Consider the following 72,089-nt stretch of genomic DNA (forward strand, 5'->3'; position numbering starts at 1 on the left):
TTCTTCCAATGTCCTTAATGTGTAAGCCTCCAGAACAAGATGTGGCTCAGATTAAAAGTGTGTACCACCAAGCCTAGATCTGGAACTTGCTTTGTTCCTGGCTAATCTTGAGCTTAGAGATCTGTTTGCCTCAGTCTCATAGGATTAAATGCATGTAAGACCTTGCCTGAGCCTAAGGTTTCATGGCCACTGTGATTCAGAATCTCCATGTCAAATCCAGTTCAGTTGGGATTTTGATGGGGATTGCATTGAATCTGTAGATTGCTTTTGGCAAGATGGCCATTTTAACTATATTAATTCTGCCAATCCACGAGCATAGAAGATTTTTCCATTTTCTGAGGTCTACTTCAATTTCCTTCTTCAGAGACTTGAAGTTCATATCATACAAATCTTTCACTTGTTTGGTTAGAGTCACATCAAGATACTTTATACTGCTTGTGGCTATTTTGAAGGGTGTCATTTCCCTAATTTCTTTCTCAGCATGCTTATCCTTTGAGTATAGGAAGGCTACTGATTTGCTTGAGTTGATTTTATAACCTGCCACTTTGCTGAAGTTGTTTATCAGCTATAGGAGTTCTCTGGTGGAGTTTTTTTGGGTCACTTAAGTATACTATTATATCATCTGCAAATGGTGATAGTTTGACTTCTTCCTTTCCAATTTGTAACCCTTTGCCCTCCTTATGTTGTCTAATTGCTGTAGCTAGTACCTCAAGTACTATACTGAAAAGATATGGAGCCGGGTAGTGGTGGCGCACACCTTTAATCCCAGCACTTGGGAAGCAGAGGCAGGCAGATTTCTGAGAGGCCACCCTGGTATACAAAGTGAGTTACAGGACAGCCAGGGCTATACAGAGAAACCCTGTCTCAAAAACAAAACAAAACAAAACAAACAAAAAAAACAAAAAAAAAGAAAGAAAGAAAAGAAAAGAAAAGATAAAGTAAAAGAAAAGATATGGAGAGAGGGGCCAGCCTTGTCTAGTCCCTGATTTTAGTGGGATTGCTTCAAGTTTCTCTCCATTTAGTTTGAGGGTGGCGACCAGTTTGTTGTATATTGCTTTTACTATGTTTAGGTATGGGCCTTGAATTCCTGTTCTTTCCAAGACTTTTAGCATAAAAGGATGCTGAATTTTGTCAAATGCTTTTTCAGCATCTAATGAAATGACCATGTGGTTTTTTTTGAGTTTGTTTATGTAGTGGATTGCATTGATAGATTTCCATATATTGAACCATCCCTGCATCCCTGGGATGAAGCCTACTTGATCACGGTTAATGATCATTTTGATGTATTCTTGGATTTAGTTGGCTAGAATGTTATTGAGTATTTTTGCATTGATGCTCATAAGGGAAATTGGTCTGAAGTTCTATTTCTTTGTTGGATCTTTGTGCGGTTTTGGTATCAGCATAATTGCGCTTCATAGAATGAGTTAGGTAGTGTTCCTTCTGTTTCTATCCCAATTCAGTTCTTTATAGAGTTAGAAAGAGCAATTCTCAAATTGATCTGGAATAACAAAAAAATCTAGGATAGCTAAAACTATTCTCCACAGTAAAAGAACTTCTGGGGCAATCAGTATCCCAGACCTCAAGCAATACTACAGAGCAATAGTGGTAAAACCTGCATGGTATTGGTACAGTGACAGGCAAGTGGATCAATGGAATAGGATTGAAGATCCAGAAATAAACCCACACACATATGGCCACTTGAACTTTGACAAAGGAGGTAAAAATATTCAGTGGAAAAAAAATATGGCCTTTTCAACAAATGGTGCTGGTTCAATTGGAGGTCAGCATGCATAAGAATGCGAATTGATCCATTCTTATCTCCTTGTACTAAGCTCAACTCCAAATGGATCAAGAACCTCCACATAAAGCCAGACACACTGAAATTAATAGAAAAGAAACTGGGGAAGACCCTTGAGGACATCAGTACCGGGGGAAAGTTCCTGAACAGAATACCAATAGCTTATGCTCTAAGATCAAGAATTGACAAATGGGACCTCATAAAATTACAAAAAAAAAAAAAAAATTACAAAGTGTCTGTAAGGCAAAGGACACCATCAAAAGAACAAATTGGCAACCAACAAATTGGGAAAAGATCTTCACCAACCCTACATCTGACAGAGGGCTAATATCCAATATATACAAAGAACTCAAGAAGTTAGACCCCAGAAAACCAAATAATCCTATTAAAAAATGGGGTACAGAGCTAAACAAAGAATTTTCACCTGAAGAACTTCGGATGGCTGAGAAGCACCTTAAGAAATGTTCAATATCATTAGTCATTAGGAAAATGCAAATCAAAACCACCCTGAGATTTCACCTCACACCAGTCAGAATGGCTAAGATTAAAAACTCAGGAGACAGCAGGTGTTCGCAAGGATGTGGAGAAGGAGGAACACTCCTCCACTGCTGGTGGGATTACAAGTTGGTACAACCACTTTGGAAGTCAGTCTGGAGATTCCTCTGAAAATTGGGCATGATAATTCCGGAGGACCCTGCTATACCACTCCTGGGCATATACTCAGAGGATTCCCCAGCATGTGATAAGGATACATGCTCCACTATGTTCATAGCAGCCCTATTTATAATAGCCAGAAGCTGAAAAGAATCCAGATGTCCCTCAGCAGAGGAATGGATGCAAAAAAAATGTGGTATATATACACAATGGAGTACTATTCAGCCATTAGAAACAATGAATTCATGAAATTCTCAGACAAATGGATGGAGCTGGAGAACATCATCCTGAGTGAGGTAACCAAGTCTCAAAAGAACACTCATGGTAATGCACTACCTGATAAGTGGATATTAGCCAAGAAGCTTGTAATACCCAAGACACAATCCACATATCAAATTATGTCCAAAAAGAAGGAAGGAGTGGTCCCTGGTTCCAGAAAGGCTCAGTGCAGCAATGTAGGGGAATAGTAGATCAAGGAAGTGGGAAGGGGTGGATGGGGGAATAGGGGGAGGGAAGAGGGCTTATGTGACTTTTGGGGAGTGGGGAGCCAGGAAAGGGGAAATCATTTTAAATGTAAATAAAGAATATATCAAAAAAAAAAAAAGATCCAATTCAGAAGAAGCCTTTGTATTCCAACTTCAAGATCACAGGTGTGCCCTCCATTTCTACATTGTAATCCATTCCAGATGCAGGCAAGTTAACAACCAGGAGTAGCCATCATATCTTTCCTTTTAATAACTCCCATGCTTAAAAGCTATATTTAAAATGTCCTTTAATAAATTCCAACCCTGAGATATATTGGCTCACTGTGAAATTCTCTTCTGCATTGGAGCCAAGGATCTCGTTTTTCCTGAGTTGATGACAAAAATATGTAAACTCCACAAACTAGTGCAAAAGACAAAACTGTACTTTGTCTCTTCCCCTATAGCCAATAAAATCTGGACACAATAGTGCATGCCTGTAATAGCAACCCTTAGGCAGCTGAAGCAAGAGAATCACAAGTTCTAGACCAGCCTGGGTTACACAAAATGAACTAGACCTCACCCAAACAGTCCAGAATAGTTATCCCAAACTCTTTCTTCCCTAGACCATCACTTATCCTCAGGGAAAATGTCACACATACTTTATGGACTGCTGACCTTTATCCTATCATATGTAGTCAGATACACCTACTAAATTCTAGGCCTTTTAGCTCATCCTTATGGTCACATGTAAAAGAGTTTCTATGTAGTGAAATCTTAAGCTTAATTACGTACCTAATATTGGACTGATTGGACTGATTGTTGCCTAGAAAACTTTTGCCAAATGATACTGTGTTTTAAATGTGCTGATAATGTACTGACTGGCATCAGCCTCTCCAAAGCCCGATTCAGGTTTTCTACATCAGGTCTTCATTCTTACCTCTTTGTGAGGATTCCTTCATTGTATGCAGGAACACTTTCACATAATTTAAGGCAACTTATAAAAAGAAGAATTTATTTGGACTGTTATTTGGAAGAGGTAAAAACTTGTCATGGTAGGGAACAGAAGCAAGTAGCAGTAATGGCATGAGGAAAACCAATCCTAGAGCTCATATCTTCAAACACAAGTATGAAGCAGAGAAGGCAAACTAAAAGCGGCACAAAAATTTTAATATCAAAATCACCTTCAGGCACAGGGCACCTCTGTCAAGCACCTGCATGGCTCTAGAAGGGACAGCATGTGTGGGCCCCCACAAGTGTTGATAGTTGCTAGGTATAAGGCTGGTTTGTATAATAATGCACATATTTTCATGTTCTTTCTTCGGAGAATTCTCTCTCTATTAAGGTTAATAACTCTATAATTAAAAATAGCATAAGTCTGGGAGGCAAGAATGTAGAGATCCTTACTGCAGTGCTGCACCACCTGGCAGGAGCCTAACATTGGACAAGGAAATGGGCTCAGGCAGAAATCTGACATTAAGCAAGGACAAGGGAGTAAGCTCAAGCAGGAATCTGACTTTAGGGCATGGTAGGGAAGTTAAGTTCAGGCAAGAATCTAACCTTAGGCTATAATAGGGAAGTAGGTTAAGGCAAGAATTTTAATCTTAGAGTAGAACAAAAGAAGCAGACTTCAGGCAAGATTTTGGGCATGGACAAGGAAGTAGGTTCAGGTATTTTCATCTTTCAGACAAGCTCTTATAAACAACTTTCACAGGACTTTGCTTATTACCTTGACTATTTGTATTTATTGTCTTGCTTGTTCCTCATTGTACTACTATCGATCTTAACACCTGCATGTAATTAAAATCATATAAGAGTGGATTGGAAATTATTAAACCTGCCTTCAGTCTCAAAATTAACTGGGATCATGTTACAAAGTTGTCTAATCGGCTTTTTTCTTTTTAATGCTCACTCCTGCACAGGAGTCAACCAGTTTACTGACTAAGCAGGCTTGGTCACAAGAATGTGTTCCTCAGCAACATAATAAATGCTTTGACCTTCAGGGCAGCCCTTAAGGCTGTGGAAAAGAACTCTGAAGACATGAGCTCAATAATATACAATTTCTCATCTATGCAAAATATAAGGATACAATATAAATTGTATGAGGGACTTTGTTGACCTAAAAGAACAGAGACTTCATTAATTAACTTCGTTAATGAGCTAGCTTGTCAGTTATTAAGGAAAGAGATAGATATTTAGTGAATGGTGATCTCAGGCAAGATACCACCCAGCTAATTTATTGTCTGGTCTTACAAAGGCAAGCAGATCTCTAAATTCATTTGTTATATTAAAAAAGGGATAAGATCATAAAATGCTGATTTGTAGGGTAATCAAAAGTGAACCTCCAGTAATAATTGAATTTTTTTTGTCACTTTATATTTTTTTATTCGATATTTTTTTTATTTACAGTTCAAATGATTTCCCCTTTTCTAGCCCCCCACTCCCCGAAAGTCCCGCAAGCCCCCTTCTCTCCTCCTGTCCTCCCACCCACCCCTTCCCACTTCCCTGATCTGGTTTTGCCGAATACTGTTTCACTGAGTCTTTCCAGAACAAGGGGCCACTCTTCCTTTCTTCTTGTACCTCATTTCATGTGCGGATTATGTTTTGGGTATTCCAGTTTTCTAGGTTAATATCCACTTATTAGTGAGTGCGTACCATGATTCACCTTTTGAGTCAGGGTTACCTCACTTAGTATGATGTTCTCTAGCTCCATCCATTTGCCTAAGAATTTCATGAATTCACTGTTTCTAATAGCTGAATAGTACTCCATTGTGTAGATATACCACATTTTTTTGCATCCATTCTTCTGTTGAGGGATACCTGGGTTCTTTCCAGCTTCTGGCTATTATAAATAGGACTGCTATGAACATAGTAGAGCATATATCCTTATTACATGGTGGGGAATCCTCTGGGTATATGCCCAGGAGTGGTATAGCAGGATCTTCTGGAAGTGAGGTGCCCAGTTTTCGGAGGAACCGCCAGACTGCTTTTCAGAGTGGTTGTACCAATTTGCAACCCCACCAGCAGTGGAGGAGTGTTCCTCTTTCTCCACACCCTCTCCAACACCTGCTGTCTCCTGAATTTTTAATCTTAGCCATTCTGACTGGTTTAAGGTGAAATCTCAGGGTTGTTTTGATTTGCATTTCCCTAATGACTAATGAAGTTGAGCATTTTTTAAGATGCTTCTCAGCCATCAGAAGTTCTTCAGGTGAGAATTCTTTGTTTAACTCTGTACCCCATTGATCCATCCTTGTCTCCTTGTACTAAGCTCAAATCCAAATGGATCAAGGACCTCCACATAAAGCCAGACACTCTGAAGCTAATAGAAAAGAAACTGGGGAAGACCCTTGAGGGCATCGGTACAAGGAGAAAGTTTCTGAATAGAACACCAATAGTGTATGCTCTAAGATCAAGAATTGACAAATGGGACCTCATAAAATTACAAAGTTTCTGTAAGGCAAAGGACACCATCAAGAGGACAAATCGGCAACCAACAAATTGGGAAAAGATCTTCACCAATCCTACATCAGATAGAGGGCTAATATCCAATATATATAAAGAACTCAAGAAGTTAGACTCCAGAAAACCAAACAACCCTATTAATTGAATTGATATGTAAATAAAAGACTGGGATTCAGTGTGCAAGAACTGAGTTATCTAGATGTCTAGAGAGCTGTCTCAAGCAGATCACAGAGCTGGCAGCTTGCACCCATCACTAACTTCAAGTCACTTCTTCAGTCACTCCCAAACACCCTTTCCTCAGGACCCCTTTTCCAAGCCAAGTTTGGTCCTTGTCATACCTCCTAAGCCAGTGACAATAACTGGAAAGCAAGTGTTCTAGTGTCTGAGCATATTAGGGACACTGCTTCAAACCACTAAAGAATATAAATATATTCACAATATTTTAATAAAATCTCTAACATTTATATATCAGTGAATTGCAATTTTAAAACTTTTTTACTTTTATTTAATAATAGTTGTGGGGGGCAAGACATGAGGGTACCATGACACAAAGTATTTGTGTAGAGGTAAGAGGACAATTTGCAAGAGTTTTTCTACTTTTACCATGTGGGACCCAAGGATCTAACTCAGGTTGTCACTTTTGGCTGAAAGCACTTTTACTCACTGAAATGTCTGACCATCCCAGAAATAAGTACTTGAAAATCATGTAAAAATTAATTGAATTACTTTGTCAACTGTCAACTAGGTCAAAGGCAGTTTGACCTAGTTGATACTCATGAAACATCTTTGTACAATGTATTTCAAGAGCATCTGGCATTTAAAAATCCTAGTTAAGCCAGCTGCTGGACCATCAAGAAGCCTTAATAATTACAAAAAGATTTACCTCCCACAGAGTAGGTTCTCAAACTGACATGATTAACTCGATTTTTTTTAAAGTTTCCCGGGATATCATTAAATATTTTGAAAGTTAACATCACTTTCCTAAATGACTCCTGATCAAAGAAGTCACAGAGGACATTATAAAATACATTTAACAAATACTAAGGAGGAATATGTTTTATACATACAACATGCAAATAGTGCTTACATAGAAAATTAATTAAATATACTAAAAATATAAATTATCTAAGAGCAGTTTGTTCACCTTTAATCTTTAGTCTTTATCTGTTTATTTTTGTGGATAGTCTGTGCATGTATATGTATGTATGTGTATGAATGTGTATGCACATGTGAGTGTATTTACATACATGCATGCTCAGATGTAAATATCAGAGGATAATTTATAGGAGTTAATCCTTCCACCATGTGAGTCTGGGGGTTGGGTGCAGGGTGTTATGCATGGCAGTAAGCATTTTTACCTGTTAAGTAATCTTGCTGACTTCAGACTTTCATCTTTACAAGCATGCAAAAGAACAAATTAAACAATTAAATAAGCATAAGGGAAAGAAATGTTAAAAATCAAGAAATGCTACTGAAATCAAAACTAATTCTTGTTTAAAATCATTAAATAGATTAATCCCTATCTAGATTCAGCACTAAAGGTACTAATATCAATTGATATATATCTAGAATTTTAAAATGACATTATAGACTTAATAAATACCAGCCATATGTTAAACAAATTTCTGCCTATTTAACGTACATTATTATATGAAAAGTACAATTGTTAAAACTGAAACCAAACAATATTGTGGTAAGGACTTACTGATATATATCTATTAAAAAACTGAAATAGAATTGAAATTTTTCCACCATTCAGACCAGAGGAGCGTCACGTGTATGCTACGAACAATGAAAAAGAAGTTCAAAACAGATAAGAAAAGAAAGCTCTTCTAAAACTACTAAATTCACAGATGACCTAAAAACAAAATCAGAAAAGAATACCACTAAAAGAGAAACCAATGAACTACTCAATATTTTTTATGACTACAAATACAAATACCTTCAGAGAATATCAAATTTAAGGAACAAAATATGAAAAAAAATCTTATCTTGATCAAGTGGCATTTGTTTCATAACTCCAAGGGACATATATGATTAAATTTTCTTATCAGAATAAAAAGAGCAAATGCAATCAACCTAACATATATGGATATGTCTATACCAAGTATCCAAATATTTATTTCAATAATTTTCTTGACAATCAATGAAGGAAATCAAATTCTTCAGTGGCAGAAGACAGCATTTGAAAGCCACAGCTAACACCCAAATTACCAGTGAAAGGTTGTTTTTCTCTTGATTCGAGAAAGATATGGAAAGCTTGTTCTCATTATATCAATTCAGACTTCTGCTAGAAGGTCTAGTTATTATAAATAAGCAAGAGAACAAATATACAACAAAAGCACAAAACAGAACAAAAAGATATTCATCTTTAGGGACAGGGGTATTAAGGTTGGTTTTCTCTATATATAGTCCTAGCTGTCCAGGATCTCACTACATAGACTAGGCTGACCTTGAACATACTGAGGTCTCCCTGGCTTAGCCTGTTGAGTGAATGCTGGGATTAAAGGTGTGCAGCAACATGCCTGACTACACTAAATTAAAGTCTTAAGACAGAGTTCATATGAAAGCTACAAGACTTGTATTAGTCCTCAGTGAATCTACTAAGGTCTCAAAAGTGCACAAGAATAAACAGTTTTAATTCTATAAACTTTAAATTTTTAATACTACTGCAAATACCAATAAAAATGTGAAATAGTTATAAATCATTTTAAAACATCTAAAGCCTAGGCAATGACACCTGTGAACTCCCATTAAAAGATTTTTTTAAAAAAAGCCTGAGGTGGTGAAATTCCATGCCAATTTATTGGATCAAGATTATTAAGGCTCAATATTATCGAGATGTCAGTCTCTGACTAAAACACTAACAGTTTTAAAGCACTAAACACCAAACTACCTAATATATATGGAAACTTTAAAGATTCAGAAGAGTCGAGACATTAAGCAAACTTGGAAGTTTATAGCACATGCTTTCAAAGTTGACTTATATCACTTGATCTCAAGATATATTAAGTAGATGCGGTATGAACTTAATGATTTTTATATTTGTCATTAGAACAATATGGAGTCCAGAAAAGTACATAGGTACAACATCTTATGCAACAGGTGGTTTGTTGTGGTTTGCATATGAAATAATCCTACGGGGGGGGGGGGGGGGGGGGGAAGTCCTGTTTTAGAGTACTTGGTCACCGGCTGGTGTCATTGTTTGGAGAGGCTAAGGAACCATTCTTAAGAGGTGAGACTCATCTGTTAGACAAGGGCACTTGGGAGGGCTCAGGAGTCCTAGCTTGGAGCTGTCATTTCCTCTTATATGGATGGCTGAGAGCACCTGCTGCACTCAGGCTACAGCCCAAGGTACCAGGTCTCCCAACACTGGAAGCAATAATAAAACCTGTTCCTAAATTGCTTTTTGTCAAGTGTTTGGTAGCTGAAATGGTGAAAACAACTAACACAGTTTCTAAGGGAATTAAAAGGATTTTTTTTAAAGTCTTATTAACAAATTACTCTGAAGCAAGCTATTATGAGAATTGATTCAAATTATATTGAAGTCCTAAAAGTCAAGGATGTTCTATAAACTTCTAGAGGGATTATATTGCTAAAATAGGAAGAGAAATTTTAAGATTCAGAGACCATAAATAAAAAGAGAAATGTGGTAAAATGAAATTCATGAAAATAAAACTCTTCCTTCTTCAAACTACACTAAAGAAAGAAGAAAAATTACATTTATATAACTGGCAAAGTATGTATGAGAATGATCAACATGCCTAGTCATTGGGAAAATGCAAATTACAAAATCAAGAAGAAACATTAATGTAACATACTACAATTTAAAATATGAACAACATCAACTTTGCCACGAATGAGGAACAAATAGAAATTTCATACTCCTCTGGACAAAAGATAAGGTGATTGAGGGAAATATTTTGACAATTTTTTTTCATAGAGTTGACTTTACATATTTAATATTCTATTCCAGCATACTTATAAGGATAAATTCTTCTATATGAATAAATCATCCAGACAAAACACATAAGGATAATTATAGGAACTTTAATCAAAAGTATCCAAATTGAAGACACACAAAGAGTACCTTCACTGAGCACTCTACAGGACAGACTATCAATGATAGACAGAAGTGAAAGTTGCTACAGGTAGGAAGGACACTGGTCCAAATGGGACAGACAACAAAAAAAGCATATGTCACAAGACTCTACTTATATGAAATTCTTCAAAATCTAAAATTAATCTTTACCATTACCAAATGGGTCACATGTTGCCTAGGACCTACTGTAGAGGGAAATTTGTTAAAGTGTTACAAAGAAGAAAAACAGAACTTTTTTTTTTTCTTTCTTTTTTTTTAAATTTTTTTTATTCGATATAATTTATTTACATTTCAAATGATTTCCCCTTTTCTAGCCCCCCACTCCCCGGAAGTCCCGCAAGCCCCCTTCTCTTCCCCTGTCCTCCCACCCACCCCTTCCCACTTCCCCGTTCTGGTTTTGCCGAATACTGCTTCACTGAGTCTTTCCAGAACAAGGGGCCACTCCTCCTTTCTTCTTGTACCTCATTTGATGTGTGGATTATGTTTTGAGTATTCCCGTTTTCTAGGTTAATATCCACTTATTAGTGAGTGCATACCATGATTCACCTTTTGAGTCTGGGTTACCTCACTTAGTATGATGTTCTCTAGCTCCATCCATTTGCCTAAGAATTTCATGAATTCATTGTTTCTAATGGCTGAATAGTACTCCATTGTGTAGATATACCACATTTTTTGCATCCACTCTTCTGTTGAGGGATACCTGGGTTCTTTCCAGCATCTGGCAATTATAAATAGGGCTGCTATGAACATAGTAGAGCATGTATCCTTATTACACGGTGGGAAATCCTCTGGGTATATGCCAGAAATACAGAACTTTTAGTGAGCTGACCTAACAGAGATTAGAAGCTGCAGAGCAATAGTGTTAAAAACTGCATGGTATTGGCACAGTGACAGACAAGTGGACCAATGGAATAGAATTGAAGACCCAGAAATGAATCCACATACCTATGGCCACTTGATCTTCGACAAAGGAGCAGAAAACATCCAGTGGAAAAAAAGATAGCCTTTTCAACAAATGGTGCTGGTTCAATTGGAGGTCAGCATGCAGAAGAATGTGAATTGATCCATTCTTATCTCCATGTACTAAACTCCACTCCAAGTGGGTCAAGGACCTCATGTAAAACCAGACACACTGAAACTAATAGAAAAGAAACTGGGGAAGACCCTTGAGGACATGGGCACAGGGGAAAAGTTCCTGAACAGAACACCAATAGCTTATGCTCTAAGATCAAGAATTGACAAATGGGACCTCATAAAATTACAAAGTTTCTGTAAGGCAAAGGACATTGTTAAAAGGACAAAATGGCAACCAACAAATTGGGAAAGGATATTCACCAACCCTACATCTGATAGAGGGCTAATATCCAATATATACAAAGAACTCAAGAAGTTAGACCCCAGGAAACCAAATAACCCTATTAAAAATGGGGAACAGATCTAAACAAAGAATTTTCACCTGAAGAAATTCGGATGGCCAAGAGGCACCTTAAGAAATGTTAAACATCATTAGTCATTAGGGAAATGCAAATCAAAACAACCCTGAGATTTCACCTTACACCAGTCAGAATGGCTAAGATCAAAAACTCAGGAGACAGCAGGTGTTGGCAAGGATGTGAAGAAAGAGGAACACTCCTCCACTGCTGGTAAGATGGTACAACCACTTTGGAAATCAATCTGGCTGGTGGTTCCTCAGAAAACTGGACATGACACTTCCGGAGGACCCTACTATACCTCTCCTGGGCATATACCCAAAGGATTCCCCAGCATGCAATAAAGACCCATGCTCCATTATGTTCATAGCAGCCTTATTTATAATAGCCAGAAGCTGGAAAGAATCCAGATGTCCCTCAAAGGAGGAATGGATACAGAAAATGTGGTATATTTACACAATGGAGGGGTTAAAGAAAGGAGGATGCAAAGAGAAAGAATGGGATCTGAATGTGTGACATCAGGATCAAAACTGGTTCATATCCTTCCATGACAAATGCTCTTAACTGCTGAGTCATTTCTCCAGCCTTAAGCTTTTTTTCTGTAGAATTGGAAAATAGCTCCTTCTTTCTCTTAGCATTGGGATTGTCTCTTTTTTTTCTTTTAAACTTAGTATCTGTGATGGTTCTTATATGATTGGCCCAGGGAGTGATCCTATTAGGAGGTGTGGCCTTGTTGGAGTAGCTGTATCACTGTGGGTGTGGGCTTATGACCCTCACCCTAGTTGGCTGGAAGTTAGTCTTCTACTAGCAGTTTTCAGATGAAGATGTAGAACTCTCAGCTTCCCCTGCACCATATCTGCCAGGACACTGCCATGTTTCTGCATTGATGGCAATGCACTAAACCTCTGAGCCTGTAAGTCAGCCCAATTAAATGTTGTCTTTTATAAAACTTGCATTGGCCATGGTGTCTGTTCACAGCAGTGAAACCCTAACTAAGACAGTATCTAAATCTTTTTAAAAGAATAATGCACTGGCATGTTTTGTTTAGGAACACCATGCAGCTACAATCCAGATGAACTATAATAATTTGGAGGCAAAATGTGGTGCCCTAAAGTATGCTGCCTAAATCCAAATTATTGAAGAGAGTTCACTAAATCTAGCTACCTATAAGGTCAGGAGAAACCTAGAGTCCTCTAGGGTTGACTCATAAAGAAGGTGACTAAATGTACCAGAAGATAGCCTTGATAGGGAAATAATGCCAAAATTAGCAATCCCTGCCAAGAAGCAGTGTCTACATATTGTAATTCTCTTCAAACATTTTACAAAATGATCAAAAGCAGTTTCAAGGTCATAGACATATTAAACGTCCTTGATTTAATGTAATAGTGAATGTGAATAAATGCAAAAAGGATGGAATTACTTGTTATTGAGTCAAAATGATAATGCATGTTAAGTTGTTCATGTTTGCTCTTTGGCTTTGTATACTGCCAAAACTAGATACACCATAAATACATATATAGGTACTCAGCAGCATTATAAAACAGCAACACATTATAAGGCATGAAATAGAAATAGCTTAACCTATAGATAACAGAATTATTAAGGATCTGCCTTCAGGTTATGGGCCAGGTGGTCAAGATTTCAAGTCTTAGAAAAACTGATTTGCTAGTAGAGAACATTAGAGGAGACATAGAGATAATGATCAACACAATAAAAAAAATTAGTTTTTTTAATTTTGTTTTTGGTTGTTGGTTTTTGGGGGTTTTGTTTTGTTTTGTTTAGGTAAAAATTCCCCCAACTACATAACTCTAGAAACTGAAATGATAAGTTTATTGTAGTTCTCAATTTAAGTGTGCAATCCATCAAAGAAAAGAAATCAAACAACAAAACCTAAAAGCAGTTGATCATATCACATTATTAGTAAGAAAGCAGAGTACAACGACTGCATGTTTCCACATTTTGACAATGATCTCCCCTTTCCACATTTATACCTTCCAGCATCCTGGCCATGGCCTCTCACAGTAGGCAAGTCTGCCCACTTCAACTAATTTAACCAAGATAATCCCACAAAGGCATGTATATTTCCCATTTAGATTCTCTAAAGTTGATAGTTACTACTGGCAAATCACAGGGTTCCAGAAAAGATTTATAGTCTCTATTGTTAGGTATAGGCAGAAGCTGTTCTTTAAATGCCGTCAAATGTCCCCCTTTCTGGCCTTCTTGAAGAAGATTGTTCATAAGATGCATGTACAAATAAAAATAGATGAACTGCTCTAGAAGCTAAAATCTGACCACCTTTGCAGAGGCACTTAAAAGATATGTATTTAAGTATTTATTTAGTCATGACAGAAAAGAAAAAATGCATTAGTAAAACTCATATTTAAATTTGAACAGAATTTATTAAATCCATTGGGTAAAACATTTTTGTTAAATATTTGAGTTGCCATCAAATTGCACTTTTCCAAACCAGGAATCCCAACATAATGATTTTGAGATGTAGAGTGAAAATGTTTGAATTGTTTGATAAAATATATTAGTAGCTCTCAATAAATTCCACTACGCCATGCACTATTTGCTTTCAATTTCTCTAGCTAACTGCACAATGAAGCAACTGGCCTCGAGTTTGGCATATGGTTGCTGTCTTAGTTAGGGTTTTACTGCAGTGAACAGACACACATGACCAAGGCAACTCTTATACGGACAACATTTAATTGGGGCTGGCTTACAGGTTCAGAGGTTCAGTCGACTATCATCTAGGCAAGAGCATGGAGATATCCAGGCAGGCATGGTGCAGGCAGAGCTAAGTGTTCTGAATCATTTGAAGGCTGATAGCAGAATACTGACTTCCAGACACCTAGGATGAGAGTGTTAAAGCCCACCCCCACAGTGGCACACCTAGTTCAACAAGGCCACACCTCCCAACAGTGCCACTGCTAGAGCTGAGATTATACAAACCATCACAGATGTGGTCCTGTAATGTCAACTTTAAAGATAAATGTGCACCCAAAAATGTGAGCATTCATTTGTTTGGTTTCAGTTTGATTTGGTATTTGTCATTGTTGTTCACTCAAAGATGATAACTTTGGGACCAGAACCAGGACCAGAAATCAGACCAATTATCTGTGAATATCTAAATTATTCTGGCATTATTTTCTAACTTACTTCTGTAATCTGTAAAACCTACTGTAGAATTGCTACTTGATCTCATAATATCCCCACTTGCCCAGCATTGAAGATCCTTTCTGTCAAATGTATTGGTGGATAGAATTGCAAAGTATGAAGGAAAGCCAAAGAATTCCTTCCTATGACACCTGTCAGAATGAGTGTCTTAAGTATTTGATGGTTTGGTTGATTTGATTTGCTTTGGTTTGGTTTAGTTTGATCTGGGTTGGTTTGATTTTATTAGCCAATTTGAAGGTTATTTCTCAGAGGCAGGTTACAATGAAAAGAGAAAAGAAAAAGCTCAAGTACAAGTGGATAAATGACCTCCACATAAAACCAGATACACTGAATCTAATAGAAGAGAAAGTGGGGTAGATCCTGGAGAACATGGGCACAGGGAAAATTTTCCTTAACAGAACACAAATAGCTTAAGTTCTAAGATCAAAAAATTGACAAATGGGATCTCATAAAATTGGAAAGATTCTATAAGGCAAAGGACACTGTCAATAGGACAAACCAGCAACCAACAGATTGGGAAAATATCTTTACCAATCCTACATTCAATAGGGGGCTAATATCCAATATATACAAATAACTCAAGAAGTTAGACTCCATAGAACCAAATAACCCATTAAAAATGGGGTACATAGCTAAACAAAGAATTCTCAGCTGAGGAATACTGGATGGCTGAGAAACACCTAAAGAAATTTTCAACATTCTTATTCATCAGGGAAATGCAAATCAAAATATCTCTGAGATTCCACCTCACACCAGTGAGAATGGCTACGATTGATCAAAAACTCAGGGAACAGCAGATGCTGGACAGGATGTAGATAAAGAGGAACACTCCTCAATTGCTGGAGGCATTACACGCTGATAAAACCACTCTGAAAAGTTAAATAAAGCAACTATCTAATAAAAAAAATAGACAAGTGCTCTTTCCAGAAGACTCCCAATATCTTATGATCAATTCTACTGTTTTTATATGCATATGCAGAGATCACCTTTTCTTTTTAATTGGATATGTTATTTATTTACATTTCAAATGTTATCCCCTTTCCCAATCTCCTTCCCCAAGAAACCCACTACTCCATACCCACTCCTCCTGCTTCTATGAGATTGTGCCCCACCCACCCACTTACACCTCCTAGCCCTCACATTCCCCTACACTGATGAACTTCCCCAGGACCTTCCCCAGGACCAAGGGCCTCTTCTCCCACAGATGTCCAACAATGCCATCCTCTGCTTCATATACCGCTGGAGCCATGGGTCCCTCCATGTGTATTCCCTGATTGGTGACCCTGAGAGCTCTGGTTGGTTGATATTGTTCTTCTTCCTGTGGGTTGATATTGTTGTTCTTCCCCTTCAGCTCCTTCCGTCCTTTCTCTAACTCCTCCATCCGGGACCACACGATTAGTTGATCAGTTCAATGGTTGTCTATGAACATATATATGTTAATCTATGGCACAGCCTCTCAGGAGACAGCTACATCAGTATACACTTCTTGGAATCCACAAGTGTTCACGTTTGGTGACTGTATATGGGATAGATCCCTAGGTGGAGCACTCTCTGTATGGCTTTTCCTTCAGTCTCTGCTCCACACTTCTTCTCCATATTTGCTCCTGAGAGTATTTTGTTAACTCTGCTAAGAAGGACTGAAGAAACCATAAAAAAGAATAGGTTATAAAGTTGAAACAAACAAACAAACAAAAAACCTGTCTTGTCTAGCAAGAAACAGTCATTAGACAAAGTCAAATATATAATAGATATATTCCATACAGTAACAGCTGGTTTCACCAGTTAACATCTGAATGAAAATTAGAAACTGAATGAAATTAATACTTTAAAAATATAAGAAATATTTAAATAAGCCTATGTAAAAGAAATGCATTATGTACAACATAAGCTAAAACAAATCATAACTATGATCTAGATTTGATTAAATAGATTAGAAGACTAATGACAAATTCTGGAAAGATTAAGAATAATACAGTAATATAAGTGTTTATTAGCCAAAATGTATAGAATACCCATGATATAACCCAAAGGCCCTAAGAAGTTAAACAAGAATGAAGGCCCAAGTAAGGATGTGTCAATCCCACTTAGAAGAGGGAACAAAATAATTATAGGAGGCAAAGGAAGGGAGGAGGGTCTTGGTGGGATAGGGGAAGAGAAAAGGAGGACATGATCAAGTTAGTAGAGAGTCAGAAGAGAAGCCCAGAGAGCCAGGAGAATGAAGGGTAGTATGCAGCTGCCAGGGTGGAGGGTCTGTGGTGGTGAGTGGAGAGAACCTCTAGAAATTCCCAGAGACCTGCGATGTGAGAGGCTCCCAGGATTCAGTGTGGGTGACTTTATAGCTGAAATATACAACAGTGGAGACATGGAACCAGAAGAGACCACCTCCAGTATTAGACAAGGCCCCCAGTAGAGGAAGGAGGACACTAATCTAACTTTAACATTTTTGACCCAGAATTATTCCAGTCTAAAAGAAATGCGAGGACAAAATGGAGCAGAGACTGAAGGAATGGCTGAAAAGTGACCAGCCCATCCCATGGTAAGGCACCAAACGCTGACACTATTACTGATGCTACTCCTGTGCTTGCAGACAGGAGCCTAGTACAGCTGTCATCTGAGAGGTTCTACCAACAGTTGACTAAGACAAATGCTGATAATTATATCCACCCATTGAACTGAGGTCAGGAACCCCTATGGAAGAGTTAGGGGAAGGAGTAAAGAAACTGAAGGGGATGGCAACCCCATAAGACCAATAGTGTCAACCTACCTGGACCCCTGGAGTTTCCAAAGACTAACCACCCAACCAAAGAGCATAGAGCACACATGGGCTGTTCTGAGGTCCCTGGAACATATGTAGCAGAGGATTGACTGCCTTGTCTGGCCCCAGTGGGAGAGGATCCACCTAATGTATAAAGTCTTGATGCCCCAGAGAAGGGAGATGCCCTCCAAAGGTGTGAGTGGATGGGGTAAAGAACTCTGGGAGGGGGGCAAGAGAGGAGCAACATTTGTAGTATAAATAGATAAAATAGTTAATTAACAAAATTTAAAAATAATACAGTAAAATTTAAGCAAAACAAAACTTACACAGGCAAGTCACTAAAAATGCAGCATTCCTACTTAAATATCATATGGTTTTTATCATTATTAGGCAAATAAAAACTATTATATATTATCTCTTCCAAATTAATAATGGGTTAAAAGTAAAAAGATTGGAGAGGTTAAAAGTAAGCAGGCTGGAGTGACCCAATGGAAGGAGAAAATATTTAATTAAATAAAAAATAAGACTGTGTCATAGATGATAAAGATCAACATAACATGATACATAAATGCCACATTTTGTTTTATTCATGTAGAAAAACTGATTTGTTTATAAATGTGGCTACATTTGAGGATCAGTGTACAATCCAGTTCTGACATTTGCTTCCTGGAGTTTAATCTACTTAAAATCCAAAGCTTGAATTAAAATATTGAAATTATTAGATGCTGATTTAGGAATGAGAGGTTAAATTTATAGTACATTCCCAAACTTTGGTAGATAATATATTGGGCCAGATATTGATAAAAAGAAGAAAATGTCAACCCATCCCTCACCAGACAGTATGTAAAAATGTATTCATAGAGAAGATACTGCTGTCTGACTGTGGATGGCACACCCCGACCTAATGATGGTTGAATCTAAGCTGCAAGTTTCATACCACTAAAATAAGCAAAGAGCAGAGACAGTCTTATAAACATTTTAAATTTTGAAGATTTTCCCCCCAAAATCCTATGCTGCTGTCACTTAATAACAGAGTAAATTTATTTGAACTCTTTGCGGTTACTAGTTATAATTGGCATATTGTTGAACTTGTCATTAATTGGTGTATTTGGTTCTAATTGCTGTAGTAACAAAGTGCTATCTATCATCTTAGAACAACTCAGATTGATTATGTATTCCTCCCTGCATCGTCTACTCAGAAAGAGCCTTGATATTTCAAACCTTATCAAGCAGAAAAGCCTGTGTAACCTAGGGGTCTGCCATGTGTCTTCCTCAGCTCAAAATCAAGCTGTTGGAAGAAATGGATTCATTTCTCAAAGCTTTGGTGGTGAATTTGTTAGCTTGCACTTTCTAAAACCAAGACACCACTGACATTTTAGGGATCATCGAGGGCCAACTCAAATCTCTTCAAGCATTTCTATTATCATTTTCATCTTCTATCTGACAATTCACTTAGAAAAACGTTCCTGAGTTCATTGATCCCACATCAGTAATCAAGAATCATCTTCCCATATCAAAATCCTTAACTGAATCACACTGTAAAATCTCTCTTGTCTTTAATACAATACAATTACCTCTCACCATCTTCAGGAGATTGGTGCCAGGGCCCCGATAGACACCAAAATCAAGCAATGCTCAAATCTTTTAATCTTTTATATAAAAGATCTCTCTCTCTCTCTCTCTCTCTCTCTCTCTCTCTCTCTCTCTCTCTCTCTCTCTGTGTGTGTGTGTGTGTGTGTGTGTGTGTATGTGTGTATGCACATGTGTGATCCATTTTAATACATTACTTTTAGGGAACATACAGGCAGCATAAAACACAGCACTGTCTCTTTACTTACATTTTGTAACTCATGGATCTATTTTCTTTTTAAAACAATACACCCTGCAAACAATGCAATTTAGGCCATACATACCAAGGTGTATGTGCAAAAAATTACTGAATGTATTTTTATTCTTACAAATCTTAACAATATTATCTTTGTATTATAAATATTAACACAATAGTTCCATTCAGACTGGATTTTCTGAAAAAGGATGCAATAAAGAACACACTGAAGGACTTGTCATAGATATGATTGTTTCATTTGGGATCTAAATGAAAGGACAAATTTTATATGCTTTATGCTTTCTAACACAGTGGTTTTTTTAACCATAGAAGTTTACCTATAATGTATATGGCAAGACCAGCAAGGAGACAATAGCTTATGAGCTTATCAAATATTACATAAAATTAAAGAGTATGCAAGGATAGTCAGGTACCAGTTGATTTAAAAGTTAATTCATTCTGTAACCTGATTATACAAATCAATTCTTTTAATTAGGATAGATTGATGAAATCTAAGCATTCTGAATAACAACTCAAGTAAAATTATGTCTAATTAATGCAGCTCATAGCAGCTACCATAGTTCTCTATTCTGTTGATTCCTTTTTTGTGAAAAATTACTCATGAATAACTCATATGAAAAAATAGTCATATTCATAAACACAAAGGCAAGATACACATGGTAAAAATATTCAGAAATTTTATCAAAAGAAAGCTATTTTGTTACTACTTATTTTATAATAATGTTTGTAATGCTGGACAAAAAGTATAAAAGCATAATCCTCTTATACTTGACAAATGCTTACTTTTATTCCTAAGATTAAAAAGATAACTGAGCATTTTAAATTATACACAATTAAATTATAAACTATAATCACTATCCATTAAACAAAACATATGTTGATTAGAAATTCTAAACTAATTGTAGGCTGTCGGATACATATGTATAATACAAATTTCTTATTTTCACAATAGTTTATAATTAGATGTTTCAAAATAGACTAGTGGAGTTTCAGGAGCCATTACATTGTGTGAGGCTCCTTCTTATTGAAGAGCATGATACATAATTCAGGAAGATCTGTTTTCTTCCTTTGTACTATCAAAGATGAATTAAAGCTAAATAAAATTCAGGTTCACAAAACTATAATCAATTTATATTAATAATTAGAGAAAATTTGGGATGGGTCTTCTTCAAGTTGATTGTTGTTTTCTGTGTTCATGTTAAAGGACTGAATCATAGACACAGCTTTTTCCCAGCCCAGCCAGGGATATGTGTCGATATGCCAAATATTTGGACAAAATAGTGAATTAATCAGCTCTACTAGAAATTTCCCCAAAGACACCAAAAATTATTCTTACTTTTATTGTTATATTTGCCCTTGAATAGAACTAATACAAGTGAAAGAAGAAATATTGCGGAATAACAAAATAACTTTTCGACATATGATGGTTAATCTTTTCTATTGTTATTAATCATTTCATTTCTTTATATCTCAAATGATATCCCCCTTCCTGGTTAATGCTACCTACTTGATTCTATTTTTCGCAGAATCTCCTGGGAAACAGACCTTTGGGCTACCCATGGGGATTATCTTGGCTATGTTAATTAACATGAGAGGACCTGCCCAGCCTAGATGGCACATAGCTTTATTTCTCATACTGGGAACCTGAACTACATAAAAAGTGTGTGTGTGTGTGTGTGTGTGTGTGTGTGTGTGTGTGTGTGTGTATGTATACATGTAACCACAATTACTGAAAACAGAAGCTAAGAATTTGAAAGAGAAGAGGCATATATTGCATGGGATGGTTTGGAGAAAGAACAGGGAAGAGAGAAATGATCTAATTATAATATAAAATCAGAATAAAAATATTTTTAAAAAAAGACATGAGTTAAGCAAATTCATTTGTTGTCCTCTGCTTCTTGACTTTGGATGGAGTACATCCAGATGCCTCAAGCTCCTCTCATTGTGAATTCCCCACCAGGATATATTGGAACCTCACAATGTAAGACAAAATGAGCTCCTTTGTATTGGTTAGTTCTTCGGCCAACTTAGTACAAGCTAGAGTCATCTGAATGAAGGTGGCCTCAACCAAGAAAGTCCTCACACAATAATAACCTGTTAGGGAATCCTGTGGGGCATGTTCTTGATTGGTGAATGATGGAGAAATGTCCAGAACACTACAGATAGATAAGTACATTCCAGCCTTAACTTCCCTTCATGATGGGCAACAACTGTGAGCTGAAATAAACTCTTTCCTCCCAACATTGCTTTTGGTCACGGTAGACATCAAAGCAATATAAACCTAAGGAGCATACTTTCCTTCCCCTTAGATTGCTTTGGTCCAGGTTTTTATCCATTCATTTAAGCAAAGTGGCAGTAAAAAGCCTGTTAGCAAGGCAAATCTGTCTGTGAATTTACCTTTTTTCATCAGGAGACCTAATAACTCTAGAAAAGCAAGGCTCGCTTTTCATATATGATATGCACTTACAATGAAGCTGCAACCTTGGGGGAGAAGATGAGTGCCTGGCACTGTCAAGATTACAAAGCTACGTTTAAGCCTTAACATTATCTGAGATCTGAGAAGGATAGCTGGAATTATAATAGAATTATAGCAGGAAGTAAAAATCAAATGTCCTTTGGATAAAATAGACTGACAGAGACTTACTAACACCCTAGAAGCCCTAGTAGGAGCCGGGTGTGGTGGCGCACGCCTGTAATCCCAGCACTTGGGAGGCAGAGGCAGGCGGATTTCTGTGTTTGAGGCCAGCCTGGTCTTCAGAGTGAGTTTCAGGACAGCCAGGGCTACACAGAGAAACCCTGTCTCAAAAAACCAAACAACAAACAAACAAACGAAAGAAACCCTAGTAGGCTTCCATCATCTTGGTCGTAAAGGATAATAGGTCTTTAGCTGTTACAGGCCAGAATTGCATTTGCAGCCGATGCACAGGATAGCATAGGCCTTTGCCTGCTAGAACAAGAAGGTCTGAAAGATTTTACTTCGAACGAGGAACTAGGAAAAATTGGCCTACCATGACATAGTTGGACAGTCAACTCAACAGCGTCCACAGTTTGTGCAGGGTCCTAGGAGCAGGCAGGTTATGCAACAGTTTTTCTAACTGTTCAGCTTCATGACAATCCAGGTCTGTGATCTCTATCTTCTTTGGAGATCTTAGAATTGATGATGGGAGTTAGCACTTCTGTCTATCACAGGAAACCTTTTTCATTAAACATTTTAAAATGCCATATTAGGTGGATCTCTAAAACATTTGATGGCTATTTATTAAGTATACACTTTTGGCTATTTTTATTGGATTTTTTTATTTACATTTCAACTGTTATCCCCTTTCACTGCTCCCCTCATTGCAAACCCTCCATCCCATCCTCCCTCCCCCTGCTTCTCTGAGGGTGTTCCCCAACCAACTTACCTGGTCCTGCATCATCATCCTCACATTCCACTACAGTGGGACATCGAACCTTCAGAGGACCAAGAGCATCTCCTTCCATGGATACCTGACAAGGCCACCCTCTGCTACATATGTGGCTGGAGCCATGGGTGCCTCCATGTCTACTAGTTGGTATCTGGCTGGTTGATATTGTTGTTCTTCCTATGGGGTTACAAACTCCTTCAGTTGCTTCAGTCCTTTCTCTAACTCCTCCGTTAGGGACTCCATACTCAGCACAATAGTTGGGTATGAGCATCTGACTCAGTATTTGTTGGGCTCTGGCAGAGAATCTCAGGAGACAGCTATATCAGGCTCCTTTCAGCAATCACTTCTTGGCATCCACAATAGTGTCTGGGTTTGGTGACTGTATCTAGGATGGATCACCAGTTGGGGCAGTCTCTGGATGGCTTTTCCTTCAATCTCTGCTTGAAATTTTGATTCCAAATTTGCTCCCATGAGTATTTTGCTCCCCTTTCTAAGAAGGGCCGAAGCACTCTCCCTTTGGTCTCCCTTCTTGAGCCTCATGTGGTCTGTGAATTGTATCTGGGGTATTCTGAGCTTTTGAGCTAATATCCACTTACCAGTGAGTGCATGCTATGAGTGTTCTTTTGTGATTGGATTACCTCACTCAGAATGATATTTTCTAGTTCCATCCATTTGTCTAGGAATTTCATGAATTCATTGTTTTTAATAGCTGAGTAATACTCCATTGTATAAATGTACCGTATTTTCTGTATCCATTCCTTTGTTGAAAGATATCTGGGTTCTTTCCAGGTTCTGGCTATTATGAATAAGGCTGCAATGAACATACTGAAGCAAGTACCCTTGATATATGTTGGAACATTTTCTGGGTATTTTCCTTGGAGTGGTATAGCTGGATCTTTAGGCAATACTATGTCTAATTGTCTGAGGAACCACCAGACTGCTCTCTAGAGTGGTTACACCAGCTTGCAACCCCACCAACAAGTGTTCCTCTTTCTCCACATGCTTGCCAGCATCTGCTGTCACAAGAGGTCTTGACTTTAGACACTCTGACTGGTGTGAAGTGAAAGCTCGGGGTTGTTTAAATTTGCATCTCCCTTATGACTAAGAATGTTGAACATTTCTTTAGATGCTTCTTTATCATTCCAAATTCCTCAATTGAAATGCTTTGTTAGCTTTGTACCCCAATTTTAATAGGGTTATTTGATTTTCTGGAGTCTAACTTCATTAGTTCTTTATATACAATAGATATTAGCCCTTTATTGATTGTAGGATTGGTAAAAAACTCTTCCCAATCTGTTGGTTGCCATTTTGTCCTATTGACATTGCCTTTTGCTTTATAGAAACTTTGCAATTTTATGAGGTCCCTTTTGTTGATTCTTGTCTTAGAGCATAAGCCATTGGTGTTCTGTTCAGGAAATTTTCCCCTGTGCTCATGTGATCCAGGCTGTTCCCCCACTTTCTCCTCTATAAATTTCAGTGTATCTAGTTTTATGTGGAGGTTCTTGATCCACTTAGACTTGACCATTGTACAAGGAGATAAGAATATGTCAATTTGCATTCTTCTTTTTTTATTAGATATTTTCTTTATTTAAATTTCAAATGTTATCACCTTTCCTGTTTTCCCCTTCAGAAACTCCATGTCCTATGCCCCCTCTTCCAGCTAACCAACCTACCCACTCCCACTTCCCTGTCCTGGCATTCCCCTACATTGGGACATCAAGCCTTCAGAGGACCAAGGGCCTCTCCTTTTGTTGATGTCCAAAAAGACCATCCTCTGCTACATATGAGACTGGAGCCATGGGTCCTCATTGGTTGGTGGTTTAGTCCCTGGGATCTCTAGGGGTAGTGATTGGTTCATATTGTTGTTCCTCCTATGGGGCTGTAAACTGCTTCAGCTCCTTGGATCCTTTCTCTAGCTCCTCCACTGGAGAACCTGTGCTTAGATTAATGGTTTGCTGAAAGCATTCACCTCTGTATTTGTCAGGCACTGGCAGAGACCCCCTCTTAAAAGTAAGCTGTATCAGACCCCTGTCAGCAAGCACTTTTTGGCATTCACAATAGTTTCTAGGTTTACTGACTGTATACAGGATAGATTCCCAGATATGGCAGTCTGGAATCTAAGACACTTTAAAATGCTGTCTTTTTTCCACAGGTTGGTTTTAGCTCCTTTGTCAAATATTAAGTGACCATTGATATGTGGGTACATGGCTGGGTCCTCAGTTCTATTCCAATTATCTTCCTGCCTGTCTCTGTACCAATACCATACAGTTTTTTTGTTTTTTTTGTTTTTTTATCACTACTGCTCTGAAATATAGCTTGAGGTTGGGGATGGTAACTTCCCCGAAAGTTCTTTTATTGTTGAGAATAGATTTCGATATTCTGGGTTTCTTGTTATTTCAAATGAATATGAGAATTGCTCTTTCTAATTCTATTTAGAATTTTTATAAGGATTGCATTGAATCTGTAGACTGCTTTTGGCAAAATGGACAATTTTACTATATTAATCCTGCCAATCCATGAGCATACTAATTTTTTCATCTTCTGAAATCTTTGATTGCATTCTTTGAAGTACTTGTCATACAGATTTTTCACTTGCTTGGTTACCATCACACCAAGGCATATAATATTATTTATGACCATTGTGAAGGGTGTCCTTTCCATAATTTCATTCTTGGCCTGTTTACCCTTTGAGTAGTGGAAGGATACTGATTTGTTTGAGTTAATTTTTACACCCAACTACTTTGCTAAAGTTGTTTACCAGATTTAAGGGTTTTCTGGAAGAATTTTTGGGGTCACTTAAGTATACTATCATATCATCTGCAAATAGTGATAGTTTGACTTCTTCCTTTCAAATTTGTATCCTTTGACCCCTTTTGTTTTCTGCTTGCACTAGCAAGAACTTCTAATACTATATTGAATAGATAGGGAGAGTGTCAGCAGCATTGGCTAGTAGCTGATTTTAGGGGAATTGCTTCAAGTTTCTGTCCATTTAGTTTGATGTTGGCTATGGTTTGCTGTATATTGCTTTTACTATATTTAGGTATGGGCCCTAAATTCCTGTTCTTTTCAAAACTTTTAACATGATGGGATGCTGAATTTTGCCAAATGCTTTTTCAACATCTAATGAAATAATCATGTGTGTTTTTTTCCCTTTGCATTTGTTTACATAATGGAATACATTGATGCATTTCCATATATTGAACCATGCCTACATCCCCGAGATGAAGCCTACTTGATTGTGATGAATGATCATTTTGATGTTTACTTGGATTCAATTTGTGAGAATTTTATTGAGTATTTTTACAACTATGGTCATAAGAGAAATTGATCTGAAGTTCTTTATTTGGTCTTTGGTTTAGGTATAAGCATAATTGTGATTTCATAGAATGAATTGGGTAGTGTTCCTTCTCTTTCTGTTTTGTGAAATACTTTGCAGAGCATTGGTATTAGGTCTTCTCTGAAGATTTGACAGAATTTTCCTCTAAACCCATCTATACCTGGTCTTTCTTTGGTTGGGAGACATTTAATGACTGCTGCTATTTATTTAGGGGTTTTGGGACAGTTCAGATGGTTAATCTGATTCTGATTTAGATTTGGCACCTTGTATCTGTCTAGAAAATGTCCATTTCATTTTCCAATTTTGTTTAGTGTAGGACTTTGTAGTAGGATGTGATGATTTTTGGATTTCCTCAGTTTCCATTGTTATGTCTCCCTTTTCATTTCTGATTTTAATAATTTTGATACTGTCTCTGTGCCCTCTCATTAATTTGGCTAAGTGTTCATCTGTCTTGTTGATTTTCTCAAAGAACCAGCTCCTGGTTTTGTTCATTCTTTGTATAGTTCTTTTTGTTTCTATTTGGTTGATTTCAGCTGAGTTCAATTATTTCCTGCCCTCCACTCCTCTTGGGTGTATTTGCTTCTTCTTGTTCTAGGACTTTCAGGTGTGCTTATGTTCTCTTCAGTTTCTTTTTGGAGGTACTTAGAGCTATGAGTTTTCCTCTTAGCACTGCTTTCATTGTGCCCCATAAGTTTTGGTATGATGTGTCCTCATTTTCATTAAATTCTAAAAAGTCTTTAATTTATTTCATTACATCTTCCTTAACCAAGTGATCATTGAGTAGAGCACTGTTCAGCTTCCATGTGTATGTGGGTTTTCTGTTGTTTTTGTTGGTATTGAAGACCAACCTTAGTCCGTGTTGATCTTTGAGGCACAACCATATCTGGTCAAAGACAACCAAACTGCACCAGTGCAAATAATGCATTGCTCAATATCTAGGATTCAGTCACAGTCCTCTGAGATCCTCCAAGGGGTCTAGTTTGTCTGTCTTGCTCCATCCTCACCAGTACATTCAATATGTCTTTTAGGCACTGATCAGATCCATTTTGTTGCATTTTTATGCTTAACCTTAAAAGCACATACAAGAGGATAAATAAAGCCATTCTTATATATAAATTACATTTAAATTATGACCATGAGCATAATTGTGAGCACATTAAATAATATAATCATTGTGTCACAGCTATTTTTGCTGATGGAAATGCCACTGGAATTTCCAACACTGCAATAGCTTCTCCTGGGCTCTCTATAGGAATTCCAGACCTGTCATACAATGCCAAGCCTCAGCTGCTCTCGATGACCCCTTCATGCCTTTAAATCAATACAACCTGGTTGGTTCTTACAATGCTCAGGTCAGCATGAAAGGTGTCCTTTTATATTAACGCATTGAGATGAGGCTTTAATACCTTTTTAATACAAGCATTGTTTTTAAAGCATGTCTTTTATAAATCTTCTTTTTATGATTTTGTTCTTAGGACAAGAGCTTTCATACAAAATTCCATCCTAATCCAAAATATCTTAAAGACATGTTGTTGGTTTATACCCTGTCACAAAATCAGGTGGCTCACAAAATCAGGTGGACAATAGCAGCAGAGATAGAAGAAAAAAACCAGTAAACACAGAATACAGAAATTTTGCACAGTTAAAAGAGACAAGTCAGAGAGCATGAGCCTGTCCCATTTCCACCTTGGCGACCATGTCCCATGTTTGCAACAAAACTTATAGACACACCTGAAAACACAGACCCACCTGGATAAACAGACAAAATTTTATGACATTTCACTGGCTCTGATCAATATTCATCTCAGCTCCCAGTTTCCAAACAACCAGAACCAAGCAGGCAGTTGACATCTCATTTTTTGCCATGGATGTGAAAGTATAGAGTCCTGTCCGTCCTCTCTTTGTCTCAGTTCCGGATCCCAGAAGAACCATTTATCATAGAAGATTACTGTGACTTACAAGATGAGACCTCCAAACATGCTCCTTGCCTTTCTCAGCATGGTAATTCTCTCTGATAGTCCACAGAAAACAAATGCATACCTCAGAGCCTTAGAACTTTCTCAAGGTGTGCATCTCCTAAGAATCCCAGATCCAAGGTCCAGCTTTTCTTAACTACAATTTTACTGCAATGTTTGAGTCAAATTTGTAGCAATCCATATGAAATGTTGGCCAGGACAATGGATATTAGTTAGGTCCATATCCAGGATTTCCAGAGTATTGAACTGAATTACATTAGACAGGGACTTACAAAAGCAAAAACCAGAAGGCTATGCATTTCTCACTCTTGTTACAAGATATCTGATCACACTATCAAGCATGATATTGTATTATTTACTGAAAAAGAAAAAAAAATACTTGTTACTCTTTGAGCTGGGACTCAGCCCTTACCACATACCTTTAATCCCTCTGGCAGGGGTACAGATCTGCTCTTAGTGTATATCTTTAATCACAGACAATGAAGATAAAGTTAGTCTGTAGAAGGAAGCCCTTATTTTTTAAAAGTGATGTTTAATTGCATGACAGATCAGAGAAAGATTTACAGAATAGGATATGGCCAGCTCTCACGAGAAGAAATAAGAAAGAGAAGCTACTTAAGAAAGAACAGTGCAAAGAGGAGGAGGCAGATTTACTGGGACAGTTATAGAGAGGCAGGTTATGGAGATAGAATAAGCTAGACACAGGTGAAGACAGAACAAACCAGAGAATGAGAAGAAGCCAGAAGATTAGAAAATATTGCCAAAGTTAGTGTGAGGTCAAGTAGAGTAATTCGTTCAGGAGAAGACAAGAGAAGCCAGATTGAATCAGTCAACTTGGAGATGAGTTACAGCCAGAACAGCTAAGTTGAATCAGCCAACAAGAATTCAGAAAGGGCTAGAAAATGTGAGTTTAATCAGCAATAAGTCTCAGAGGCTGAAAACAGTCTAGGCCTAGAATAAATTGTGTGGAGCCCAGAAGCTTCCAGGACTAATCTTAGTTAGGCTTAGTAGATGGAGGCAGTTAGCCTCAGAGGTGGCAATTACATGAAGAGAATCAAAAATAATTTTATACATTTTAATCTAGTCAGGGCCTAGCATACATCTGTCCCGACATACTTCCTGCCTCTATACTGTGTAAAGATGTGTCAAGCTGTGTTCATGCTTATTTACAAAAGGGAAAACACTGAGCTTGTTATTTTATATGAACAGCTCACAGGATTCCAGGAAGTTACCTCTCTGTGGGCAAGTGTGGCTTATAGGCTAGAGGCATTTTGTTGTTGTTGTTGTTGTTGTTATTGTTTTATAGAACTCTTAAGTACAGTGATTTAAACTTAAAACATAACTTTAGCCACTACAGCTCCTACCCAGCAATGGATTTGTTACTTCAAATAGGATATGCTTCAAAACATAGTCATAAAAAGGAATCACACTGCCTTGGGAGGAAGAGATGGTAGAACTCTGGGACTTTCTGGTCAGCCAGCACAGCCTATATAGCAAGTTTCACACTAATGAAAGATCTTATTTTCTCAACTTCACAAAAGGAAGAGGAGGAGAGTGGAGGAGGAGGAGGAGGAGGAGGAGGAGGAGGAGGAGGAGGAGGAGGAGAAGGAAGAGAAGGAGGAGAAGGAGAAGGAAAAGGAGAAGGAGAAGGAGAAAAAGAAGAAGAAGAAGAAGAAGAAGAAGAAGAAGAAGAAGAAGAAGAAGAAGAAGAAGAAGAAGAAGAAGAAGAAGAAGAAGAAGAAGAAGAAGAAAGAGGAGGGGAGGAGGGGAGGAGGAGAGGAGAAGGGGAGGAGAAGAAAGAACAAAAGAAATAAAGAAAGAGAGAGAAAGAAAGAAATGAAGGAAGGAAGAAAGAAAGGAAGAAAGGAAGAAAATTCATCCTTACACACCCACCCACACATATGCATCCTTATACAAAAAAAAGAAAAAAGAAAGAAAGAAAGAAGGAAAGAAAGAAAGAAAGAAAGAAGGAAAGAAAGAAAGAAAGAAAGAAAGAAAGAAAGAAAGAAAGAAAGAAAGAAAGAAAGAAAGAAAGAAAGAAAGATTGATTTTAGAGTACTTCAGTGAAACAAGAAATCCTGTGCAGATGTGTGGTGGAGGCTGAAAATTTGGTCATTAACAAGGACTTCAAAACACACTAAAAAAATGGCTTGTCATTGTGACTCTCCCTGTAGGGTAATGACATTCATTAAAAAGAGGTGATTATGTTTTTTGTTGGGCCTTGACAGGCTGTCTTCAGATACCAACCCAAGACTCCCTCTCTTGTTCATCATTATCAACAAAAGTATCTGATAGTTTTCTCTTCTGGAGCAGATGGTAAACTAACAGGAGAGCATGGCCTGTCAAAATGACTGTGTACATTGATTCTTCTTATCTTGATGTCTTTGGGAGGACAGCTTATCTGAAATTTACAAAAGAAGGAACTCCTTATCAGTGTTTCTTCATCAATAAATGACAGTGACAGACCCAGCTTGTCTGTTTCCAAAGCAACATTAAAATGTAATGCAAAACATCCACTTGCTAAACTGATAGGCATTCGCCTTTGCTTCTAATAAAAACAAATTACTTAGGAGAGACAAAAAATTAAAATATTGCAGATATTACAAAAGTAAAAAAGCATATATGAACGTAAAATTTTGACTGTAAAATGTGTAAGCTTAAAAAAATGTATATTTACAATGTGAATGAATGATATGTGCTGGTAAAAAGCAATATAACCATGTGTGTTATGCAAGGGGAATGTTTACTAAGCTATAAATAGATTTGCTCTGGTTTATATTTCTTAAATTTTTTAAAAGATATACTCATATATTCTTTACTTGAATTCTTTATTTTTATTCCCATTTGAGTAAAGGTTGAGACAGTAACATATTTTATACTACATATCTTAAGATTCCTATTGTTAAATAATATAGGTGTTTAATAACTGAGTATCACTAAGGAACATGAGAAGAAGACAAAGTCAATGAACAAAAGGCCCATAACCAACCTTCCTACTGCTCCTCCTGTCTCCATTCTAGAATATTCCTTAAATTGTAGCCTGTATTTATGAGTTGAAAATAGAGGTGGGTGGATCAAAATTAATTTCATATTCCCCATAATGAGTGGTTAAGGAACATTGTCTGTTTGATCTTTCAGCCTTTGTATCACTGAACTAAACATTCACTCTTTCCTGACCTGTAGAAGCAGTCCTTCAGTTCAGTTCAGCTCAGTTCAGTTCAGTTCAATTCAGGTCAGTTCAGTTCAGGTCAGTTCAGTTTAGTTTAGTATAGTTTAAGTTAGTTTAGCTCTGAGGTACCATAGCCATTCAGATGCTGGTTTGTCTCCCATGTTGGAATCAATCTGGAATGTTTGGCTCATAGCAATTATGATACAACTATAAGCAAACATATTTAGTTTTCTTATATCTTATTTTCCTCAAATGAAAGACAAAATAATGTGTTTATCTCTTTAGAAGAATTAAGTTAAATATTCTACATAAAGCTCTTGGAACACTGAACAATAACTGCTCAGTTTTTAATAAATTATAGCTATCTTTACAGTTAAAGATTATTAACAACACAGATTAGTTCTCTAATACAGACCATTCAAATCAGCAAAGCCTAATTATTATCTTCCAAGATTAAAAAAGTAAAAGATATTCCACTGCCATTCAGTTTTCACAAGTGTCAAAAATGATGATCTCAACTTTTATAAAGTCACATAAACTCTGTGAGGTCTTCGCTGAATTTTACTCACACAAATCAAAATCTCAGCTTGGAAATCATGCCCTTGAAATGTGCAGCATCAAAAACAAAACTACTTAGGAAGAACTAGACTTTGTTGTGATAATCCGCTTTTATGCATGAAGGGCTGAAGCAGAAGAAATATATAACTTATTTTGATACAGGGATCCATGCTTTGAATTTTGAGTGCTTTGTCTCTACACTTAACATACAATATTGGCAGACATTTCTACCCTTATTTGCTAGACATCATGGTATAGAAAATTGAGTATTCATCCTGGTGAGTGAATTCAGAATTGAGCAGCTTTACTTGAACTTTCTTTCCTTCTTGCATTCTCTGACATCCACCAATAGAAGGAATCAAAAGTCCTTCTTGAGTCTCAGTCAGTGACATTGTTACTAAGTAAAAGAAAATATCAAGTAGTCTGCAAGGCAAGGGCACATCCAAAATACTAACCTTTTAACCATTCAAGAAACATGTAAATCCTCGCCTGGGCATATACCCAAAGGATTCCCCAGCATGCAATAAAGACACATGCCCCATTATGTTCATAGCAGCCTTATTTACAATAGCCAGAAGCTGGAAAGAATCCAGATGCCCCTCAAAGGAGGAATGGCTACAGAAAATGTAGTATATTTACACAATGGAATACTACTCAGCAATTAGAAACAATGAATTCACAAAATTTTTAGGCAAATGGTTTGGTCTGGAAAATATCATCCTAAGTGAGGTAACCCAATCACAAAAGAATACACATGGAATGCAATCTCTGATAAATGGATATTAATTAGCCCAGAATCCCTGAATACCCAAGGCACAAATCGCATAACAAATGACTCCCATGAAGAAGTATGATGAGGGTCCTGATCCTGGAAAGGATTGATCTAGCATTGGAGGGGAATATAAGGACAGAGAAAAAGGAGGGAGGTGATCGGAGAATGGATGGAGAGAAGAAGGTTTATGGGACATATGGGGAGGGGGGATCCGGAAAAGGGGAAATCATTTGGAATGTAAACAAAGAATATAGAAAATAAAAATATTAAAAAAGAAACATGTAAATCATATTGTTAAATCAGATTTAAACAAATCGACTATCTTTCCAAGAATTGACTTCTACAGTAATGTGCAGACATGAGCAATCAAGAGATTACAAAAATTACAAAGCAGAAAGCTCAGACACTGATGGCTACCCCACAAGTCTTATTTTGAGTCAGAACAATAGATGAACCTCTCACAATGAAGTCCACAAGTACTCCCCAATCCTTAATATAAATGATCTCTGAAAACCCATAATATTAGAAGTATCTGCAGTAATAGCTTCTTGTAAAACACATGAAATTAGCCAGGAAGGAGACATTGGTCAAGGAATAACATCATTCCTGGAACTGAACTAAAGAAATAAGTGCATACTGTCAGGAATCATCATGTTCTCTAATCTGAAAATTAAAGTAATCTCACTCTCCTTGTCAAAAACTTTTATAAATACATGTATCTCTAAAAATCATACAAATGTTTTAATTCTACATCAAATGGGCTTTAACATTTCTCTATATCCAAACAGTATTAGCTTAGGACTCCCTGGACCTCAAAGTGGAAGTTTCTGGTTGTGTCATGTGATGCAGACTCCAGTAGTGCTTGGCTGAAGCAAGAGCTGTGAATGGACATGTGATGTTTGGAGAGAGTATAAACAGAACTCAATGGACAGTGATGGCATGCTTGCATAGCTAGCCTTGAATGCCTCATTAGTCTCCTGCCTTTGCTGATCTTCACTTCATTGAGAGAGGCATAGTAAAAACTCCTGACGTTCCAGCAGGTCCTGGATGCTTCTGCTTCTGATCATACCTCTGTTGCTGTTTGGTGACTTTTTTGAACTGAACTGCTGGTATCCTGAAAAACAAAAGCACTACATCAAAAAAGGTCCCCACCCCCTGTCCAATTTAATATCTTTTCTCCCCTACCTTTGGACAGCGGGCTAGAGCAGGAGGTTTGAAGTGTTTGAGAATCCCTATTAAAGTAGGTTTTGAAAAATCTAAGCCTACAGGACCTTTTTGGTGTATTCCTTCATATGGCACAGGAATCTTAAATAAGTAATATCTCCTCTTGATTAATATACTGTACTTTTACCTTTCAATTAACAAGATGATTTTATAGGATTACCCATCTTTTTTCTGGGCCCTCAGTATATCCTATCTGAAATACAAGTCATTGGCCAGCTGCTTTAATTATTTAAATTTTGCAAAGAAACTCTTAAAGGCTTGCCTGTGTTACAGATCCACCCCTTACTATAACTATATGACCGTGAATAGTTAAACTTTTTGCCTTAGTTTCATTTTTATATGCAAAACACTCAGTTCGCAGACATTTATTGAGCACCTACTAGAAACCAAAACTTTTTTTTTTTACCCTCATTGAAGCTGAAAGTCTTAGGATTAGCCCTAGCATATAGTAAATGCTTTACAATACTTGCCTAGTTACATGTATATATATTGGTATTTATTTGCTTGTGAATATGATGACTAAAGTTGGCAAAATAAAGACAGTCATGCCCTGACCAATGGTAAATAAATGAGTGTCATGCCTCTATAATGAGATGATTTTTGCTTCAAATAAGCATAAATTTTTTTAGTAGCTGGGTCCAATGTTGCCACCTCACATTTTCCCATTCCTTTCATGAAAAATATTCAAGAAGTGATAGAAAAGGATATCCTTCCACAGGGTGTGAAAGGAGACTCCATGGCTGGTAACCATGCCTGAGTTTTAAATTTTCTTATTGAAAATAGAAGCAAAAAGGTATGAAGCCCTCAAAATCCTTAGTCCCCCTAGAAAATAGTATAGATTCCAAAGCTTTGTGGATTATGTTTGCGTTGTTTGAAATCCTAGTAATCAAATGAAAATTTTATATATAAATAACTTACATTCACTGATTTTTAATGTGGTATATTTGTAGGACTGTGACACTATGACCACATCGACTCCATCACATTTTTGACAGTTCCATGCATGTGCACAGTATATCTGATCATTTACACCTTCTGTATTGGTCACTGTTTTCTAGAGTCACAAAACTTATGGGTCATCTTTATATAGTAAGGTCATCTTTATATATAAGTTGATGACTTACAGTCTGTAGTCCAACTCGCAACAATGGTCAGCAGCAGCTTTGAATGGAAGTCCAAAGATCTGCTCAGTTCCACAAGGGAAGCAGGTGAAGAAGATAAAACCTTCCTTCTTCCAATGTCTTTATGTATGTCTTCAGCAGGTGTGGCCCAGATGAAAGGTGTGCATGACCACACCTGGATCTGAGACTTGCTCTGTCCCAGATGACCTTGAACTCAAAGATCTTGCATTAGTCTCCTGGGATTCACAGCCACTGTGCCTCAAGATCTCTATGCCAATGTCCATGTCAGAAGCTTGTATCTCCCAGCCTCAAGATCAGGATCACAGGTGAGCCTTCCAATTCTGGATTGTAGTTCTTTCCAGATATAGTCACGTTGACAACCAAGAAAAGCCACTACACCTTCCTATTTCCCTCTGTCCTCCCTCTGTCCTCCCTCACACTCCTGATAATCTGCTTCGCAGTTGCTTGACCCTTACTTTCATATTTGTGTCTGGGCATGCAAGTATTATACAGAGAGGATATCCATAGATGCTGTGTAAATTGCAGTGGTCATAGTCATGGTCATGGTCACAGAAAAGCATCCTAACAGCATTTCTCCTCATCCTCTGGTTTGTATAACTTTTCTACCCCTCATCCATAGTGTTCTTTGACCTTGGAGGAAGTGATAAGGATGCCCCCATTTAGGAATTATTATTCAGCACTTATTTTCAACATCCTAGTAAGTTAAGTGTCTTTCCATCAATGGATGCCAACTGTAATCAGAAGATTCTCTGACTACAGCAAAGCTAGATCCACACCAGTTTGTGCATAAAACAAAAATAAATGTCAGTTTGACTACATGTATATTTAGTAAAATATCAGTAACAGATTCTCCCGTAGGGCCTGTGACATCCTAAGGTATAAACAAGGTGTATATTACCAGGTCCAGGTATGTATTACCCACTTGTGAGTGAACCTCAAATCTAATAAAAAAGCAATTGGGAGTCCCATTTTTCTAAATCAAAAGACTGAGAAAACTGTTGTAGATATAGACCTTGATAGAACATTCATGGATCAATTACTAGCTATAAATTCTCCACAACATCACAAATTTAATCACATATAAAATTTTAGTCTTGCAAATTTTTCAGAAAGTGTAGAAATTCAACAATTGTTTTTAATCAGTCATTTATTCATTAATGTGTCTCTGAACATCAAAATTCAAAATGGTTTTCATAGAAAGATGAAGAGGTGATATTTCATAACAGTAGGCTAGTGATATAACCTCATGCCTCCATGGGTCACTCAGAAGCACTAACTTAGCTCCAAGTTTTAGAATAGAGGTTATTCATATGCGTGCTGGAAATGATTCCTTATGATCTCTAAAATTAGTTCAGTGGTGCTAATAAGAACATTATGTAGAAAAATATTATGTACATTTTTCAGTTTTTGTAAATCATTGGTCTTCTGAAGGCTGTATGCCTCAGTGTAGGGGAATGCCAGGGTGGTGAGGAGAAAGTGGGTGGGTCAGTGGAGGAGCACTCTCATAGAAGCAGGGGTGGGAGGATGGGTTAGGGGGCTTGCAAAGGGGAAACTGGGAAAGGTGCTAACATTTGAAGTGTAAATAAATAAAATATTCAATAAAAAGTAAAGTAGAGTAGCCTAGAATCAGTTCTGTCCTCAAGTATTTATTGTCCCACCACTCACCCCCTCACAAATGGAAACAATCCAGAACCAGTGACTGAAAAATAATTCCGTACACATCATTATCAGCATGGTAAGTCCCCAAACTGTTTCAAATAGAATGTAGGCCAGAGCAAAACACTTTTCCTTGGGGTTAAGGCAACCTTTGCCTTCTAAGTGTTGACTTGTTCTACTGGAGCTAAAACAGTCAAACTTACTGCTATATTTACTACCAATTTTATAGTATTCTTCTAACCTTACTTTTTGGTATTTGATTGATTGTCAACTATTGTAGATTTTCTTTGGAAGCGGGGGATGGAGTGTTCAACATAGGGTTGCTTTGTGTAAAAAGCTCTGGCTGTCCCGGACTCATTTTGTAGACCATGCTGGCCTTTTACTCATAGAGATCCATCAGGTTCTACCTTCTGAGGCTAGGGTTAAAGGTGTGCAACACCATGCCCAACTATAGTTTTCTTGGCAGCATTTTGATTCCACCAGTACTTAAATTCTCTTTATATCCTTGTTAATTGTATAGTCTTTATTAAACACACTTTGCTACGTCTCTACTAAATTGTTGGTGCTAAAACTATTGTTGAGAATAGAAAGATAAACAGGATAAAATGCTTACTTTCACGGAGTCAATAGACAGTTACAATGTTGCTTAAAATGGTGGTATGTTTTTGTTACTGTTCTCTGTTCATTAAGATTTTGGCTTTTGCTCTGAATACCCAAGGCACAATTAGCATAAAAAATGACTCCCGTGAAGAAGTAAGAAAAGGGTCCTGATCCAGGAAAGGCTTGAACTAGCATTGGAGGGGAGTACAAGGACAGAGAAAAAGGAGAGAGGTGATTGGAGAATGGGTAGAGAGAAGAAGGTTTATGGGACATATGGGGATGGGGGAACTGAGAAAGGGGAAATCATTTGGAATGTAAACAAAGAATATAGAAAAGTAAAAAATATATAAAAAAAGATTTTGGCTTTTGTTTCTTGTTAGGATTTTGTTGTTATTTGTTGTTGTTCTCACTTGAAGGGCATATTTGTTTGTTTGTTTTTGAGGTTGCCACTTCATCTAGTGTCCGGGCTCATTTCCAAATCCTAGGCTCAAGAAATCCTCCTATCTCAGCCAGTCTAGAAACTGGGACCACATATGCGCCAACAGGCTGTATTAATCAGTTTTTGCTTCACTGTGAAAAACAAACAAAAATAACTCATAGATTAAGAAAACAAGGCTCTGTTTGGCTCATGGTTTCAGGGATTTCGAATCTCTACCTTTGATATCACTGGTTCTAGATCTATAATGAGTGGGAACATATTTGATAGAAGCCATTTTCAAAGCCTACCCATAACGTAGAAGACAGGGATCTAGGAAAGCAAGGAAAAGACTATACATGAGACACATCTCCCAAGGACATGCTCCTGTGACTACTTTCCCCAAACATGCTTTCTTCTAACATGTCCAGAAACTTTGAAAATAAAGTCATAAGCTAAGAACCAAACATTTAACACATAAGTCTGTGAGCATCAGCCATAATACATGGTGGTATAAATAATAAATATTAACATTATGTTCTTAAAAAGTAGGAAAAATAAAGATAACCAGACATTCAGATAATGGAACTGATGTCTCAGTAGAATTAGCTACCTGCCAAAGTGACACAACAAAGACAAAAACCCAAGTCTATTAATCCTAACCTAGGGTTGCTAGTATGTAAGGATGGTACTGTTGTTTCCTTTTGGTACTGCCTGGGAGATTCCTGGCATGTTCTTATAGCATTCTGATGGCCAAAACTACTTGGCCCCTGCCAATAAGAAAAGTATGAAGTAGACATATAGCATGCGAGCTCAGGTTATGTAAATTAAGTGGGAAAGGAAAAAAATTGGAAAGAACAAAGAAATGAAAATAGGAACCAGCTATGACTTCCATAAAGCAAATAGCTCATATGGAGTCTATAAATTTCTTACTCTTTTGTCTACATTTTCTGACATTTTTGACATACTATTTACAAGCATTTTCTAATTGACAGATCTGAAAGGTCATGTGGAACAGCTAAATTTACACATCCAGCTTTTATTTTGACAGTGTTAACTATGTTCTTTTTGCGTATCATGAAGGCATGGGAACATTTTGTACATTTGGCAAATTTAAAATAGCTCAATTTCAAAGCAGCAAAAGAATCTTAATACTTCTCCACAGTTTGGTTATGATAAAAAAAATTATAAGCACCTATGCCACCAATCGTCTTTCCAATTAATGTCTTATCAATTGTGCCAGAATTCACTAATTCATTGAATATTATCTCCCCTGCTCCTCTCTAGATTATATTCATCATCCACAGAATCTTTTGAATTTCCTATTTATTCTGCTTTCCTTTCTTTAAAGACATTTACAACATTTGCCTAGTCTATGGTAATTGCCACCCAGTATAGCTTTCCATCTCTAGATTTGGTTCACTCCAACTTTTCCAATACATTTAACAAAATAATTATATATGAAACAAATTTATATTTGCTTCTATTTCATATAGCAGTTAATCTCCTTTTTACATTTTACTAATTTTTATCTTAATCTTTCCTACCATCTCTGAATCCTTAAGAGATCCTTTTAGAGCCATACAAATCTACCTAAAAATGCTTTATAATTCAGAATTCATACATTTGCATGTCCTGTTTTCTTTCTTTGGAATAAGCAGCATACTTCATAATGTTCATTCTCTCTCATTCATTGGTTTATAGAAGTACAGAAGTACCTTTTTATAGTTTAGATATAGAATATTCTTCAACAAACTCAATATTAAATTAAATATTTGATTGCTAATCCTTGGGAACTTTGGATAATGATAGAATTCTTAATAGGTTGGATATATTTAGAGGAAATTATGTCACTGGAGACAAGAATGGCCCTAAAGGGAAAGATGTGAGATATATGACTTCTCACTGTGATTTTCAGATGATAAGCAGTCAATGGACTTCTTCTATCACCCAGCCCCACAGTCGTATACATGGTTGCCACATTTTGACAGCAATAGGGCTATATGAGCATGTGTAGAAGACATTAAAACTGGCAAGGTAACTGTTAAAATCAATGTTTAGGCCCTGGGAACACTACCAAGATATCTATGCATACATCACCAATAAACCAATTAACGAAAGAAGTGATGATAAGAGCAGAAACGTATTCAGTGTGCCCACACTAGGAAGATTGACTAAGGGAGCCAGTGAGCTTCCAAGCCCTAGGTCTACCTTATCATCAGTCTCTCCTTCAATATAATCTGACAAATTGACACGACTAACTGGAATATCTTTTTAGGAGTCAAGATTCTCCTTTGGCTGGAACAAGGCTTCAGTTTTGACTGCTTCCATTTTGAGATTCCTAAAGAAATGCCAGTGTCATGGGGTGTATGGACTTAATAGTAGCCAAGGGGAAGGGTACAAGTATCTCTTTGTAATATATTTGCTCCTATAAGGAAAGTTGCTTTTTTTCTGCTCTTTGTTTGTTATATTTCACTACTATATTTCACTAAAATGTAAAAAGATAAAGTAAAATACATCTGAAATAAATACCATAAGTACAATATAAGCAAGAGCCAAATGTTCTAGTTCAGGTTACTATTGCTGGGATGAAACACCATGACCAAAGGCAAGTTGAAGAGGAAATTGTTTATTTAGTTTACTATTGCTGGGATGAAACACCATGACCAAAGGCAAGTTGAGGGAGGAAATTGTTTTTTCTGTTTATATTTCCACATCACTGCTCATCATCGGAGGTAGTCAAGATAGAACCTAACGCAAAGAAGGAGTCTAGAGGCAGCAATTGATGTAGACACCATGGAGAAATGCTGATGGCTTGCTCTCTATAACTTACTCACCATTCTTTCTTATAGAATCAAGGACTACCAGTCCAGGGTGGCACCTCTGACAATTGGCTGGACCCTCCCACAGGAATTACTAATTTTAAAAAAATGCCATACACAATTGCCTGTAGCCCAATCTTATGGAAGCATTTTCTTAATTGAAGTTCCTTTTTAAAGATGATTTTAGCTTGTTTCAAGTTGCCATAAACCTATCCAGAATACCAATGTGAGAAGAAATTCATTTAATGACAGAAACATGCAATAAAAATCATTTGTGCTTACCATTTTGGCTCTTGCTACTTTTGAAAGGACTGGTATGAATAGTTCTCTTTTGTTGTTGAGTTTGAAGTAGGTTTGTTCTAGGAAACCCAGGCTACTTTTCAAACTCATTCTCTGAACTCAGCCCTTCAAATGCTGAGGTTATCAGCAATCATCACCATGTTCATTCAGCATGGCTTCATTTTTCAATCTGACAACTTCAACCCTGATCTCTTAAAGGAAAAATCAAAAACATGGCCACCCCAAGGTGTGACTGAATAGAAGGTTTATTGTAGATATGAGGGAGAATATAGCCAGAAGCATCTGGAAGCACCTAGACTGAAACACAACAGAAAACTGAACCAGTCTATGGTGGTTTGAATAGAAATGAACCCTTTTAGAGTCATGTGTTTGTATGCTTGGCCAATATGGAGTAGCATTATTGGAGCTGTGGCCTTGGTGGAGAATGGATGTCACTTTGCATGTGGGCTTGGAGTTCTCATATGCTCAACTTAGGCATATTGTAACAGTCTCCTTCTTCTGCTTGCAGATCAAAATATAGACCTCTTAGATCCTTTTCTTGCATCATGACTGCCTACATGCTGCATGCTTCTTGCTATAATGATAATGAACTAAACCTTAGAACTATAGACCAGCTCCAATTAAATATTTTCCTCATAGTCATGCCTCCTTTTCACAGCAATGGAAACCTTAACTAAGACAGAGGCCATGAGAAAGGGGGTGAAGAGAGAAGGGAGGCAAGAGCCGAGGACTTAGGGCCCAGGAACACCAACAGGTTAAGAGATTACAACCAGGTAGCAAAAAAGGTTGGGTTATATAAGAGTTAGGAAAGCTAAAGGAAAGTGAAGCTTATGTTCTGGAGAGGTTGAGAGTAGGGGGTGGGGCATGTCAACCTGAATGGCTCCTTAACAGGTCCTTGTGATTTGGGACTAGGGGAAACTGGAGGCTAGCATTCTCTATGATATATTAAATGGGAACCTCAGCCATTTGTCCTGGATTTATTTGAGACCTAACATCTCTGAACAAAATCTTCTTAAGACATCACTGATAAGTAGTTTAATCTTAACTGTCTCTTGTCACCAGAAATTTCCCTGATTTTTTTAATTTGATCTCTTGTCATAGAGGTAGATGTCATATGTCAAAGAATTCGTACCAATAAAATCTTTGTGGCCAATTTTAAGCAAATAAGAGATATAGAAAGAGTGGCATTTAGGTAGCTCTATATAGAGCCTATTTTTACATTTTAATTATTAAGAACAGACAACAATTAAATACACACATATATGTGTGTGTGTATATCTTCTTATATAAATCATCTTAGACGCAAAGATTTAAACAACTTGCCAAGCTGGAGGCCTATTAAAATTATTAGTAATTTTAACCTTTTGAGGTTATGTTTATGTATTCCAAATTGTATCATGGTATTCTCTTTAAACAAAGATTAAATGCATTGATTGTTAACAGAAGAGAACAACTGCAAGTAATGCCTCTTAATGAAGAAAATGTCTTGAACACTGGTCACATGAAGAATACATCTCTAGATGAGTACTTTATATCTGCCAGGATGACTGCCAAACCACCAGCCAAAATAAAACTTTTTTCTTTTAATTTATTTTCTTGGATTTTTTTTCACAGCAAAAGATATGAAATTTTGAAGTAAAAAATAAGGCTTAGTCAAATCTGTATTCTGTACCATAATATAATCAAAATTATATTATAGTGTTTTTAAAGAAGACTATAGTATGTTTAAAAATCATCATATCTTAAAAGTACAAATGACCTAAATTTTTCTTTTAACAACTTGACAAATTCATTTTATTTGTTCTTTTTTCAAATTATAGGGACCAGAAATATTTCAGATTTTTAATTCTTTTTGGATTTTCAAATATATGTATGTATGTAAATATACATATATACTCCTAAATACAAGATTCCTTCGTCAAATATATGTCAAATGCACAATCTGACAATATGCAAAATGTATGCATTTTTAATGCACTGTTGTTTTGATTGCAATCCACCCTAAATATCTGGTGCTGGTTTGAGAGAGTTTTTTTTTTTACCCCTCCTGTCTCCCTTCCCCCCTAAAAAACTTTGGAATTTAGTGCATTTTGGATTTCAAAGGTTTGATTTAGGGATATGCAAACTGTACTGCTATGAATATTTATATCCTTTATTGAAGAGATCCCTTTTCTGACCTCTGATTTCACACTGTACCCTAGCAATAATGGCTCCTCATGAATTAGTTGTCCTGTAGAAATGACATAGAAGCTGCTATTGTTTGGAGGATATTGTGCCCAAGCATGAAGACTCCAGTGATAGTGGAGCTTCCTCTGGCCTTCTTGTGAGGTTCCTCTGTGTTTTCCCTGTAGTCAGAGATAGCCCAAATGGTATTTCCTTTGTGTGGACGCCTTTGCTTCAGAATGGTATGACTGATGACAGAATTTCTCCTTTCCTCCCACTGCAGTTTGCAGTCAAAATATTAATCAGCGGTCCACAAAATTGTACCAGCCTTCATTTCCACAATAAGCCACTGATTCTTGGGATGCATAAAGAATATCTGTTTTCCTCACCAAACCTAAATGACCCAGTTTTGAGCACTGAAAGTTAATCCAGAGAACTGGAACTTAACTTTAAACTAAACCTGTTTCATAAAGCATAAATATTTGAAAGCATTAATAATCTAATGACCAATCATATATAGGATAGCATTATAAAATAATATATGATTAGAAAATAGATTTTTTTCCTCTTGGTCTTATCCAGAGTTGGGTATCTATTGGTTTAAGTGACAACATATGCTTCAGCAAAAAGACACTGTAAACTGGGTGACTTATAAACAACAAACATCTATTTTTTACAGTTCTATGGGCTGGAAAGTCTAAAATCAAGGCACTAAAAATAGCATTTTCAATAAGTGACACTTCATTGTGGATGGTGTCTCTTTCCAATGCCTTTACATGGTATAAAGAACAAGGAACAAGATAACCTTTCCAGGTAACTTTCTTCTAGGCTACTTATTTTTTCTTCTTCTTAAGATCATAATATAATTGCTCACCCCACCCTCCCTTTCCAGCTTCCAAACCTTCCTATGTAACCTTGCATGCTCCCTTCAAATATGTGGCTTCTTTTATAAGAGCACTGATGCCATCCATTAAGTATCTACCGAATTAGTTCAGAAGACCTCACTTCCTAGTGTTATTGCCTTAGTGTTAGGATTCCACAATATGAATTTGAAGCAAGCATATTTGTGTACTAAGAGTGAGTGCTCAGATTATAGCTACGGCAAAGAACATACTAACATTTCAATTTAAAATTTACTAAGAAATATAAAATGGAGGAGGAGGAGAATATGGGATAACTGACAGTTTTAACTCTACTGGATAAACTAGACAATATAAGGGATGAGATTGGGCTTTCCCTTCTCAAGGCATGAATGGGGACCATCTCCAATATTGTCAAAAAGAATACTTTGTTGCTTTTCACTGAAAGTTAGAAATTGTCCAAAACCAAAGATATATCTGATACTACAAGTGGGTAAATTAAATATAAATCCCATTTTTAACTTCCCTGTGTTTTTTATAGTACTTCTCTGACATTTAGAGGACAGTAGAAAATTGAGGTATAAATATTGGATAGATTTCAAAGAATACCAAAGTCTCATAGCAAGTACTTCTTGTCTGCATAGCTTTACTTCTCTACTAAAAAGTATGTGGCATTGTGGGAAAGCCAACAAAACAACAACAGAAACAGATTTTCTTCAAAAATATAACTTTCTTCACATCAACTGTGAAGCCCCAATATCCTTTCAACACCTTTCATGTCTTTTAGACATTCATCTAGATCCAAGTTATGAAAAAAATACAAAGTCTGACCCTGAAAAATATTTTATACATGTGAAAATAATTTTCACTATTTGTATCAGTGCAAAATGGGGAGGGAGTATGTACTTTAATATTAAAAAGTAATCCTAAGGCAGAAAGGAATGTATCACTGAATTCATCTAAGCCTTAAAAATAGTAACACTTCTAAAAGTTTTATATCATTTAGAATTCTCCAGAGACACACAAACAAAGCAGGTGGTGGTAGGAGAAAGGCAATTGATTGGTGACTTATTAAAGGGGTTTGTACATGTAATGCTGGGGATTGATTCGCTCAAAGATAAGCCACTTCGTTGAAGACACAGGGGTGCCTATGACATGCCTTACACAAAATTTAAAGGCATCAGAACCAAGGAAGTAATATAATTTAATTTAATTCAGCCAGGTGAAAGATGTGAGTACCTAGAGAATAGATGATATAAGACCGGAGACCAAAGGCCAGTGAATAGAAAATTCTTATGATCAAGGAAACTAGGAGACACTAGCCCCAGGACAGAGATATATGGGGAAAGGGGGGGGGGGGGTAACAAAAGATAGTAGGGGATGAGAACTAAGGATAAAATGGTGGGGAAGAGAAAAGGGGTGTGGGAAAAGGAAAGGACAAGAGATGATAGAGTGTTGATAGCAACATTGGTTGTAAAGCCTGCACACATGGTGCTGAAGATAGGAACAAGGATTCCACCAGGAATCTGGCTAATCTTCATTTATGTTGTATTCTGAAAGAGTCTGGCTGTTTTGTATGTATCCTGAAGTCTGGGTGATGTTAAATGTAAAACAAATACCTTTTTGACAAATGAGCTACAAGACAGTATACAATTTAGGCTGAGACTGCATGGCTACTTTTAGAAGCTTTCTATTATGAGTCAGGACCAAAATGTGAGGCAGAATGAAATGAAAAGTATGTAGTCTGGCAAGGAAAGGAACATGGCACCTTTAAAGCCAGAGACAATGTGAAGCAGAAAATCACAACCGTAATTGCTGGAGGGAAATACCTTTGAAGGCAATCTACTCACTGCCCCCAAGGCAAAATGAAGGTGTCTTAAAGACTCCAGAGGTCTTTTCACTACAGAGTGAAAATTTAAACTTGCTTGATGACAATGTCATTTAAAAAGAGTGTCTGAAAACAAAGTTCTACTTGGATGTCTTCCAAAAAGGATATCAACAAAGTACTCTTCTGGGTTCAGTGTCACAGGGCCTGAAAGGTTGCTAAAACTGTGTGTCCAAATGGGCCCAGATGCAACAAAGCCAAGCAACATATACTACACAGAGACACCTCTGGGTAGACACAACTTGAAGAGGCCATGAAATAATAGCTTAAGTTCTAATAGATACTCTAGGATATTGGGGCTGTTAGGACTGTGAAAAAGGTGCAGGCACCAAATGGGGCAGCCTAAGAGAGAAATGGCAGAGTGGTAGAGAAAACCTGTGTCAACCTGTTAGAACTCAAACAACATCCCATGTTCTGTTGGGAAATCCTGCTAGTTAGGGTCAAATTCTACCACGTCCAGATAACTCCTTGGAGCTGGGAGCAAAATGGAGTACTCCTTTTCCATGCATGGTTTCCACTTCTCGATCTTATCTAGGATGTTGGTTTCTGTGCAAAATGTCCTGTCTGCTCGCTGTGCTTGCTCATGCGCTCACTCGCCTTGCAGGCCGAGGGGATGCAGTGGAGATGTGGGCCGCAATGAGATACACCAGGCCAAACAGTTCCACATGAGACTTTATTTAAGATGGGGAAGGGGAAGTGGGTGGGAAGGAAAGAGAGAAAGAGAAAAGAAAAAGGAGAGCGGGGAAGAAACGCTGCCCAGTTATATATCGGTGGTGATGTAATTACAGATAAAGGTGGGCTATGGAATTCTGGGTAAACGGCGGCTGTTGCCTTGGCAACAAACCTATACATTGCCTTAATTGCTGCTTGTATGACGTCACAAGTCTCGCAGGTCTCAGTACCTACATAAGAAGTTCAACCCAACAGACTACCTGAGGAATGTCAGGTAATCCTTGGCAGAAATTACAGACCAACTTTCCATGCCCAGAGCCTTAAACCTCAGCCAATGAAACATCACTCTCAGAAGAACCCCTTCCAACTTTCTGAGTTTATATAGTCCTTGTTCACTCAATAAAGCATGCAAGCTGTTTCATGACTACTGTGTAAGAAAGTTGTTGTGTAAAAGAGCTGTAACACTGAAGAGCTTTAACACAGAAATCTTCTGAGAATTCTTCCTCCTGGTGTTCACTGCCAGACCAGAACCCTGCTGACCCACCTGGTCTGGAATTTGCTCCATCCTTTCCTTCTGAGTGTACATCAGTGGCCAGACATCCCAAGGGAAGATCTCGTCCACTCCATCTTTCTCCACTTGATGTGCAGCACCATCTGGACACCACAAGGGAAGAAGTGGAAAAAAAGAACCACAGTGTTCTAAATTACAGCATTTGTTGTTTGCCCTATAACAGGTCAGTTTTATTTTGTCTGATCTTCCCTTGATATCATTCCAGTTCTCCCTTTTGTGATAAGAATGTTTATATTGCACCATTATGTATTAGAATTATGAAATACTCTTTTATTTCACAGGGCTCAGAGCTAAGGGATGTCCATGAGCTTCTTTGAGTGAGCCAGGAGCAAACTTGTTTTAAATTCACCCCACACTCCTGTTTTAGAGGGCTAATCCCCCTTGTGGCATTATTTTAAAAGGGGTGTGCTTTTAGTAGGTAGGGCATAGCTGTAAGAAATAAGTGATCTAGTCACTTATTTTACCATGTTCCATCTCAGCCCTCATTCTCTGTTTCATGTTATCTACCATGTGAACAGCTGTCGTTGCAAGTCCCTACCACTACTGATGGAGCTGTGTTTACCATCATGTCTTCCCCAATATAATCAACTAACATATTCTGAAAGATTAAGGGAAAACAACTCTGATTCAGTCACTTGTTTCTATTGAGTATTTTGTCACAGTACTTAAAAAGTATCATGAATTCAGCAACTTATTAATTGTTAGTCTCTCCCTAGCATAATAGCATTCCACAGGGAGACTACAAAGCTATTCTTAGGTACACTGATTACATCACCAAACATTTTTCAAGGAAAACATAGTAATTTGTTCTAACTGGGTAGATACTTATGCTGGATCTAAATTTCCCTCCCTGCATGTAAGAATTTTTGCTTAGTTTGCAATGTTTTCAGGATGAGGAAAAACAATAATTGTGCAAAACTCTAAACTGATAATATCACCTTGTCATAGTAACTTTATTTCACAGCATAAAGAAGTAAAACATAGGATGAACTTAATGGTTAATCTAATTTACTCACCCATACTAATGTAGAGCACAGCATGCCTAATCTGGTAGGCACACATCTGAGAGTGTCCATTAATGTTCAGCTTTTGATATGTAAGCTTTTAACTGACCCATGTTTTTTTTTTTTTTTAAATAACGACGGAAACTCAGTGGTTTGTTTTTAATAAATAGGATACTGTAATGGATTCAGTTCTTCATAAATGAAATGTGAAATCTTCCTTAATAGCCTCTCAATGGTATTCTTATCTTGTTTACAGTGAGGATTGTAGATACCGTGTTAGAGAACAGCTTGGCAAGGAAGTGAGGGAACCTTCTGGCCCAGCATCACTTAAGAAACTGATGCCCTTAGATGAACAGTTTGCAAGAACTGGATCAACAACAAGCATCTGAACTTGAAAGTTTATTCTTCGATGGAATAGTCACCTATATTTCAATAAAGAGGATTTTTTTATAGACTTTGAGAGACATGAAGGAAAATTATCCAATTAAACCATTGACTGATTTATAATGTACAAAAAATATGAGAGAGGAAATACTTGTATTATAATTGGCTAAGTAGTACTGGTGCCCCCAATACTCTTTGAATCTAGGATATGCCCTAGGGATTCTCTTTTTTTTTCTGTTTTCTTTCTTTTTTTTTATTTTTTTTAATATTTTTATTTTCTATATTCTTTGTTTACATTCCAAATGATTTCCCCTTTCCCGTATCCCCTCTCCCCATATATCCCATAAACCTTCTTCTCTCCATCCCTTCTCCAATCACCTCCCTCCTTTTTCTCTGTCCTTATATTCCCTTCCAATGCTAGATCGATCCTTTCCAGGATCAGGACCCTCTCCATACTTCTTCATGGGAGTCATTTGTTATGCAATTTGTGCCTTGCATATTCAGGGCTTCTGGGCTAATTAATATCCACTTATCAGAGATTGCATTCCATGTGTATTCTTTTGTGATTGGGTTACCTCTTTTATTCTTGTAGTATAACTTAACGTAAAAGCAATATGGCTAATGATGCAGATAACCTTCAACATTTGAGGTGCTTAGTAAGAACATGGAGGCTATAGCATAAAGAATAAAAAAAGTATCAACATAAAAACTGTTCATGGGGGATGGAAGAGATGACTCAGCAGTTAAGAGCACTGCTTCCTCTTCCCAAAGATGCAAATTAAATTCCCAGCACTCAATACTGTTTCAAACCCTCTGAAAATCCAGTCCCACAGGATCTAATGCCCCTCTTCTCGCCTCAGTAGACACTGCATGCACATGGTACATATACATACATATATGCATACATATATACATACATACAGACAGACAGACAGACAGACAAAATACATAAAATTAAAAGTAAATCTATAAGTAGTTATTAAATTAAGTTTGTTATTTACAGTTCATAGCCATGAGACCATAAACAAAAACAAAGAGTAAGAAGATGATATGTATTTTGTTTTATTCATTCATTTTTATTGTAGATATATATGCATACATATGAATGCAGGTTTTAATATGCAAAGTTCTTAGAATATATCACACTTATTCATAGAGGAAAAGCAATACAAAATAAATGTCAACATTTTATAAGTCCTCCAGAGAATTGAGGTTGTAATAGACATACTACCCCCAAATCAAAGAAGTAGGGAGATATTGCCTCAAGGAAAAAAATAGCAATTGGAATCTACCTATCTGGAGAAGAAGCCACTGGAGTCCTAATCTTTGAGTATGATTATGATGACCTGCTAGAGGCTGACTATAAACAAATAGAAAATGGGAAAACACAAGAGTAAACAAACTTTGATCTGCTTTTTTCCCTAGAATCCTACACAGTCTCTAATAGAGAATTTTTTGACAATCTGAAAATGGCTGTGGAAGGGGCAAAGAAACCACTCAGATGCAAGCCTAGGACATTCTCCATAATAAATACCTTCTATCTAGAAGAAAGTTCTATATGAAGCTGTCAGGAAAGGGACATTCCTTCCACTGAAACCTACTGCAGGCATACATACAAACATACATACATAAATACATACATACATACATATATACATACATACATACAAAATACATAAAATTAAAAATTTACCTAATTAGATGCAAATGGATAACATAGAAAGTAAAAAGAAAAAATGAAGAACCATGAAATAGGGAAGGACATGAGAAATCTATAGAATAGTCACTATGAAACTTTGTAAACATCAATGTTGAAGTCAGGTACACTAAACTACTAAATTGCATTTTTAATATTAGTGTTTTTAATACTCACTGTTCACATACTGTGTGACTCCACAAACCATGTGTCAGCACAATAATAGGGGCTTAGAGATCAGCATGCTCCAACATTCAGATTCTGAGAAGTATTTTTGGAAAGCCCAAGGTAAAAGGAATAATTTAGGAGAGCAAAGACACATTTAAAGCCTCTGGAGGTATTGTTATGGGTGTTTGAGTCCAGAGGATACCCCATTAAAATGTCAAGATGACCACCCAGTGGAAAAAAGAGAGCATTTTCAATAAATGGTGCTGGTTCAATTGGCAATGAGCATGTAAAAGAATTCAAATTGATCCATTCTTATCTCCTGTACAAAGCTCAAGTTCAAGTGGATCAAGGATCTCTACATAAAATCAGATACACTGAATCTAATAGAAGAGAAAGTAGAGAAAAGTCTGGAACACATGGGCACAGGGAAAAATTTCCTGAACAGAACACCAATGGCTTATGCTCTAAGATCAAGAATCAACAAATGGGACCTCATAAAACTACAAAGCTTCTGAAAGGCAAAGGACACTGTCAGTAGGACAAAATGGCAACCAACAGACTGGGAAAAGATCTTACCAAGCCTATATCTGACAGAGGGCTAATATCCAATATATACAAAAAACTCAAGAAGTTAGACTCCAAATAATCAAATAACCCTTTTAAGAAACGGGGAAAGAGCTAAACAGATAATTCTCAACTGAAGAAATTTGAAGGGCTGAGAAGAACCTAAAGAAATGTTCAACATCTTTAGTCATCAGGGAAATGCAAATCAAAACAACCCTGAGATTCTATCTCACACCAGTCAGATTGGCTAAGATCAAAAACACAGGTGTCAGCAGATGCTGGCAAAGAATAAAGTGGAATTCTCCTCCATTGTTGGTGGGATTTCAAGCTAGTACAACCATTCTAAAAATAATTCTGGAAGTTCCTCAGAAAACTGGACATAGTACTATCTGAGGACTCAGCTATACCACTCCTGGCCATATACCCAAAAGATTATCCAACATATAACAAGGACACATGACCCACTATGTTAATAGCAGCCTTATTTCTAATAGCCAGAAGCTGGAAAGAACTTAGATGCCCTTCCCCACAAGAATGGATACAGAAAATGTGGAATATTTACACAATTGAGTACTACTCAGCTATTAAAAACAATGACTTCATGAAATTCTTAGACAAATGGATATAACTAGAAAACATCATCCTGAGTAAGGTAACCCAACCACAAAAGAACACACAAGATATATGCACACACTAATAAGTGGATATTAGCCCAGAAGCTCCAAAAACCCAAGATACAATTTACAGACCACATGAAGCTTAAGAAGAAGGAAGACCAAGGGATGAGTGCATTGGTTCTTCTTCGAAAGGGGAACAAAATACTCATGGGAGCAAATATGGAGACAAAGTGCAGAGCAGAGACTGAAGAAAAGGCCTTCCAGAGACTGTCCCACCTGGGAATTAATCCCAGATAAAGTCACCAAACTCCAACACTATTGTGGATGCTAAGAGACAATTGCTGAAAGTAGCCTGATACAGCTGTCTCCTGAGAGGCCCTGCCAGAGCCTTACAAATATAGAGTAGGATCCTCACAGCCAGCCATTGTACTGAGTGCAGGGTACCAAGTGGAGGAGTTAGAGAAAGGACTAAAGGAGCGGAAGGGGTTTGCAACCCCATAGGAAGAACAACAATATCAGCCAACCAGATCCCCCAGAGCTCCCAGGGACTAAGCTACCAATCAAGGAGTACACATGCCTCCAGCAGATGAAGGCCTATTCAGGTATCAATGGGAGGAGAGGGCCTTGGTCCTATGAATGTTTAATAGATGCTCCAGTGTAAGGGAATTGAGGGCAGGGAGGTGGGAGTGGAGTAGGTGGCAGAACATCCTCATAAAAATAGGGGGAGCAGGATGGGATAGGGATTTTGGGAGGGGGCAAACCAGGTAAGGTAAATATGTAAATAAATTAAGAAAAAAAAGATGATCATCAGCAATGATATCCTCTGCAGCTGCTGGAACAAATACAGAGATCCAGAGCTAGACAATATGCAGAGAGTGAGAGACGTCAAAACACTCACCAATAAAATGATCTCTCCAAATTCCTTCTTCCAGACCTAGAGAACCAGGCAGAGGAGTATGAGAGCTAGAAAATATTAAACAAATATGCCTTCTATATACAGAAAAATCAATGCACACTTGATCAACGCACATCCCCATTCCTAATCCAGAAGCTATTTCCATTCAAAAACCACTTGCAAATGAGAAATTAGGTTTCTCCAAGGGAGTCGCACTGGGGAAACAAATTACTCTTAAGGGTAGACTGCAAGACCAGCAGTAGATGGCCAATAGAAAATTATATCAATGGTATTTTTGAAGGTTGCTTGTCTTATAATGCCATGTGAGATTTATTTCATTTTATTTGTTTGTTTGTGTGTGTGTGTGTGTGTATGTGTGTGTGTTCACTTTTATTTTAGCCATTTGTCCAATATCTAAAATGGTTTTTGCATACATTATGGCTTCTAGTTTTGTGAATTTACAGGATTTACTGTGCACACTACTGAATTTCTACCTATATCTCTTCTACCTTTTCTTGTATTCTTTGAGTTCTGTTTGTTATGTCTTCTTCCAATTTATCTGCTTTTGCTTTTTCTTATTATATTATATTATAACATATTATACTAAAATATATTATATTTTATCATTATCTCTTATTAACCTGTTTATTTTCCAGGAAGAGACAGAAAAGGGGTCTTCCAGAAAATTGATAGGAGGAAGGTGGTAAAAGACTGAGAGGAATAGAGGGAGGAAAAACATAATTAGGATATACTAGATGAAAAACTATACACTTTGTCCACATGCATGACACATGTACCTTAGTGCATGAAGAAGCCAGGAAAGGGCATTGGATCTTGTAGAACTAGAGTTACAGATAGTGATGAGCCACCATGTTGGTTATGGGACTCAAGCCTGGGTCCTTTGCAAGAACAACAATTATATTTAACTGCTGATCCATTTCTGTAGCCCCTAGACATTTTTCCTTTAACTTTTAAAATAATGTGTCTTCAATCTGAGTGTGGTAGTGCATGCCTTTAATCCCAACATTCAGGAGGCAGAGACAAGTGGATAAATAATAATTTCAAACTAAATCCCCTATGTTACAGTGCCTACAGCTAATTATATATATATATACATATATTTCAACACCTTCTCTTCAAATGATAGATAAGATAGAAAAGGTGTTTTATGGTTCCTTTTAGGCAGGACTGTGCCCCTCCATCAGCACAGAAGTTATATAATGATGATCATCATCCTTTAGCTCCCCAAAATGACTTGTGGGACCAAGGGTGTCGATGGAGAGTTGTGGCTGGGGAAAAGGGGAAGAAGGGTACTAAGAAAGAGACACATCAAAATTAACATATTTTAAAGATTCATTATTACTATTAATTATGTGTATAATTTCTGTGTATATAATTATGTGTTTGTATATAAAAGAAACCAGTGGGTAAAAAGGTTGACAAACTCTCCCCATCAGAGTTACCTGTAAGAAAACAGCATGTTTGATAGATAAGAAGCCAATGGAATTTCTCTGAGAGGATGTATGCAAGATAAATGACCAAAAAAGTCTCACTATGTTTAATTGGTGCCTAGTGGGCTATTAAAATCTCTTTTCTTTTTAATCTTTTTGGGTCATTTCTCCACTATGAAATATTATTTTCCATAATTGTTGACATTCTTACCATCCATCATATGTACAACCACAGTCAAATTAGCTATTCCAGGTCACAAGGACCTTCAAGTTTCACCTGGTTTCTTCTGTACTCAGGTCAGATTCATACCTATATAAAACCACAACTACAATAAGTAGTAAATATTGGACAACTGCAAGATAAATAAACATATGTATTTCAAATAAAAATTTATTGTCCTCCGCTTCTATTATTCTGTACAATATATCCAGCTTTAAAGAACACTGAAATGCATGCTAAACGTCAGAAATACTAAGAATTAGAAATAAGAACAAGTTCAGCAATCTGAAGAGAAATAATTAGAACCTAATTCATGACACTCATGTTAGATTTTTTATACAGATAATATAATACATTGAAAAATACTGTGAAGACCATAATGTAATAAATATAAACAAACAAAACAACAACAAAAATCCCCACAAAAAAACCCTCAAGAGCAAATTAATAATTCTACCAAAAGGGAAACTCTTAAAAAGGCAGTAAAAACAGAAAATATCATTGTGCCAATTTCACAGAAGATGGAATCCATGAGCTTAATGGACAAATACTTACTATAAATATAACATTTCTTTTCCAGATGTAATTTTCATGTCAAGAGGCTTACTGCAGAATAAGATTACCTTTGCTAATTCCTTCTGAACTCTGGCTAGCTTGTTCAACTCAGCTATTCTGGCTCAAACTTCTCTTCAAGCTGACTGATTCAAATTATCTTCTCTCAGCTTCTTTCTGAATTGTTCTGCTTGTTCTCAAACTAACTCTAGCAATTTGTTCTAATTATCTGGCTCCTTCATATTCTCTGGCTTTAACTGCTTCTGCTGACCTGCCCTGAACTACATGAACTCACTAATGAACTCAGCTCACTGTCCTACATTCACTGTACTGGCTCCCAAGACACTTCTACTCGTTTCTTGTATTGTTCTTAGAGAGCTTCTCTTTCCTGTGCTGTTCTTCCTGAGAGTTGGTCCGATCCTATCTCTGACTCACTCTGTTAAATTTGTCTCTGATTCATCATTTTGTCTCACCCTCAATTCAACACCACTCTTTGGGATTAGAGGTGTGTACCAAATGTGTTTCTGTTTTCCAACCATAGGAATTAAAGATGGGTGCCTTGTCTGTATTCCAGCCAGATTACACAGACATTATAGATTGTTAGATGTGACCCTAGCCATACATCTCTTGCTGTATTAAAATTCCTCTACAACTTACTGTATGGAAAAGTAACAAGAGTCCTAGTAGAAAGATGTTATAAGCTTGAAATAGACTAATGGAATTTTCTTAAACTGAAATTCAAACGTAAAGAGGAAAAAAGAACTACCAAGAACTATAGGATAATAACCCAACAGAACACACACATGAGCACCAGAAAGAGAAGAAAGACAGACAAAGAACCTCTGAAGCAACCATAGTGGAAAAACTTTCAAACATTAAACTGTAGGTCCAGAAATTCAGACAATACAAAGAAAGATGACTATCAAAAGAATATATATCAATATATATATACATATATATATATATATATATATCAAAAGAATGATTATCAAAATAAAATTGTTGATAATACTAGTCAAAATTCTATTGGAAGTGCTGTATTAACTTCAAATAATAAAGACACCAGAATATAAGATATTGTTGTCTTATTGGGATTTTATTTCTATGATAAAACACCATAACCAAAAACAATATGGGGAAGAAAGGGTTTACAACTCTAAGGTTTGAAGTCCATCACTGAGGAAAGACAGGCCAGAAACTTGAGCAGGACAAGAACCTGCAGGCAGCTGGAGCTGCTGCAGAGGCCAACGGAGGGTTTCTGCTTATAGGCTTGCTCAATCTGTTTTCTTACAGAACCATTACACACCTTTCCAGAGCTATTACTACACACAGTGATACGGGCACTAGAAAGTACTCCAGAGGTTTTCTCACAGGCAAACCTGGTGGTGCCATGACCTTAATTGAGGATCTGTCTTCAAAAATGACTCTAGCCTGTATTAGGAAATCTAAAAAGAGGGATTACACAAATACACACACAGTAACAAACTATGAGAATCAACTGATGCAATTGAAAGGACAAACAGACTTTAAAAAAAATTTACCCCATTGGAATTCTCCTGTTTCAGTTATGAATGTCTTCCAAGTTTCAAAATTAGATTAAGAGAACATGTGTGTATGCAAAAATTCTCAATATTTAGGCAGGTTTAATACTATACCAATTTAAGATTTTAACAACAGACTTCAGTTGGTGAAGGCTCAATCTATGGATTTGATGCCTTTTTTAGCTAAATCCTGACATGGCCTACTTTAAACTACCAACATGACATATCCAAATGCTTTAAATTAAAAAAAGTCCCATTGCCAGTGGGAGTGGAACCTTATACATCCACTTTGGAAATCAATATGGGGATTTCTCAGAAAATTAATAATCTGTCTATCTCAAGATCCAGCTGTACCACTCCTGAGCATTTAGTCAAAGGAGGCACTATCATACTACAAGTATACTTGTTCAACTATTATGTTGATAGAAGCTTTATTTTTAATAGTCAGAAACTATAAACAACTTAGATGTTCTTCTGGCAAAGAATGGATAGGGAAAATATTCCACATTTACACAATGGAGGAATTACTCAGCTGTTAAAAGAAAAATCATGAAATTTGCAAAGAAATATGTAGAATTAGAAAAATTCGCCCTGAGTGAGGTAAAGACCCAGAAAGACAAATATGGTATGAACTTACTTATAAGTGGATATTAGTTGTAAAGTAAGGGTGACCATGCTACAATCCACAAACCCAGAAAAGTTAAGTAACAAGGCAGTCTCAAGGGGCAACACATGAATCTCCCTGGGAAGGGGAAATAGAATAGTGCAGATGGGTTAGAAAATGGGAAAAGGAGGGATCAGGTAGAGAGAGGATGGAGGGAAAGAGAACTGAGAGAGGCCACATAAACCAGAGGACATCTCTGAGACAAGCTAGAAACCTAGCGCAATGAAACTTCCAGGAATCTACAAGAGGGACTCCTAGTAATGGGAGAACCTGAACTGGCAATCTCCTATAAGCAGGCAAAACTTCCAGTGGTGCCACTGGGAGACCAACACAGCCATAAAACCTTCAATCTCAATTTGTCCCACCTACAAATTGTGCTGAGGTAAAAGTGATACAGAACATGTGGGAGTGGCCAACCAGTGGCTGGTCCAGGTTGAGATCCCTAACTCAAGAGAAACGGATGCCTGAAACTGCCTGAAGGACTAGAATCCAGAGTTTAGATAGCCCAGTGACCTAGGATAGAGTAAAAGAAAAGTCAATGAAATGGTTTGTAATAATACTGAATTATACTTGTAGATTTGTGCCCTGGCCAATTGTAACCAGAGAGGTCTCATTCAGCCAAACATTAGATGGAGCATAGAAAATTCTGCTGAAGAAGGCAAGGAAGGATTTTAAGAGGCCAAGGGTTCAAGGATACCAAAATAAAGGACACCACAGAATCAACTAACCTGGACTCATAGGGGCCCATAGAGACTGAACTGATAACCAGGGAGCCTGCCCGAGACTGACCTAGGCCCTCTGCACATGTGTAACAGATGTGTAGGTTGATCTTCTTGCGGAGCTCCTATCATTGAGAGCAGCAGCTGCTTCTGACTCTTTTGCCTGCTTTAGGGATCATTTTCTTCATACTGGGTTGTCTCATTTAGCCATAAAAAGTAGGGGAGGTGTCTAGTCTTACTGCAACTTGATATGATGTGTTTGGTAGATATCCTTGGGAAGGCAGTCCTTTTCTAAAGAAAAATGGAGAAGTGAATGAGAGAGATCAGAGGGGAAGTGAGAAGGAGGATGGGTGGTAGGGGAAACTGTAGCCAGTATGTAAAAAAAAATAGTAATAGTAATATTTAAGGAGAGAAAGAAATCATATGCCCTGTAGTGTCATGAGAACTTGCCAAACTCAAACTCAAGAGAGTGAAGTGTAAGAAATAGCAGGAAAATTTTTAAAAAAATCCAACAACAACAACAACAAAATTTTCCTAAAGCAAACTTTGGGGAAAAGAAACTTTTTGAAAATTTAGGGTGAATGTGCTTATTTATTTTTTATTGGATATAAAGCTTTCTTTGTAAAAGTATAAAAATATCCAATTAAGACAGGTAGGAAACAGAAAGTGGGACACTTGCAAACAAGTAATTTAGAAAATATTTATGAATGAAAGTCAATATCATGTGAAATTGAAGTAATGAAATGGAGGACATCAGATATTAAACTATATCAGAGTATAATTGAGTTGTAAAGATTAGCTATAGACTAAAACACCAAAAGTAGAAATAAATATGTTACAGGAAAGACACTTACATACCATTGACCAAAAAATAGCTGAGAGAAAGAGAAGATAAAGTGGACAAAGAGGTACTAAGCAATAAAAAAAAAAGCTTCAATGATATTATTAGAGAGTGTGGATCTGAGGAGATGAAGGAATACAAACAGGGTATTGGGTGATGATAAAAACATGACTGGAAAAGAACATATAGAAAGAAATCCTGTATTTTAGGACTAATTTAAAAGAAAAGTAATTTCCTATGTAAAATTGTGATGGAAAATATAATTAGCATGTAGCTGAAAATACTTAATACACAAAGTGTAATAAAATACAAAGTTAAATTAAAAATAATCATATAGTCTATATATCAAAACATTAAAATATAAAGTTTATATATAAGATATGAAACATAAATTCATTTGTATTCATGTGTAATTATAAAACTAGATTCTTATAATGTTAGAAAAACACAATGCACATAGATGTAAGAAAATTTAAGATGGATAATGAATTAAAAATTTATTTTGTGAGGCTCTGCCAGCACCTGACCAGTGCAGTTGTGGATGCTTGGTTCCAACCATCAGACTGAGCTCAGTGACCCTAGGAGGGAAAGTGGTGGAAGAACTAGAGGAGCAGAGGTAGATTGCCACCTCACAGGAAGAGCAATGTTGGCTGGCCTGACCACACTGCTCCCAGAGACCAGACCATGAACCAAAGAGTGTACAGGGAGGCTCCAAGAAGGGCTCCGGGCCTTCAGATACATATGTAGCAGAGGATGGCCTATCTGACATTGATGGGAGGAGAGGCCCTTGGTCCTGTGGAGGTTTGTTGTGCAGGTGTAGGGGGATGTTGGAGTGGTGAGGCATAAGTGGGGAGGGGGGAACTGTCATGAAGGCAAAGGAGAGGGGGAATGGGGCGGATGTAGCATGGGTAGTGTTCTGGAGGGGTAACTGGGAACTAGGATATCATTTGAGATGTAAGTAAATGAAGCGGCAAATACAAAATAAAAAAATAAAGAAACACAATAATAAAAAATCATTAAAACTGGCAATTTCTTTGTCACTAAGAAGTTTATCTATTGTTGACCTTTGGACTGGAAATATAAAAATCTTAAAATTCCTGCAAAACAAGAGTCATATGAAAAACCTTTTTAATCACAAATTATAGCAGACAGATAAGTACCCTTAATCAAAACAAAACTGGTATGCTTAAATGTTATTAGACTTAAAGAGTATACCAAGATAAGGGAAGTGAAAATGTGAAAACAAGAGTTATAAACACAGATGCCAAAACAAAGGATAATATTCAAAGAAATGATGATGTGCTTCATAATTACATCAATCAGATCTTTAGGCAGAGAAATTTGTTAATCTGTTATACTGCTCAAGAAAAAAAGAATGACAATATAAAGTAAATATTAAAATACCAATCATTAGCAGATCACAATAAAATATACTTTTTTTTCTTTCTTTCTTCTTCTTTTATTGGATATTTTCTTTATTTACATTTCTTTTTTTTTAATTTTTTTATTCGATATAATTTATTTACATTTCAAATGATTTCCCCTTTTCTAGCCCCCCACTCCCCGAAAGTCCCGTAAGCCCCCTTCTCTTCCCCTGTCCTCCCACCCACCCCTTCCCACTTCCCCGTTCTGGTTTTGCCGAATACTGCTTCACTGAGTCTTTCCAGAACCAGGGGCCACTCCTCCTTTCTTCTTGTACCTCATTTGATGTGTGGATTATGTTTTGGGTATTCCAGTTTTCTAGGTTAATATCCACTTATTAGTGAGTGCATACCATGGAGATTTTAAAAATTATAATAATCAAATGTAAGAAAATAAAATTCAAATAAGTATAGTATATGTATTATATAAGTGGTCTAAGATTAACAGAAATGTCAGAAAAGGAAGAGGCAGGTACTCTTAATTTATGCCTAAATTATATGGTAAATTCCACATTAATTAATCTATTAGATTGTCAAAAGTGATGAGCAATACACTCATTTTGTAAGGAATGCATAACTTTAGTATTAGAAACCAATGTAACACCCACAAAGAACATTCTAGACACACAAATTTGACTACTGTTGTAAAATACCTAATAACCAGTTGTGATGGCACAAACATGATATTAGCAATTGGAAAGGTGAGACTGAGGATCAGAATTGAGTCAGCCTGGGCAACACAGTGAACTTAAGGCAAGCCTGAGTCCCAGAAAGATGTCTCAAAACAAGGGACGTGGGATGTTACTCACGGCTCTGAGTTTATTCCACAATTCCTTCTCTGCAGAGGTGGGAAGATGTGGATGGAGTGGTAGTGGTGGATTCATTGATGAAAGCATAGGTCAACAGTAAGACTTGGTAATGTGAATCACGGCTGTATTGTTGGAGAAAAACACCATGTTCATTACATAGGTTTGGAATGATGAAAAATGGCAATGACTGCAATAAGAGCAACAATCTAAGTTAAAATAAATTAACTTATAACTTATAACTTTAACTATAAATTATAACTTTAACAAGTTCTATATTATTTCATAAAAATATCATGTGTACCAATAAATGTTATATAAATTTGCTGATCTTGCATGTCAAACTTCAGTTTTTGTGGTTCGATCCTACAATTTTAGAATTCATGCACATTAAGTTCCTAAAGATAATTTAAAACCACAGAACACCCTCCTTTCTAAAAAGTTGATAATGATTGCAATATTATATCTAAATGATATCAGAATAAAAAAAGCCAAGTAAAAAGTTCTACCACATAATGCAATCTAAGAATGGGCCACAGTGTCTGTATTTTGTTTTCTCATGAAAACTGGATATTTCAGTACAGTTTGAGAAAAATTCTTTAGTAAACAATATTGGCACAGATCAATATCACCTTTGAAATAAAGATAAAATTCAGTGTTTATCTTACATCATACATAAAAATGTCAAAAACATTTTAATAATTTTTAAGAAGGAAAAATTACAGAAAAAATAGATACTAAGTAGCATTATGAAGTTTAGCTCATAATAGCTTGGCAAGATAATTATACCTATTTCTTCACAATTCTGTATTCAGTGTACTAATTGCTTTTCTCTTGTTCTAGTGTTACAATAAAATGCTACAGCCAAAAACAACTTAAGGAACAAAGGAAAGGGTATTTTTCCACAGAGTGCAACCGTAATGTTGGAGGAGGCACGGTGGCAGGATATTTCGATCCACACTGGGAGAGAGAGAGAAGGCAGGTTTGAGCAAAGGCTGTAAGTTATCAAAGTTCATTCCCAAGGATGTGCTACCTCCAGTAAGACTCCGTGGTAGTTTGAATATGCTTGGCCTAGGAACTGGTCCCATTTAGAGGTTGGAGGAAATTGTTGGAGGAAATGTTTCACTGTGGGCATGGCCTTTAAGACCCAGTTGCCTGGAAGTAAGTCTTCTGGGTACCTTCAGATGAAGATGTTGAACTCTGTGTTCTTCCAGCCCCAAGTCTGCCTGAACACTGCCATGCTCCTGCCTTGATGATAATGGAATGAACCTCTGAATCTATAAGCCAGCCCCAATTAAATGTTGTCCTAATAAGAACTGCATTTTTCATGGTGTTTTTTCACAGTAGTAAAACCCTAAGACAAGGTTCACCTTCAAAAGGTTTCAATACCTCCTCAAACAGTACCACCTAGTGTTCAAATACACTACATATTTTTGTTTATTGACATACATCTGAAGAAGATAGCTTCATTGGAAATTTTCTGCTTTTCTTAATTTTCTTTTTTTTGTCTCTCTTAAAATTCATTACTCAATTACAATCCTTTCCTAAGTATTTTTTTCACAAAACATTGATATAGTTTAAAAATACTAGTTACAAGTAGATAGCTGTCTTTCCTTACAGGACGACAATATCTAGGCTAAAATATGGATTCTGTTCTTTTTTGGTTTGTTTTAGATTTGCTCAAGAATACCTAGAGTGTTATTCATGTCTCTTCTAAAGTTAAATGTTAACTGAATTTGATTCTATTCTAGATCTATGTAATATATGATTTGTATGTGAGGATAATTAACTGTTTATTTTTTCAAATTCTGGAACAGTACCAGGATAACCCCGGTAAAATTTCTCAATAATCCCTCCTGTCCTAGTTAACTTGCATTACCCATTTATCATCATCTAGAGCAGTAGTTTTCAACCTGCAGGTCATAACCCCTTTGTGGGGTCAGGAACTTTTCACAGGGGTCACCTAAGACCATTGGAAAACATAGATATTTGCATTATGATTCGTAACTAGCAAAATTAGATCTATGAAGTAACAACAAAAATAATTTTATTGTTAGGAGAGTTCATCAGAACGTGATGAACTGTATTAAAGGGTTGCAGCATTAGGAAGATTGAGAACCAATGGTCTAGAGTCATCTGAGGGAGTTTCAACTGAGAGATTGCCCAGATCTGGTAAGCATGTGGCCATGGCTGTGAGAGATGATTGATGTGGGAGGGCCACGTCCACTGTGGACAACACAATCCCTTGTCAGGTGGTTCTGGAATATATATATATATATATAAAACTAGCTTAATATGAGCAAGAGAGCAAGCCAGTAAGCAACATTCCTTTGTGGTACATGTTTATAAATTCCTACCTTTTATTTCTGCCCTAACTCACCTTAATGGATTGTGTTCTAGAACTGAAAGCCAATAAAATTTTTTTCTTTAAGTTGCTTTTGGTGAACATGCTTTATCAACAACAAAGGGCAAATAAAACATCATTTGCAACTAAAATTTGTACAGAGGACTCCCTTTAGAAGATCCTGAATATATCACATTACTAAGTTATTACTTAGATATTTTCTATCTGCTTACTAAAATAGCAGTAATAGTTGATATAATACAGTGATTTGGTTTTTTACCAGATATGATGTCATATATATATATGTCATATCATATATATCAAATGTTTAATATTTGATACTGCTGATCTTATTTTTTGAATACTAGTCTCTAGAATTCCTGTTCAATATTCATTTCTGCTATTTAGCTTCTGGTACTTTAGGGATGACACTGGTATGTTGTCTATGAGATATGGGTGAAGATGTAAGTTACAGATAAATAATAGCAGCCCTACAACATGCACTGTTTCTTCTGTCATTGTTTCACTGTTTGGATATCATCAAATTGAAGACAAAGTATGAAATAATGCTGATCAGTAAATACATCCCATGCTGAAATCAAATTATATAATAAATATAGAAAATGTGATTCTTTCCTTATGAAGCTAAATTGTGGACTCCAATTAATTTAAACTACCCATAAGCAGTACCAGTCACTACCCATAAGCAATATAATCAGTATAATCAATATAATCAGTTCTCTAAGATAATTTATAAGATTTTATAATAACCAAAATTTAAAAATACATGTAGGATTAGATTTCTTTAAAGCCTACTTTTAATAAGGGTTCTTGAATGCTTCAACTCCTTTTCTAGCCCACCATCCAAAAGGGCAGGGGAGAAAAGATAATAATTCAGACAAAGGGATGTGGACCTATTTTAAAGTAGTTCTTTGAGGTGATTCCTTCCAATCTCTGTTTGTCAGGATCAAAGCAGTAGTGTCAGGATACTAAACCCAAATCAGCAGTGGCAGCATGATCCGGTAGAAACAGTCAGACCTCCACTGGATTGGCATGAGTCAGCAAGAGCGACCAGGACTAGCCTGGACGGCAGGAGTTCTCTGAGGGCCTCTTTTTTTTTTCTTTCCTTTTTTTTAATTTGATATATTCTTTATTTACATTTCAAGTAATTTTCCCTTTCCTGGATCCCCCCTCCCCGAAAGTCCCATAAGCCCTCTTCCCTCCCCCTTTTCTCCAATCCACCCCTTCCCACTTCCCACTTTCTGGTATTTCCCTACACTGCTGCACTGAGCCTTTCCAGGACCAGGGGCCACTATCATTTCATATGTCAATTGTGTCTTGGGTATTCCAAGCTTCTGAACTAATATCTGCTTATCAGTGAGTGCATACCATGAGTGTTCTTTTGAGACTGGGTTAACTCACTTAGGATGATGTTTTCCAGTTCCATCCATTTGTCTAAGAATTTCATGAATTCATTGTTTCTAATGGCTGAAGAATACTCCATTGTGTATATATACCACATTTTCTGTATCCATTCCTCCATTGAGGGACATCTGTGTTCTTTCCAGCTTCTGGCTGTTATAAATAGGGCTGCTATGAACATAGTGGAGCATGTACCTTTATTACATGCTGGGGAATCCTCTGGGTATATGCCCAGGAGTGGTATAGCGGGGTCCTCTGGAAGTATCATTCCCAGTTTTCTGACGAACTGCCAGACTGATTTCCAGAGTGGTAGTACCAGCTTGCAACCCCGCCAGTAGTGGAGGAGTGTTCCTCTCTCTCCACATCCTCGCCAGCACCTGTTGTCTCCTGAGTTTTTTTATCTTAGCTATTCTGACTGGTGTGAGGTGAAATCTCAGGGTCGTTTTGATTTGCATTTCCCTGATGACTAAGGATGTTGAACATTTCTTTAGGTGCTTGCCTCTCTTAACAAAGTGGAGATCAGAGAGTCAAAGACTGGAGATCAGTGAAGCATTGCAAGGCTCGCTATGCAGGCACACTGTCACTGTCTATAGAGTCCTATTTATACTCTCTTCAGACATCACGTGTCCTCCCACAGGTCTTGCCTTAGTAGAATACCACATGAGTCTGCATCAGCAAAACACCACATGAGTCTGCATCACTTGACATATCCAGAAACTTCCACTTCAATACATAATAAATTCTTTTATTAAATCTGGTCCAGAAACTTTTAAAAGCTGCTATTATCACTCAGGCAATTGTCTAAACATGTATTATTGTGTCAGTGGCCATTCAGTCATACCAGGAGTGTAGAACTGTTACATAAGAATTGTAAGTTGTGCATCGCCAGAATGAGCCAGGCTTCTTCCTTAGGCATTTTTCACATGTAATAGCAGTATAGCTTTATTTTCTCATTCCAAATAAAATGTGAGGATAGCGAAGGGAACTGAAAATAGGACAATAAGCAATGACTGACAAAACTAAACTCCTCAAATTGGTGAAAAGAATACAAGAAGTATTTTAATTTTTCTCTTTGTATAACACTCAATTCTCTGAGGCAACAAACATGTGCCTTCTGTGCTTTTACCATGCCTGCACACTGTGATGAGCATATAGTAGGCCGTCAGTCAATATTGAGTACAGTTCTTCATCAATAACTATTTCTTATCTAGTGTTTATTATTTATTAGGAGTACAGATAATGAATTATAATTTTGTGAGTCTGTGAAAAACTATGACTATGTTCCCAAGTGTGTGTGTGTGTATCACCTATAAATTAATCATTAATATGAGAATTAATTTTATACTTTCTTTACAATTTTTATTGTTCCTATTTGAGGTTCTTTTACGATTACATCATTTTCTCCCTTCCCTTTCTTCACTACCATATACCTCTCCTTGTTGTCTTTTAAATTGATAGCTATTTTATATATTAATTATTACATCCAGTTGACTCCATTTTTATAATGTTGCTTGTAAGTGCACTTTCAGGACTGACCATTTTGTATTGGATAAACAATCGGTATGTTCTCTCATCTGTAAGATTACTTCTCCCCTACCCTTCAGCACTCCTTAGTTGCCTATAGCTTTTTGTGAGGTCTCATGGGCTTTCCCCTGTTTACTTAAGCATTGTTATTCTTGTTTATCTCCTGTTTGACAGTCTTGTTAGTGAGACTATATGAGTGTAGCTTCTGGCCTTATTAAAAGACAAAATATCACAGAAAATTCCCCAATCCTCTGGTTCTTAAAATCTTTCTGAATTCACGTGTGTGTGTGTGTGTGTGTGTGTGTGTGTGTGTGTGTGTGTGTGAATGTGTCTTTGCAAGAAGATGGAGGCTAGAAAACCTCAGTTGTACCTCAGGTGCTACTGTCTACGTAGGTGTGATAGACATTTGCATATGAATATTGGCTAGAGTATATGTAATATGCACATGTGTATATGATATTTCTATGTGGGTATGCATATGTGTCTGCATGTGGAGAAGACAGGAGTCAACATTTGGGAGTGTTCTTTAATCATTATCTCCCTAACTTAGAGTGACAATGGTATTTTACCTTCCAAGCCATCTCATAGACACCATTTTATTTTTAAGATAGGATCTCTTTGAAAGCCAAGCTAACTAATTACCTAGATGAACTAGCTGGTGAGCCCTCGGGATACTCCAGTCTCTGCCTCGCAGTGTTGGGGTTACTGATGCATGCCATAATGCTGAACCTTGACATGTGTGCTTAGAATCAAACTCAGGTCCCCAGGCTTTTATAGCACTGGGAAAATTTATACACTGAGACATCTTCACAATACTACCTTATTTTTTGACACAGAGTCTCTCAGTAGGACCTGGATTCATCCATTAGTATAGAAAGACTGGCTGACTTACAAGCCCTAGAGATCCACCTTTCATTATCACTCTGTCCCTGAGATTACAAGCATACATCACCAGGTCAAGATGTTTATACAGGTTCTGGACTCAAATTCAGCTTTTTTAAAAAATTTACATGGCACTTTATCAATTGAGCTATCTCCTACTTCTACTTTTAACTTTTGTAAGATCGAATGTCTTCTGTTCTTTGTGTGAGTTAACTCATGTGGTATATTTTGGGGAACTGATTTACTCAATATAATTTTTCCATGCTGTCTTCTTTGGAGTTTACATTGCTGCAAACAGATACCATGACCAAGGCAACTCTTATGAATGCAAACATTTAATTGGACAGTTTCAGAAGTTCAGTCCATTATCACCATGGTGGGAAGCATGGTAGTATACAAGCATATATGATTCTGGAAGAGTTCTACATCTTGTTCCAAAGGCAAGAGCAAAAGACTATTTCTTCCCCAAGCACTAGTGGAGATTATCTTTCCACACTGGGTGGAGCCTGAACACAGGAGTCCTCAAAGCCCATCAGTAATATACTTCCTCCAACTAAGGAACACCTACTCCAACAAAGCCATGCTTCCTAATAGTGCCACTTCCCATGGGCCTTGCATGCCCATGGGAGGATTCAGATCACCACACATGCCCACCTATCATTATCACAAATGACAACTTATCTGGATGGAATCCTATTGTGATTATAAGATTATATATGTACATAAGAGTGGTTGTATTTGTAATTAAGAACATTCTAAATTGTTCTCACTGTAGGGCTGTAAATGGGCTATATTCTCATCTATAGTGAATATGAGTGAATTACTTTTCTTCCAATTCTTGGCCAGCATTTTTAGATGTTCTGATAGCAACCATTCTGATGGGTAAGAAATCAAGTCATTATAGTTTTATCTACAAATCCATTTATAACAATTTATAACTATTTATAAACAATAGACAATGTTTATAGATGTTGAACACTACTTGATTTACAATGGCATTGTTTTTAAATAATATTTTATTTATTTGTTGAAAATTATATATAAATATGCAATATATCTTAATTAAAATTCAATCTCCCATTCACCCCTAAGTCCTCCCAAGGCGTTTTATCACATCTCCCTACAAACTCCATGTTCTCTTTTTTTATTTATGTATATATTTACTTTAAACCACTAAGTCTAATTGATAATTCCCCTGTGTGCCCTGGTATGTGGTCATCTACAGAAGCATGAGCTACCACCTCATAAAAAAAGTGACTTTCCCTTCTCTAGTTCACATCAACTTACAGTAGTTCTTCAGTTCAGAATGCTCTCAGGTAGCTCCTTCCCATCCACACTGGACTTTTTAAATATTTATTTATTTATTTATTTATTTATTTATTTATTTATTTATTTTGTTTGCTTGTTTATTTAAATAATTGGAAGAGGGGATTGGATCCCATTATAGATAATTGTAAGATACTGTGTGGTTGCTGGGAATTGAACACAGGACCTCTGGAAGAACAGTCAGTGCTTTTAACCACTGAGCCATCTCTCCAGACCCCCACTGAACTTTTTTTTCTTTTTTGGTTTTTTGGATTTGGTCTTTTCGAGACAGGCTTTCTCTATATATTCCTGGCTGTGCTGGAACTCACTCTGTAGACCAGACTGGCCTTGAACTCAGAAATCCGCCTGCCTCTGCCTCTCAGAGTGCTGGGATTACAAGCGTGCGCCACCACCATCTGGCCCCACTTCACTTTTAACTGGCTTAATCTTGTACAGATCACAACAGCTGCTGCAAGTTTTTCATGTGAGTAACTGTGAAGTCATATCAAGAAGATAGCAGTTCATAGCACTTCTCATTCTTCTGCTTCCTCTTCTATGATGTTCTCTGAGTCTTGGAGGAGAGGGGGAACAGATTGATGTAGATATCCATTCTACAGATGACTATTCACAGTCATTTATTCTCAGCACTTTAAAGTTATGAGTCTCTGTTTTAACCATTGCCAGTGCTATAAGAAGCTTCTGTCACTGAGGTTGAGAGTAGCATAAATCTATGTGTATTAACAAAAGTAAACAGAAGGCAGATTGACAACTTGACCGTTTTTCAAAACAACAGTAGGTTCATTCCTAGGGCATTATACTCCCTAACCCTGGATTTTGACCATGTTTACAGGAAGGAATGAATTCTTTCTTGAGCAGTAGGCCTCAAATCAAATCAAGGTCACACTTGGTTACACCCTAAAATAACCTTGCCACTGTTTTACTAGTGGATAAATCCTGCCTGTCAGCTCAATATTACAAGATTCAGAGTCTGGTTGTATGTAACACCATTGAAATCTTTTTTCCACAGCAGCCTACACAGCACCTTCAAGCACTATGAAAGCCATCAGGGAGAGAGTTTGGTGGTTTAGAGAGTTTAAAGTTTACTGTAACTGACCACTATTACAATGTATTATAATAGATGTTTTTAAGAGCAAAGACAATAAAAATAAATAAATTTATATTGAATGATTTAGACCAGTTTATGTCAGTAAATTTAATCATCTTTATACTTTGATAAAAGCCTCTGTTTTATCTATGAAGAAGACACAAAAAAATCATTTACCTACCTACCACTATGAAAACAAAATATTTGAAAACAATTGTAAATCAAAACTGATAAACAGTTTATAATCATAAGAATATGATTTTTTAATTTTTATTTTGAATAAATAGTCTGCAATATCTAATAACTCAAATATAAGTAATTTCAATTAAATGTTTAAATAAGTAATGAATTAGATCAAACAAAAGTCATAATATTTTAGCTCTTTTCACTAAAGGGTACTTAACATTTAATGAGTTTATTGTTTCCTGTTTTCCTCAAAAAATAAAGTAAATCACTTTATCTATAGAAAATATAAAATGGAGATAAACTGATATAAGTTACTCTGGGTGCCTTTGTCACAAGTTAGCTGCAAGGAAAAACTACTAAGGAGCAGACTTTAATTTATGAAACTGGGAAGAAATTCACAAAACAAGAGCCAGGGTAGATGTGAAGCACTGTGAACCCAGAGAAAAACGAGAGTCCCGTGAGTCATTTGTAGACCTTTTTTGGCTCCTGATCTACTCTTTTCTTCTGACAATGAGCAACGGCAACTGAATCTCCCTTTCTAGGGGCCTTGCTTCACAAATGGCTGGATATCTCATACCTCTGGTTTATCATCATTCTTTATATTTCTGTTCAACCTTGTAACCATGGAAATATAAACATTCAACTCAAGATTCTCCCTGTTTATAACATTAGAAAAACAAAATTGACCAGGAATAATTTCTAAGATGTAAACTATAACTGACCCAGTTATCTGTTTTTGTGATGCTATATCCAAGGTTTCTCTTTTGTATCCTATTCTTGGCTATCTATTACGATCTAATTAGTAATAAATGGTACCATATCTTAGAGGATGCAGCTCTACCATGATGCCTAAACCACTAAAGATGGTTGTATTGTTTTTGAGAAAAATACTGTATGTTATTTATAAAGACTATTATTGAACTAAATAGTTCAGAGATTTGGTTGCTACCAAAATATCTTGTCTCTTCTATATGATAAGCCAACAGTGGAAATCTGCCACAGAAAGCTAAAACTGTGCTGACTCATCTGGTCTTCAACTGAACTTCTTTCAAGTGACACTCTCTTTATTCACTGAAAGTAAAAATTCAATTGACCCATATCTTCCCTAAACATCATTTCAAATGAAGAGAGCTAGGATATCCCTCTTACATAGCTTTCAAAATTTCTCATTTCTCATAAAATAATTCAAAAGTTAGTTATCTAGAGAATAGTCAATGTTAGTCAAGAGCCTTACCATTATGTACAATAGAAAGCTCATTTGACTATAAAAATGTATCATATGCATACAACTCAATATTGAACAAAAACCTTAAAAAACATCAACTAAAAATTGAACATTGAGCATACTCACATGATAGAAAAAAGTTTAACTTTGCAAAAACTTATGCTAAGAAAAGGCAGCCATAATATAATTTTTAAATTATATTTATATTGTTCAAAGTGGACATATCTATAATCAGGAAGTAGACTGTTTTTAAAGTTTAAAGAAGATGATGCAATAGGGGTAGAGTAGCAACAATCAGAATTGAGTTTGACTGATAACAGGTATAAAGTTACATAGGATTATTTTGATATTTTGATATTATGGAAGTATTATGAAATTAAATGGCAATGATAGTTATACAACATAGGGAATATACAAAGGCACTTCTGTTTGAAAACAAGATATTCTACATAAAATTTTAGATTAAAATGTGCAAAATTAATTAGAATAATATTTATGTGATCCAGTTTACTTAAAACATCATCTCATACAACTTAGTCAATAAAAATAGCTATTAATGAAATGTTCAAATACATCTAGACAGGACAGAACACTTTGATATGAGTTTTCCCTTTTCAAACAGAATGTCCAAATTATTGAAGAAAACATGAAATAGAACTCTAGTCGTCTAAGCATTGAAAATTTGCAATGGGTGATTTATTCAGGTCTCTATATAGAGAAACTTACGATCACTGATGAGAAGATAATCAATAAGTAATTTTATATATACAAAAAGAAACAATATGGCTTCTTTAACCTTAAATGCCCATTAACTGAGGGGCTTCATTTTAGAGTAAAATACTAGGTTAGGAAATGTTGATGAAATCTGATATATTTCCAAGTATATATATATTGTAACTATTCAAAAAAATCATACAAATACCTTTGAAACACTTGCTACTCTTTTATTCTCCTTACTTTTTCATGCTAGTGACAAAACTTCAATGTCCCATTACCTGGTTATTGTACCTGTCAAGCTAGTCCATTACTGTCCCACTTGCCTTCCCTTGAAGAATTACAGGTAAATAGACATAATGGCCCTGAAGAAATGGGACTTCCTGTAAAAAGCAGGAACCAAGCATTCTAGGGTTTCTGGCTAAGAAGAAAATCTACTTTAAAGTCACACAACGTCTATGTTTAAAAGGTTCACAGGCTAGGTACCCAACCCATCCTTTCATAGTGACTGTTAAAAAATAAAAATTACAATAAACATTTGGGTACCCATTACCAAAATTATATATGTATAGAATTATTTATAACTAGATAAACTCACATAAATTAAAATAAATGAAAGACA

This window comes from Apodemus sylvaticus, chromosome 6 (assembly GCF_947179515.1).
Source record: "Apodemus sylvaticus chromosome 6, mApoSyl1.1, whole genome shotgun sequence".
Taxonomy (NCBI): domain Eukaryota; kingdom Metazoa; phylum Chordata; class Mammalia; order Rodentia; family Muridae; genus Apodemus; species Apodemus sylvaticus.